Source organism: Rhinichthys klamathensis, unplaced genomic scaffold (genome assembly GCF_029890125.1).
Source record: "Rhinichthys klamathensis goyatoka isolate OS25496 unplaced genomic scaffold, OSU_Roscu_1.1 h1tg000311l_1, whole genome shotgun sequence".
In the NCBI taxonomy this organism is placed as follows: Eukaryota; Metazoa; Chordata; class Actinopteri; order Cypriniformes; family Leuciscidae; genus Rhinichthys; species Rhinichthys klamathensis.
The window spans coordinates 1230699-1300713 of NW_026606829.1; the positions used below are offsets into that span (position 1 = coordinate 1230699).

General features: G+C 37.7%; 2 protein-coding genes across 6 annotated transcripts; both read left to right on the top strand.

Annotated features, from left to right (window-relative positions):
- Positions 1-18775: 18775 nt before the first annotated feature.
- eml2 (EMAP like 2) lies at positions 18776-39820 on the top strand. 3 transcript variants are annotated; one of them, XM_056271096.1, is made up of 22 exons: positions 18776-18914; positions 23391-23576; positions 23887-24013; positions 24520-24624; positions 28539-28567; positions 29313-29442; positions 30078-30227; positions 31040-31109; positions 31591-31701; positions 31867-31962; positions 32503-32637; positions 32832-32931; positions 33130-33284; positions 33570-33695; positions 34197-34328; positions 34850-34917; positions 36637-36725; positions 37742-37839; positions 37951-38038; positions 38130-38225; positions 38403-38533; positions 39164-39820. In XM_056271096.1, exons 1-22 carry the CDS (start codon positions 18845-18847, stop codon positions 39287-39289), a joined length of 2418 nt encoding a protein of 805 aa, XP_056127071.1. In that variant the 5' UTR covers positions 18776-18844; the 3' UTR covers positions 39290-39820. The 3 variants fall into 3 exon arrangements, with proteins under 3 accessions (XP_056127071.1, XP_056127072.1, XP_056127073.1); XM_056271097.1 differs by lacking the exon at positions 18776-18914 and adding an exon at positions 21590-21743; XM_056271098.1 differs by lacking the exons at positions 18776-18914; positions 23391-23576; positions 23887-24013; positions 24520-24624 and adding an exon at positions 26254-26401.
- Positions 39821-45973: 6153 nt separating this feature from the next.
- Positions 45974-66351, top strand: gpr4 (G protein-coupled receptor 4). 3 transcript variants are annotated; one of them, XM_056271145.1, is made up of 3 exons: positions 49668-49949; positions 60291-60357; positions 64633-66351. In XM_056271145.1, exon 3 carries the CDS (start codon positions 65040-65042, stop codon positions 66132-66134), a length of 1095 nt encoding a protein of 364 aa, XP_056127120.1. In that variant the 5' UTR covers positions 49668-49949; positions 60291-60357; positions 64633-65039; the 3' UTR covers positions 66135-66351. The 3 variants fall into 3 exon arrangements, with proteins under 3 accessions (XP_056127119.1, XP_056127120.1, XP_056127118.1); XM_056271144.1 differs by lacking the exons at positions 49668-49949; positions 60291-60357 and adding an exon at positions 45974-46114; XM_056271143.1 differs by lacking the exon at positions 60291-60357.
- The last annotated feature ends 3664 nt before the right edge of the window (positions 66352-70015 follow it).

Sequence of the window (70015 nt, forward strand, 5' to 3'; positions counted from 1 at the left end):
TGTTTTTGTTATGTTTACATTAGCAACTGAAAATCTGTACTTTCATTTTAATCCACAGCGCAATTACTGGTGAATTTGGGATGAATGTGTCATCTTATTTACACTTTCTAATTTTAAACAGAATCAGTTGAGTCACTTGGTATAGAAGGTTTGGCATTCTAACCTGTAACCCTGCCTTAAACACAAGGGATTTTGTCTGTTTTTCACACCCAAAGCAATGGCACCAGTAAAGACGATAGATTAAAACACATTACTAAGCAGAGTGATATGAACCAAACCCAGTATGACTCAAATGAATATTGCCAAGATGGAATGTACATCTGTATTAATAATTCCCATTAAAATTCATAGTTACCTTCTAATATAAACTACTATTGTTTAATCTACTCTCTCTGATGACACGTGATGCATTGACAGAGTGTTTAATCACAGTTTCATGCAAAAGGTGAAGCTCCAGAACTTAATTCAGTTATTAGTTCAATTTATGAAATTTTACAGTGAAATATTTTTCATTCATTTATGTGTATTTTACGAACATTCAAATCTACAGGTGTGAGAAATAATTTGCATGTGCCTGGGAAATTCAACATCAAAAAAATGTTTCTTCCTGTCAGAGAGTGAGTGCACACTTCCAAAATCTTATGTCATCTAAAAAGGGTTGTTACATGATATTATAGCTAAATTAAAATGGGTAGAATGAACCTATGCACTAGAATCTATTCAATAGGGTGAATGTACCATTACAGTTTTGCCTAATGTATATTGCAACTAAAGACACAACAGCAACATAAAGACATTATAGTCATTAGTACAGTTTAGGAGATACTTTCCAATCTAAAAGCAGAAACTATAGTCATTTCAAAAACAGGAGAGACCCCCTCTGCTGTTTTTGAAAATTTAACTTAAGCCTCAATAATTAACTTAATTTTAAATCCTAAAACTATTCAAATATAATTCATATGCTCATATTTTTCTCTCTTAATATTCCATGAAATTGCATCTATATTTTAAATACGATAGATTTCATTGAGGATTTTGATCATATATAGGTAGCTATAATAAAAATTACAGCACCAGCCAAATCATTTCAAGACACTTTTCAAGACCATTATTGTCACATTTCTATGTGTTTAAGTTCTGTTTTGTGATCTGGTTTCCCCCTGTCTTTGTAATTTTGGTTTAGTCATGTTATTAGTTCAGTTTTGTGATCTTGTTCACCCCTGTCTTTGTTTTTTTGGTTTAGTCCTCCTGTTAGTGTTTCCCGGTCTGTTTAATTAGTAATTCTCTTCACCTGTGTTCTGTTAATTATCCTATTAGTCCCCGTTCATTTAAGCCCTGTGTTTTCCCTCAGTGTTTGTTGATCGTCGTCCATGAATGGTTGTGTGTGTCTTGAAGTCCTGGAGTTTGTTCCTGTATGTTTTTTGGAAGTTTAAGGCCTTGTCCACACGGACACGGGTATTTTTATAACCGGAGTTTTTCGTATAGCGTTTTAAAAAAAATCCCGTCCACACATGCTCGGTCTCCGTCTACATGAAAACGCAAAAACACGTTATCAAGCGCAGTCAAGAGCATGCCACGCCAGCAGGCGGCGATATAAACCTTAACCGTAAAGCCACGTTGGCCAATCAGAAGCGCAAATCTGACGTCAAACACAGCGGCTAACGGCGCACGCTCTGACGTCGCAAGGCAAAAACCCCGGTTTCACTGTCTACACGACAACACTGTAACCGGCGTTTCTGAAAATCCTCACCCTGGCAGGGGTTTTCAAAAATGTTCGGTTTCAGTGCGTTTTTGTGTGGACGAACGGCCGAACCGCGTAAAAAAAGTCACGGTTATAAAAATACCCGTGTCCGTGTGGACAGGGCCTAAGTTTGTAAAATAGATCTCCTAAACAGTAGCTACCGTGTCCTCGTCTTCAGCTACCTGCAACAACCCTGACAATTATCAGTAGGTTTCATCCAGGCCAATATTACTTGTTCTGCCTCAGTGGCCACTCAATGAAGTCATTTTCTGGTTTCACAATAAGCTGAATCAAATTGAATTAGCCAATGATCTCAAAACATTTCAGTTAAGGGGGATAGGTTTTTAAAACAATGTGTAATAGGGACATGATCTGCAGAAAATTATACAGCATATGCTGTAAAAAGCTGTACATGTGACATTCAGTTTAAGGGTGAAGTGCAGATTCATTTTACTTTATTTTGTATAATGTACTAAGACTCGAGGTGGACAAATGGTTGACTTTCTACAGTAAGTTGAGTTAGAACAAAGATGACAAAATCAATTTTAAGGTCACAGGTATAGGAACAAAGTGGTTAATGAGTAATTCAGGATCTTCTCATTTACTTTGTTTAAGGTTAATCTACATGTTAGACTAAGAGGCCAACCAGTTGACAATTCTGGACAATTATACAGTACATTTCTTAAAACATCTGCTCTGACATCCTTGAAAAGAATAGTTTGAATAGAAAAATACACCAAAAGGTCAGACAAGTTTAAAATGGCACGAGGCAGGGTGAGTGACTGAATGTTCATTATTGGGTGAACAATTGACATAGTGTCCTAGATATGTCAGAAGTAGCAAATCTAAAGTTGCAGGGTAAAAAGACTGAATAGTCTGGGATAGAAGTGGACTAATTACACTATGACGTAATTAAGAGATTGCAACCTGAGACGTTCGTTTTCGGAGCAGTTCACCAGAGACGGTCTTATTGGAAATGTGAGGGTCTGTGGCTCTACCATTGGAAAAAGTGTAATGGCTAACTTGGAACACATGTCACTTGATAACCAATCACATTACAACCTTAATGTCATTGTTTACGGATACGAGTGAATGAGAAGTGCCGTAAACGGAATTACCTGCACATGTGTCTGTGACTTCTCTTATAAGCATTTTGCATTTTCTCGGTGTGAAAAGATCAATCCAAAACGAATGTTTAAGAGCAAAGATGTTGAAGATTAGCCTATGGGCTGTCGATTCATTAAATGACAAGCTTTTTCCACACAAAAGTGGAAGTTTTTGTTCTTTAAGTTCAAAAGTTTTTTAAGAGTAGTAAAGCATCTCCTCAATTGACATCCTTAAAACAAAAAAAAAACGCTTTTTTCAGCTAAGGTTGCAGGCTTACCTTCAAGTGGGTTACATTTCAATGTGGCAACACTATCAGCGGCGAAATTAATCTGCAGCTTTCAGGTGGTAAAAATCAGAGCTCTAAGTTGTTTACGTTCATTATTACTGTAATGTTATGTGCTTTGAGACATGAGGTAGGTAATGCCAGTTCTCATGATGCTTTGCAGACACTGCTGTGTGTGTTCATGTGTTTTGGACGAGGTGTGACTTTAGAGATGCTCTGAAGGGAGGGTGTGATCTCGATGCTTTCAAAGCTAGCTTTCTAGCCACTCCAGCCTACCTTTAAACGCACGCAAACAAGTAATTGTTCCTGGCTTGTTTAAAATGAGATGGTGGCTCATACCTGTAAATTTCCAGTTGTCACATTCTATGAGGGTGTGAGCATATCGTTTGTACAGTACATCGGCTGGCTTTATGACAATAACCTTATTGGCAAAGTGTTTTTCTGCACTCATATCCATTATTTAAATGAGAGAGATTTGTTGAGCACGCTTATGCAGTGAAGCTCCAGGACTTTATCCTTTATCAGTATAAACTCTAAGGGAAGAGAAAACCATCACGATGTCTTATGCTAGATGTCATTTACCATTCTTATCAGTAAGAGCAAAGTAAATACAGCAATGCAGCATTTTGTTCAAAGGAAATGACAGCCAATGACATATTTACAACATGTTTAAAAGGTGTAAATGAAGATGAAAGCAATTCTCCACCACTTAAGCACATTCTGTTTAGGTGTAACAGAGAAGAACCTTGGGTGCTGAGGAAAAGAACCATAAATCCGCAGTCTAAAGGACAAAGAAATGGGCAATGGATCACGTGTGGGCTACTCATCTCACAACAATCAAAAATAAAGCATGAGAAAATGCAATTTTTCCAAATATATCCTCGACTTAGGCTCAATCCCAATTCACCCCTTGGCCCTACCCCTTGTTTTCGAGTGTACCCCTTGGCCCTTAAAACAGAGTTACAAGGGCCAAGGGGTTGAAATATTCCCCTAAGAAATGGAACAACCCTTCATGAACCCGATACGTCATCAGTTGTCGGCGATAGCTCTGCCATTACGGAGTTTTTACAGGATTTCTCCATGACAACGACTGACAATCAGCGCAGCTGCTCTTAACTTTAAGGAAACATGATGCTTATAACGTTCCTTCCTCGAAATGTATGTCTTTTCTGTTTCGGAAAGGTAATTTATTATACAATTTCTTAATTTAAATGACTATATCATTAATATAAGAGTAAATAAAGTGCACGGTGGTGTCATCTGGCGCTAAATTTAAATGTTTAACCGTTTGTGAAGCCATCTCGCCGGTGATTCGCTCAATCTAAACAAGAATCGGGACACCCTACCCCTTGACGTGAACGCGCAAAACCGAGGGGTAGGGCCAAGGGGTAGGGGCAAGGGTTGAATTGGGATTGAGCCTTAGTGTAGACGTCGCTGGTGTTGGTGAAAAGCATGAGTTCCAGACCCAGGTACTTGTCTCCAACAGTTAAAATCTACTTTACACTGGCTGACACTTTCTACCGAGGCTGCCAACTTGTGCCAAGTAGCAGCAGAGCTTTGAGAGGATATGAACTAACAAGTCAAAAAAAATGTCACAATATGGTGAAAGTTGGTCTTGGCAGTGCTAGCTTAATGCTAAATATTCTGCTATACGCATTCCAATGCAGTCAGGTCTGTGACGACGGTGGCCATGTTGTAATGCTGTTTGTTGTGCACATTTGACAAACTTATTTCTAGTATAAAAAAAAAGACTATAATTAGCCCTATAACAAATTATTCAACCGTGTTACAGAGAGACTTGTATGTTCTGGGACGACCACTTTGCCAAACATTTGTGTAACGTTCACTCTAAGCAAACCGTCAGATGATGAGCTATGAGCATACGAACTATGAAATGTTGTCCTCAGTGAACTCTACCCAAGAGATCACTGAGGACCTGAGGCATTGTCATTTATTTCAGTTAAGAAGAAGAATAAAGTGAAATGGAAGGGGGAAAAATGAATGAGATATTATCAAAAAATAGTATTCCTCTTCTCAATAAAAATGATGTATATAAATATTTTGCAACTAACTGAAATAAAAAAATTATAAATTAAATAAATACTTTTGCGGTCTGATGCTCTTATATTGTGTTTTTTTGTATTGTCCTTAAAAAAAATACAAAAACCTGTGTTTAACCTTCAGTATATTGCATAATCAACATGTCTAGAGTGGTATTATTTCAGCAGTTGAAAGCTTTAAGCCTGCTTATTATTAGTAAATCTTTCCAAATACTCAACATTCCTCTCTTTAATCTTTGCAACTTTGAATTGCTATAATACCTTCCACTTATCCTCAGCATTTCAATCCGAAGTTCCGACTGACAAAAACAATGAATCACAGATGTGTCGATGTCCTGCTGATAAAGCCAAAATAGTATTTGCAGAAGTAAATTTTCATTTCTGTTTCTGAATGTTCATGTTCATCTGATATGTTAGATGAACATGATTGGAAGCTAAATAAGGCCATCTGAGTGTCTGGCCTTGTAGCAACCCCAGAGAAATATTTTCAGTCTGTACGGTAGGTGCTGGAGTGAGAATTTTCACGACAGTTTAATTCCCCCCAGTCTGAGGTCGGCAGGTCAACCTGTAATAGTGTGGTTTACCACACTTTAGCTCTTTATTGTATTACTGCTGGATTAAAATGAAATGAGCATTTAGAACTGCTCACATGACTCTATATAATGATGGGTTTAGAGACAAAATTTGAGATTTTGAACAGTGAACACTATTCAAGCATGTGTATTTTTAATTAATTTATTAATTGTACTATTGTAACTTTTATTCTTGTATTTAATCTGTTTTTAAATGTTGCTTTTATATTTTATGTTTTTTGTAAAGCACCTTGGATTGCACTTCTGCTGAAATGTGCTATATAAATAAAATTGCCTTGCCTTGCTTGACTAAAGACTTTAAATCTTTTAAGACAAAAAAGGTTTGGAAACTAGCCTTTATACTTCAAAATATTCTCACGCAAGCAAGACAAGGTAATTACACTGGGTGGTATCTGCTGTTTTGATTATGAGAATAAAATGTAATTTTATAGAACAATTATCATAGGAGGAAATTTCGTCAAGCAAACACTGACACTAAATTAACCAAATCAAATTAAACCCTATAGCGCTCTCAGTGGACTGTGCTCTCCATTTTGTGATTCCTTATATTTCACAACATTCACACAGCCATAAAATAATCTTTCAGGGGCATAATTTTTCTAACTAAATTCTCCATTTGTTCTGTCCTTTAGTGTCAGATATAAGCGTTAAGCATGTTGTCTCAGCTGGGCTTGATTCTTAAAGATAGTATGTCATGAAATAGCAATAATTAAGCTTTATCTAAAATAAACAAATAAATAAAAACACAAAGGTCTCTGTAAGAAGATGGCTAATGAAATTGACCAGTGAAAAAGACCCATGGATAGTTCATTTATCAATAAGAAGATTATACTCTCCATCTGGGATTGCTCCAGGCAAGCATGCTGACCAAAGAGGCACCCCATACAACCACCCAAAAACACAAAGAGGAACTGTTTGTGTGTGTTTGAGGGAGAGAATTAACATCCTGTGTTGGATGACGGAGCCTTTTGAAATGCTGGTAAATCATAATAATTGCTTGACATTTAACATGGGATGGAAGATAACATGATGTGACGTATACTGTTATAAATGCTAAAAATATCATAATGCCTTTTAATAAAAAGAAATGCTCAGAAATGTAGTTACTATTGGCCCTCATGATGGATAGAAGCTGTGAGTGGAAAATAAGTTATTCCATTGATTATATAAATAATACTTTTTTACTTTTTTTTTTACTTTTACATAACTACTGATCCTTGTTACGTGATTAAAAATGATTTATTTAAACTTCCTGAAATTGTCTGACATCATACAAAAAAATAAATAAAAATAAAACTATGCTGGTATGAGAACAGAAAATAGTACGTTTGCCAACTATTTGCAAACCATCCTAAGGAAGAATTCTGCATGTGCTTAATTGATGCACAATCCAAGAATCTTCCAGCAACATGTCAGTGAGCTGATCTGACGAGTCTAGTTTGCCAGCAGAGATTTATGCATTCTTAATTCCATTACCTCAGTATCTGGCACCATCATATACAACCCTAATCACCAGAACTGACAGAAATGGACTTAAATATAAATGTTGCTGAGGTATTGGTGGAAGTACAAGATCAAATGTACCTGTTGAATGTTGCTATAGTTGACAGTTTGCCTACAGACATGATTCTGGGACATGACTTGCCAGTGTTGAATGAACTTTTACAAGCCACTGCTAAAGTCACTGAAAATGTTGCCACTGTAACCCCTGTGAAACTGTCATGTCCTGCCATTACTTGGTTGCAAGCCAGGGCAGGTCTTCAGCCACTGCCAGTTCTTGATTGTAGTCTGTTGCAGGGCGGGACTAAGGGCCCGAAAAAGTCGCACCGACAAAAAAGGCTTGAGAAGTACCTCGGTACACCAGCCTCTGAGGCTTCTGTAGAGGGTCTCGATGTTAGTGACTGGCAGGTACCAGGGAATATTGCTGAGTTACAAAGAAATGATGAGACGTTGAAACCTTTGTTTGAAAAAACTGCTTCTGATAAACAATCCAATCTGTGTAATGAGAGGTTTGAGCTGTTGAATAATGCGTTGTATTTGCAAGCCAATGATGTCACCCGTCTTGTTGTACCAACTAGTTGTCGTCCACTTGTCTTGCACTTAGCAAACACAGGTCCGTGGGCTGGTCATCTAGGCCAACAAAAGACATATGCACGCATCAGCTCACGTTTTCACTGGCCAACATTATATACTGATGTACTGACACACTGCAACACATGCACAATATGTCAAAAAAACAGTGCTGTGACCCGGCGGAGCAGAGCACCCTTGCAACCTCTCCCTGTGATTTCTGAACCTTTCAGGCGAATCGCAATGGACATTGTGGGGCCATTGGAGAAAAGCAGTACAGGTCACCAGTACATCCTGGTAGTCAGTGACTATGCAACGAGGTATCCAGAGGCTTTCCCACTCCGTACCATCACCACACCAAAAATCATCCATTGCCTCGTTCAACTCTTCTCCAGGGTAGGAATACCAGAGGAGATCTTGACGGACCAAGGCACGAACTTTACGTCACGGCTCATGGGGCAACTGAATTGACAGTTGGGCATTACCGCTATCAGAACAATCCCATACCACCCACAGACAGACGGCTTGGTGGAAAGGTTCAACCAGACCCACAAAAATATGCTGCGGAAGTTTATTGCAGACACGGGACGAGATTGGAACAGGTGGCTACCTTTTGTCCTCTTTGCTTACAGAGAAGTTTCTCAAGCGTCGACAGGTTTCTCACCATTTGAGCTCCTCTACGGTTGGCAAGTGCAAGGACCGCTGGACCTGCTGCGAAAGAGCTGGGAGAAGAGTCCTGCAGCCAAAACCAAGGAGAAAGGCATTGTGCAGTATGTGTTGCAGATGAGAGACTGTCTTGAGCGGTTCCGGGAACAAGCGAGAGAAAAACTGCAGGCGAAACAACAGGCACAAAAGCGGTGGTATGTTCAGCACGCAAGACTACGGCAGTTCCAACCAGGTCAGAAGGTGTTACTCTTACTACCAACCTCAACACACAAGCTACTGGCGAAATGGCAAGGGCCATACACTGTGGTCCGGAAGATGGGGCCAGTGACTTGTGGAGTCACCAGTGGAGGGAATCACCAGGAAAAAAACCTGAGTCAGCGTTGATGGTACGGAAGGTGAAGGATGTGGAGGAGAAAGATGGGTCTGAGGTCGCAGAGAGGCAAGCGTCTGTGGTGAGTCTAACTCACCTAGAGGACATTAAGCGCCAAGAATTGCATGAATTACTAGACCAGTTCCCCACTCTGTTTCGTCAGAGGCCTGGACGGACAGAGATAATACACCACTCCACACACCTTACAGACCCCACCCCATCCCGACAGAGACCTTATCGGGTACCTGAGCGACTGGTCGAACCCCTGAGGAAGGAAATTGAAATGATGAGAGAGCTGGGAGTTATTGAGCCATCGTTGAGTGACTGGTGCAGTCCCGTGGTCATAGTCGCAAAGAAGGATGGATCCTTACGTGTCTGCATCGGCTTCCTTAAGCTCAATTCCCAATCCAAATTCGACGCATCCCCGATGCCACGGGTAGATAATCTGCTGGAGATAATAGGAAAAGCCAAGTACATCACCACACTAGGTCTATGCAAAGGATATTGGCAAGTACCCCTAGAGCCAACTTCCAGACCATACACCGCTTTCAGGACTCCGTTGGGGCTCTTCCATTTTACCATCCTTCCTTTCGGACTGCATGGAGCTCCAGCAACGTTTCAGAGATTAAAGGACAGAGTCCCGCAAGGATGTGAGGAGTGGTCTGCAGCGTATCTGGATGACGTGGTCATACACAGCAACTCCTGAGAAGAGCACCTACAGCACATGAGACAGACCCTGGAAAGGATAAAAGAGGCAGGATTAATATTGAATGTGGCAAAATGTCAGTGGGCAAAGCAAGAGGCGAACTATCTGGGTTATCATCTGGGTAATGGGCAACTACGTCCTCAAGTTGACAAGATGGAGGCCATCCGTCAAAGTCCCAGATCAAATACCAAGAAGGAAGTGAGGTCGTTCCTAGGACTGGTGGGCTAGTACCGACGGTTCGTCCCAAACTTCGCCTCTATAGCTGCACCCCTGACCAACCTGCTGAGCAAAGGCATAGCAAACCCTGTCCCGTGGACCGAAGACTGTGAGACAGCATTTCAAGCTCTGAAGGAGAAGATGTGCAGCAGTCCGGTCCTGCAAAGTCCTGACTTTACCCAAAGGTTCCTGGTCCAGGTAGATGCCTCCGCTACAGGACTTGGCGCAGTCCTGGTCCAGGGAACCCAGGGAAATGAGAGGCCAGTTGTATACCTCAGCCGTAAGCTTTTGCCAAGGGAGACTCGCCACTCGGCAGTTGAAAAGGAGTGCCTCGCTATTAAGTGGGCCCTGGAAAGCTTGCGGTATTATCTCCTCGGAAGAGAGTTTGACCTGGAGACAGACCACTGAGCCCTGACCTGGATACACTATGAAAGATCACAATGCCAGAGTCATGACATGGTACCTTTCACTGCAGCCCTTTAACTGTAAAATCCGGCACAGACCTGGAAGGCTAAACGTGGTTGCCGACGACTAGTCCAAGTTTCCGGCCAGTACTCGGCTGGAAGAGGAGGAAGGTGATGTGACAAACCTGTCTGATTGTCACCGCTGAGGGAGCAGCACTGGCACGCACACACAAATACATACATACCCCATTCACTCTTCATTCTCCCATCCTCATCTTTTGTTTTCGCCATCGGCACCGCGGGTGCACACGCCGGTCCGATGGTTCACGGTCATTTCTCCACGCTACATCTCCCTTCAGTCCAGTCGCATACATGATCATTTCACACACACACACATTGTCCGTGTCTTGTGTTTTGTTTGCGTGTCGTTGTTCGGTTGTTTGTTTGTTGTATGGGAGTAGTTTTTCCCCGCCCCTTTCCCCTGAAGCGAGCAGTGGCACTCACTTCATCACAAACCTGAATATAAAATGCCAATTAAAATGCCAATTCAGTCAGATTCTTTGAAAATATTACTTTTAGTGATCATGGCAACTGCTTTAATAACATTTAACTCAAAACCATTATTTTCTTTCATCAGTTTTTTATGACATTCACACATGGCTGTTAACATCTTGGGAAATGTAAGTGAGGATAGAGAGCATTTCTCAATCATTCTAACAATTTTTTTCGATCAGGGTTTTTGGAGGCACATTTCAGACCTTTTTAAGACCAAATAAAGAAAATGAAGGAATGTATTAAAAAGGGAATACAAATCGTAATTTCTTTAAATCTAAATGTCTAAGGAGAAGCACAATGAGTTGTATTAGCAACTCTTCAGAGTTTGAAAATACAACTTCCAACAGATATTCATTACTTTTTAATTCATTTTTACAAAAAAAGTAGCTTGAATGCCTCTGCTCCCAACCACTAGAATATGGGAAAAACTTTTACTGTACCTTCTGATCACACTGCAAAGATGTTCTTCCTCAGTATTTTGCCATGTTTTCCAGTGCAAATGACTAAAGATTCTTAAATCAAGAAGCATTTAATTTAGAGGATTCTGAGAAATTTATCAAAATTATATCTGACAATGTTCTCAGAAAAATCAACTTAATTCAAAGTGAGGTTTTCTTGTTCATGTTTCACTCAATTAATTTTGTTTAATTTTACATTTGTATCTCAAGTAAATATATCTTGATTTAAAGATGTTTAGAGATTTTTACTGGAAAACAGGACAAACTGAGGATACCGACACAATGCATGCAACATTTAATGTCATGATTTTATGAATTTAAGACTCTACTCTGATTGAAGACCTTAATTTGTGTATAGGGGAAAATTAAGACCTTTTTCAGACGCGCAGAAACCCCGTTCAACGGATAGAACCCACTTCTTTTGCATGTCATTTCTGCCTTCAGGCGGTGTCATTTGGCCTTTTCTGTAGTGAAAATCCAAGCACTGATTTTTCTGTTGATTTTCAAGGGGTTATTGTGGAGAGAATAACGTGGCAGATAAAAATTATTTGTGAAATGACTTCATTGACCACAATAATGAACAGGTAAATAATCACAAGATGATAGTTTTTTTTTTTAATCAGGAGAGGAGAAAAATCTCACCAGACACCATAACTGCCCATTCAAGATATTTTCTCTTCATGCTCTAGTCTAGTGCAAAGTTGAAATCTATTAGTGCCAGAGAGACCAACATTTCTCTCACTCACCACAGAAACCACTCCACTCCAGCGGATGGCCATCCACTGTGATGAGTGCAAAGCCCAAAGTAAGGGCACAGCTCCAAGACTGCCTATTTGATTGCCAAGGCATTTTTATCGATATATGCAGGGCATTTATGGTGGAAGAACAGCGTTCAGACACTCTTTCTTCTTGAGAAAGTGCAGCCCATTTGAAAATCACTTTTTCCTCTGCATTCATTCATACTATTTTCTTTGTCTTTTAACGGGATAGTTCACCAAAAATTAAGATTCTGTCATTTACTCACCATAGATTTTTTGTTGTCCATACAATGGACGCCAATGGGCTCCAATGTCATTTGTTTAACAATGTTCATTGAAATATATTCTTTTGTGTTCACAGAAAAAAAAAATACATACAGTTTTAAAATGACAGGAGGGTGAGTAAATGATGACAGAATTTTTCGGTAGATTATCCAATTAACGAAAAACACATGTACTGTATAACAGCTCAATCGTGTTCCTGGAGATCAACCTTTCTTCAACCTTGGTAATTAACCTGCATTAATATATTGAGGATGTAAAACTCTGATGCTCAATGGGTTTGCCAATGAAAGCAGAGATTTCATTGAAACTCCAGATTGAGTTAAAGAAGAATCAAATTTAACTATCACAAGGACACACAACAGCCAGTCTTCTTCAGCAAACTATATCCAAGCCATCTCAGGCTTGATTTCCAGGCTAGATAAGTCACGTGTGCTACTTACTCAGGGATCTCAAGTGTCACTCATTTCAGTCTTTTGTCACGCACTCCCACAACACATTGTATTTCTCACGTGGGAAAAACTATTTATAATATATTTAATATGCCGCAGCGCCCAAAATGTATCTGGCCGTGCCGCTCTCACTATGGAACTGGCAGTAATCAAGTGCGTCTCCCCTGGAGTTTTTAGTAGAGCATGCAACTTATCAGCCAATCAAAAAAAAAAAAAAAAAAAGGGGCTACACAATAGCCAATCAGAAAATAGCACTATCTGGGTAAGATTTAACACAACAACCAATGAAAAAAAAAGCATATCCTGGAATTGTTCACTTGATTCTGCTACAACATCTTCCGAAAGTTTCCTTCACCCAAAGTGAGTGCTCAAAATGATGCTCTGAGCTCCAGTGGTTTCCTCTGTGCACAGAGGAAACCACTGGAGCTCAGAGCATCACTTTGAACACAAAGTCATGATCTCCTGTTTTAATGTTACAACAAATTAACTTGTTTGACACAAACAATGACAACTTGACTGCTGTTAGAGAATGTTTCCCAGTTAATTAACATCAGTGTTTGAGTGTCTGTTACTTATAGCCAGCAGTTTTGCAGCCTGTTCACTGACAACACCTGCTCAGAACAAGTAGTCTAGGCCTAGTCATAGTCATATTTTCTTTATCGCACGATGACTGACATATTGTCACATTATAAACATCTCTCTCTCCAAATAGGCTTAATAATTTTATTAGCACTAAATAAATTAAAGTGCATTGCATAGTCGATGGTATAGTTCACTTTTAAAATCATGTCATATTTTATAATTATATCCTGGGCACGGATGGATTAATCATTAATATGTCACTCTTGCCTGTCTTCAAAACTTGAGAGCCCTGCTTACTAATGGAATGTGACCCTGCTAAAATGTAGAGTTAGGATTGGGAAGTAAGACGCAAATGTGTTCAGGTATATCCATTGTTTGGCAGGTCTGTTTGTTTACCATTTCCATGGCAACAGTGCCATGTGCTCAAAGAACTTGTCCTGAAAGGTGTATAGAAGAAGAAATTAAAAAAATTAAGAATGCAATCCTTTTTCAACTGTACTTCCTCATCAGCAGGTAAGAGTAGGATTAATTGAGACTTTGTGTGGGCAGTGTCCTTGACATGACAAAACACAGTAAAAATGGTTAGCAATCAGCATTGACCAAACTGATATGTTTTGCATCTCAAATGACATTTACAATTTTAATTATGAGTCAACAATTGATCATTGAAATTCTCTCTACTTTAGTATAAGGCATTAGGCAATAACTATGAATCTTGGCACATATTAGAATATATACCAAAATCTCCCAGGAAAAAGGTGGATAACAAGACTTGCAATTTCTACAAAACCTCTATATTAGCCAGTCAGATCATTTTACCTTGCTTGCATGTTTAAAAAGATTTACAAGCATAAAAATTATTGCAAGGTCTAAAAAAATGCATATATGATCAAAGAAAATGTGATCTAACAGGTCACATGAAACTCAACTGTCCCGAAACTCTCACACGCTGACCACGGCGGGCTATAACACATGGACAGTGATGCCAGTCTGAACCGCTTATTGTCAGGGGCTGTGTGAGCTTTGCTATGTGTACATATACAGTCAAACCAAAAATTATTCAGACACCAGATATAATTTTTGATATTTTTTTGTTACTAGTGGGTGCAGGACAAGCTTTAGCGATAAGTTCTGCCAGGAAGACTCAATTGCTACGTCACTTATTACCTTCTCATCTATCCAATCGTGTCTATTATACTTGCGGTATAAAAGACCAGTACTTACACATGTTTGAGTTCGCAGATGCTGACGCTTTCATTCACCTCCATCCTCCCCACCACCACCAGGATGGTCCCTTCCCCTCCATCCTCCCCACCTTCGTCTTCAGGCAGGAAATGCAGAGTCCGGACCCTCGGATTGCGAGCTATGGACGGGGCCTACGCCAAAGAACTTTATTGCTTGCTGGGCTATCAATAAATGTATTTATTGTTACAGTATTTATTCTCCCGAGTCTTTCTGGTAGAAATTATAGTTCATAAGCAAGGAAAACTAAATAAAGTGAACTGTGACATTATACCCAAAAATTCTTCATACACTGGACTACAGTTAATACAGTGTACTAATTTCCCCTCGGGGATTAATAAAGGAAATCTAAGTCTACCAGTAAAATTGATAAAAATTTGGGACAAAAAATTATTCAGACACTTTGACCTAACCATGTTTTGCTTAAGTGTCTTTTCTTTAACTGCTAATACAACCTTTTCCCACCGGACTGAACAAAATTAAGCAGTGCTCGGTAATTGCTTGACTTAAATTGGTATTATCTATTGTGTACTACTTAAATTTAACAGCTGCCACTTTTCAACCTAATTTATTTGTAAGAGTCTAACAGAAGGATGGCCAAAACCAGTGAAATATCAACTGATTTGATAACTGAGTTCTTGTCATATTTTATTACCATTTTCAAAAACTATAGCGAATAAACTGTGATGATGTGAGAAATGTTGAAGGTGTCTGAATACATTTGGGTTTGACTGTAGTAGTGTGGTAGAATTGGTTTATACAAACACTCATTGACACACCTTTTCATGTACAGTAGATCCTAGATGATACATTGCAGAATACAATGCATCCTTTTGTCTAGTGTGACAATACCAAACAAACCTAACCACTTCCATTGAAAGTGTACTCAATTCATTAGGAAGTCATAAACATGAATCGGAGTTTCAGACATGCATGCTTAATGTAAAACTATTGCACTTAAACATTCACTACTCATAATATGGCTGTTCCACACTGCTCCTCACACCACTTGAGAAGATACAACTGTCATTAAGATGAATGGGAATGCTTACAGAAAGTTTCAAATATATTTCTGATAATAAGCATTAAAAGAAATAATCAATAATGGCTGCTCACAGAGATCGGATTTTGTTGGCATGAAAACAAATATTTTAATAGGAGAAAGGTTTCTTTCTTACAGCTGCTGAATCATATCCTCACCTCAAAATCAAAGCACTCTAGTTTTGTAATTTAAGGAAATTAGACCTTTTAAAATTGAATTCATGAGTTTGTGCGCCCATATAATCTCAGCATAAGTGGTAAACAGATTTGGTTTGCTGTCTGCTATAGAGCGGCTCAGAGAGGATTTACTTGAGCTCCGATTGCCCCCCTATTACATGGGCAAAATAAAGGAGGAGAAGGGGAGGAGGATAGATGCTGAAATAACTGACAACGGGAAGTGGTAAGAGGTTGTTTTTTATATGTTGGTATTATTTAGAAGATAATTACATGAAATAACTTCAAACTAGTTCCTCAAGCCTTTGAAGTGCACATCAAATTATGAAGTGTATCAAAAGTGCAATTTGCGCTTTTTATTTTACTTTATCACTCTGAACAAAATTAGTACTCTGAAATTGAACTTACTGAATTTTTTTTAAATCCTTCAAATGCTGCTGTGTCAGAGGAGTACAGCCTTTTAGAATGATGGAAAATCCATATAAAAATCACAATGCATATCTTTATCATTCCCCTTTTGTCCACAACCCAATTAAAACTTTCTGCTCCATTCAGCCATCCACTAAAACTCTGGACCTTACACATTGGCACATTGGGCATTTGCCATCTGACATCCATATGAAAGCCCTGTTCTCTCTCCCTGCTGGCAAGTTACCACTGAGGGATGAGATGAGAACTGAATTGAGCAATGGTGCATATGCAAATAAACCCCAAACATCAAGTCAACACCAGTTATCAAATTGCCGGAACTGCCAACCATAATGATCTTGCATTACTTAGCATGACCAATAAAGCCATTAAGCCAATGTTAACAATAACCACTTTTGATTCATGAATGACAGAGCTGCTCAAAAATGGTTTGAGAATCAATTGGCTTAAGTCACTTCCTGATTAAATGGTCATTTCTCTCTGAAGAGACGCCTCTGTTTTGGCCTAATGAAAGGGAAAATTATAAACAAACTCAAAGATGGCTATTGTGGGCTTAGTGTCACCTCTCACTGATGCAGTAATGAATAGTTGTTCAGTGATCAGGCAAAATATGGCAGCGGAAACTAAATAAATGGTACATGAAGGTAACAAAGTGGTAGACTGCAAATTCAATTGCCCACAATATCTGTATCAACCCTAATCATTACATATCAGCAACAATGTTTTTAGGATTGTTTACCCTATTCAAATAAAATTAACTATAAAATCATATTAAAAAAAGGATTGCTTAGCCTATGTTTGCAAGCCTTTTTCCACCTTCTGAAGTCGTGATTACTTAGAAGCTCATGCATTCAAATTTTGACTTGAGTTCATGTGCAATTTTTTAACTAGAAACTAATATTACGACAATCCAATAGCATGTGAAGGCAGCATTACAACTCGTGTTAACAGAGAAGTTGTCTGTTATCAATCGAACATAATTCACGCTGGACTTACTACAGAAATCAATATAGAGCATAGGCCACCGTACTATAGCCTGCACGCAACACCCAAAAAAGCCCTACAAATATACGTTTTTTTTTAAACAGTATTTAACTATGTATATAAATTACATACTAGGGGATTTTAGTCCACATTGTGCACCGACCCCTCCATCAAATAAGAAAAAGTGTAGGCCTACCCTTATTTTGTAGCCAGGTGTTGAACCTAATAAAGATTTTCTTCATCGCTGGCAAACGATAGTGTTTGCAGGTTTTGTTTCGATGGTTTGTCGTTAGCCTACAGTAAATATCCGACTGCATTAAGCGCTCGTTTTGTTCTCGGTGTTCTAAAGTTTGCAGGTTTTGTGAAGCGAGAAAAGTTTCAAACGATGCAGTGAGAGCACCCAAATGATTCAGCCTGGATCGCGAACCGATTCAAGCCATTATAAAGTAGACCATTTCATTGAAACCGATTCAAAAGAGTTGTTATTCATTCGTGGATTGGGCATCGATATTGTTAGTTCTAAACAGCCGAAAGAAAATACTGGACACACGACATGTTTGCTTAAAAATGTGAGCATTTGGTAATATGAGATGAGAGAAAAATTTAAAACATATTTCGATGCTTTTGCGTCCTCTAGTCTAGTAAATGTGTTCCCCGAAAAAAAAATGGTATGCGTTATGGCGATCATTTACACGACAACGGCTTTTTGGGGGGCCTAAAATGCAAACTTTTGAAAACGTATTAGCCTACGTGTTTAGTGTAGCCTAGTAAGTGCTCTGTAAAGGAAACGCGTAACGTTACGTGCGTAGTTGCGTAACCTCTTTAAGTGACAAAGTTACTGGCCTGGCATAATACAGCGTTTTTAATTGTTTTCGCGGATCCGTGTGAATGGGGATGGTTTTTATGACGTTGTTCTTCTGTACAAAGAAATGATGTTATTTGTCCCTTTTGTGCTCTGTAAAAAATCAATATAGCCTATAATGTTTATTTTGCTAGTGTTAGATAGTTAATCAAATAGCCATCTCGCAACAAAACCATTGGAATTTGTTGCTCAGGTGCTTGAAAAACGTTATGGGACGCCAAAGTGTAGCATATTCTCTGAATATGCCAAATATAACATTTTGCAGCTTGATATTATTGAATAGCCCATGTTTTTGTCAGACCTGCACTGCCATCTAATGTTAAAGAGTAGAAATAACAGTTGTTTGACTGTCAAGGACATTTTATGACACCAGCATCATTAGCAAGTAAATTCACAAGATATATCTTTAGACCTGTTACAGGCAATAAGGAAATAGCCTATTCATAGCCTACCTGTGCAAAACATTTAAATAGATCGATGTGTTTTTTGTCCTCAGGGCTTGTTAATTTGACTAACCTGCCTCTCATCTCATATCTGAATATATATTTATATTTAAATCATGCTAAAACTGGGAGTACTGACTGCATATTATGGGACTCCAAGAGTAAACATGCACTCTTGTTCCCTCTGGGTAGCAGCAGACCAGCGGTGAGGCTGTTGCTATAGAAACGCAGGCAGCACAGGTTGTCGTCGGCTGTTCGGTGGAAAGGTGTTGAAGGCGCTGACTCGTATGTGAGGGAAGTAGGCTGGCGGATCTGAAGACCGGCGATTAAGAGAGAAATAATAAAGGAATTGATCAGAAGAAGGACATGTCGGAGCGAGTAGCCTCATGTGGGAACCTGTATGACACGAACACCCTTCTGCTTCGGTATTGCAACGGTAAGTTTGCCAGCGACTTGACTGAGCATTCATAATGAATGCGCGAGAGAGCCACACGAGATGGTTTGTTTTCGTTTCCATTTCCATTTCAAACGTCTTGTCTTTGATATCAATCAGTTTTATATCAACATTCCAGCAATGTAATGTTATTGTCGTGTCAGTGCGTCACTGCCTGCGAGGGCACAACAAAAGAAACTGTCTCAGGGTTATGTGATGAATATTATTTGTTTAAACTACTGACCAGTTTTATATCCTGTATACATGCAAATTTCATTCTGCCCTAAAATATTTTCTTATCGTATAGGCTATGTGCGGTTGTGATCAGTGTCATGGTACAAGGATGAACATCTACCCAGATTCAGGCTCTTGAAAGATATTTGAGAATTACAATCCTAGCTATCATGTGTGTTGTTTACATTTGTATTAATTTTCTCATCAGCTTTTGATATGCTTGAAGCCTCTCATCCTCAGCAAATCTGATTCAGCTTGCTTCACTTGGGCTTTGTTGTTTGGTTTCAGCTAAGTTTTTAGTGGAAAGAATGTACTAAGTTGCTTATTTATTGTGAGCCATCTATTGAATAACATTACCCACCTATTAAGATGGATTTACCAGGGTTATCCCTATGATAACAATACCTTGAAGCTTAGATGTAAACATCATGTCTGTTTTCAGCATTATCATGACTACAAAGATCTAATCATTGACAAACATTAGCCAAAATATATTAGTTGTGAACATCATGTCTGTTTTGAGCATTATCATGACTAATACAATGATCTAATCATTAACAAACATTAGCCAAAATATATTATCTTCAAAGCGGTGGTTCTCAACTAGTTTTTCTGTAGGACCCATATTTGTAATTATGTAAAGTGGTGACCCAGCAGAGCACCAGATTTGATTATCATACAGAATTTTACCATGACAATGCATAGGCAAAATTGACACACGTCTGACAATTTTGCATACTGTGAAGAACAGCAGAAATGTGATTTACCCGTATAAAACACTTAGCTAAATATTGCATTAGTATTGTCCACTTTACCAACTGATGAATGTGCGTCAAAATACCATAACGTTTGTTGAACACGTGTCCTTTGACCTCAACGACAAAAGATATGGATACGATAAGATATTTCTCCCGCCTATTAAGGATGATAAGCCTATTGATTCTGCTATCTTAGCTGAATGATTCTATGTTTAGTTGCAATTTATTATTTCCATTTATAATAGTTTTTCCCAGAATAGACCTGCAACTCATTTTGGGTTCGTGGCCTACCAGTTGAGAACCACTGATATAGAATACATTTAGTTGAGAACCACTGATATAAAATACATTTCAAAACCACAGAAAGTTCTATACAGCCGATGCAAATCAATAAGCAAATATTTCAAAGCAATTTACAGGTGCAGTAAGCGATTTTTGAGAAACGCTGTTGAAAGTGGATCAGACCAAGCGCTAAAACCATAGACTGTAAAAAAAAAAAAATATGGACGTAGTGTCCGTGACGTCACCCGTAGGTTCCTAAAGAGAATTTTTGAAGCCCAAAGTGGGCATAGCAGGCCGTCGCCATATTGGCAGCGTGTTACTCCCGGATAACCGAAAATGGGCAAAGAGGCGGGATTAGCTGAGGTGAAGTGACGGCTAACAGACAGCAGCGGCTAATAGTGACAGCAGCGGCAATCCACTTGTCACTCAAGTGGCCACGCCCTTTATTATGCAGAACTTTAAGGCTTAATATAATTTAAACGGATGAGTTATGAAATAAATTCACCACCCTCGCAGTTGTCATGAAGGGCAAAATTAGCTATAGACCAAAAAACACTTTTTGTACCGGGCTGTAAACATTTTTTTTCTGCTGTAAAGTTGGGCATTTTAACATGGAGGGTATATGTGATTGACTCTCTTTTGGACCCTGTCTCTAGCGGCTAGTCGATTAATTGCAGTTTAAGTCACTTCCGTGTTGGATTCAGGAGAGAGACCGGATGGTTGCCGCTTGGCCAAAACACACTTATAGCCAATCAGCTGCAAGGGGCGTATGCACTCATTAAGGGTGAGGTGCCTGCGCCAGTGTGTTTGTGAATTTGGGGGCGGGGCTATCCAATATGGGGTGTGATCTGTTTCGGTTGGGGTGTGTTTGTTTTTGGTTATTTCAAATATTACCAGCTTTGATCAGACAGACAGATGGTTTGGCTGACCGACAGATGGATGGGTAGACAGTATGTCATGATGAGACTGGGTCAGATGGGTCTATCCATGTTGTACAGTTGGATGGTTTAGGCTGATTTTAAATGTTGTACATGAAGATCTTAAGGTCAGACTATGATATTAACAAGTTGAATGCATTTATAAATCCCTGATGTGAATCGTATTGATTCAAATGATAAGAAAATGGGCATGCGTCCCAGGGGTATAAAACAACAAGTCGTAAAGTGTCAAACTGACATACACTTCAGTGTGCTTTTAACGGAGAGGCTGGTCAGTGCACTTCCTGATAGTGCCTGGCTAACAGGTCTGGAGTCGAGCCAAACCTCTCTCTCTGCCAACAGCACATCCAGCAGTTTTCTACCGCATAGGAGACGGGGAACAGCGTCCTGTTACAAACATCACCCTTCTCCTCTACACACAGCACTGAGGGTGGGGGAGGGTGAGGAAGGAAGGTCCAGACACGGGATCAGCCATCCAGCAAGCCAAGGGGAAGGTGGGAGAAAGAATCTTTGGCCAGGCAGGCGTTTGGCACCTTTAGGAAACCCCTAGAGAGCTGCAGCGGATCAGGCTGTCTGAGCGAGTGTCTGACAGGCGGACATAGTACTGACTGGAATGGCAGGTAGGAGGGGAATACAAGCAGAGCGGGATGATGAATATTTCAGTGCGCTTGGTTACTGAGCATCCGGTTTCCTCCAGACTGCTTTTGTCTTCCAGCATCACTATAGCTCCATCCTGCTTTCTTCTCACCTTCCACTTTTGCCTCCTATTTTCTTTCACTTTTATTATTTCAGTTGACATGCTCACCACCTGCTGATGCCACTTTATGGATGGGATCTCCATGTGTTAGCAGGTGCAGGCACTAACAGAGGTTTATTATATGCACACTTAGCATGCAGCCCGTTGCATTGCCTTTGAGATTGAAACAGAGACGGAGCCACTGTTTTATGTGAAATATGATATTGAGGAGCTACATTTGGAAAAATGTAAATGGGACAGGAATTTTCCTTCTGGTTTTGATTATTGTGTGATTTTTGTTATTTTGTTTATAAGTTGTATATTTAAAAGCAATACACCATATCGCCGACACTTTGAATCAGCATTTGAAACTTGCTCAATTGTCCACTCATGCTTTCAACTTTTTAATAATTTTCGGATTTTTTTGTCGAGTAAAATTGGGTAAAAATTCATCAAAGTGCCAATGTAATCTCTCTTTTAATCACAGATGTTTTCATGTTGAAAGTTTTCCAACATTTAAAAATGCAAAAAAAAAATTGTTAGTGCAAACTGCAAACAAATGACTAAGCTTTTCTTAGAACTACCATCACTTTTTTTTTCAATAACCAACAGGACATTTTAGTCAATGTATGAAGTGACAGGTGTGCTAGAAAGGAAACCACACATGTACAAATACTTTTTGTCTTTATTTGATATAATATTTGCATTGTTTTATCATTTCAAATGTTTAGCTGAAAAAAATGTTGTGCTATAATTCATTAAAGTAAATGCTATTTGTTTTTATATTCTGTCATGCAAAGACATAGTACAGTTTTTAATGTCCAACAAGTCTGTGAATTAAAGTGAACTTTCCACGTGTCAAATTTGCCGTCAATCCCTCAGCCGTTGCATTAGAAACACCCTCAGCAGCGTCAATTAATTTATTTGACATTTACTGAAACGGAAATATAACACTATAAATGTATATTACATTTTATAAAAATTTAAATATGACCAACTTTACTAGATTTGCGATGTTGATGTCCATTTAAAAGTGGAAAGCAAGATGACTTAAAATTATTTCATAAATTATTATTAATCAAATTTATATTATTAATATGTAAACTGCAGTCATTTATTTTTTAACCCCAATACATTTTTTTTTTTTACATAGTCCTTGAAATTTCTAGAATCACAAAATTAATTTTGTGCAAGTAATTTATCAACAATCCCAGTTTCTGTTAATACTAATTTGAAAAACAAGCAGCGTTATCATAATTACATCAGAAATACCAGAGGAAATATCTTACCTTATATTGGGGGGCCTTTGATTGTATATTGGATTAATGGGAGACTTGGAATGAGAACCACTGATTTAAAGGGATAGTTCACTCAAAAATGAAAATGCTCATGCTGTCCTAAACCTGTATGACTATCTTCTTTGGAGCACACAAATATCTTCTTTTGTGTCCCACAGAAGAAAGTTTAACAGCTTTGGACCAATTGTACTGTACAAATTCTAATGCTATAACTATCTGCTTGTCTCTTTCAGATGACAATGTATCAGCTGGAAGTGGGATGGAGATGGATGACCGTCTCTCTCACCTGGAGCAGAGGGTGCAGCTGCAGGAGGACGAGATTCAGCTGCTGAAGGCGGCGCTGGCGGATGCTTTGAGAAGGCTGGGCTGCTGTGAGGAGATCACACAGACCAGCAGCAAGAAACATGGACCTACTAAAGGTCAGAGCTTCATCGTGGCCCTCTGCTTATTATCATTACGTCACGTGTTTAGACCCTAGAAAACTGACAATTGGAAGATATTTTTCCATCTAAAGCAATTTAAACTGATAATCTGAGGGTAACCTTTCCTAAGGGTGCATTCTGAGATGTAACCTTTGTGTTAGCATTCAAGTTTCTTAACTGTTATAGGATATTTCAAACAGGGATGTATTGTAATTCATTATATAGTGGTTACATAATTCATGTGGGAGGTGAAGATAATTTGCATGTCATCTCGCTGTGTTCCTCTGTTTCTTCCTTCCTGATTTAGTTCGTCAGATACTGCAAGCTCTGCCATCCAAGCCTTTGACAAATGGCTATGTGCAAACAAAACGTTTGAGTGGCTACCCTTCCTCTCCCTCCTCTCCGAAAAAGGAGGTACTGATGTCTATCAAAAGGTGAGAGTTATATGCAAGATATATATCATTTTTATTGCATATTATCTCTACACATTTTCAAATGCCATTTTATTGAAAGACATGCTGGTATCACACATTAAAGTAGTACATGGTGGAAATATTTGCATTTATTCTACACCAAGACATTTGTTGCTCAACAACATCAGTGCAGTATTACTTCTCGACCTCAAGATGGCGGTATTGAGTGATAAACCATTTGGAACATTTAGCCTAAAAGATCCCTATAATTAAGTACCTGAAAACTTTTACTTAAGAGAGCTGTAATGGTCCCTTATGATTTATTAATAGTTAATATAAAAATTCATAATTAATATTAATCATTTGTATTCATGTGGACTTGAGAAAATGCTTGTTGTCCTACCATAACACCACAAAGAGCCTGCTGTGTTGTTTAATACTTCCATCCAGACTGGCATTCCTTTGATGTCCATCTTTCCTGTTCTCTGCATTGTGCCTCACTCATTACTCTTGTCTCTGTGTGTCAGGAAGAGCATGTCCACAGAACGCCTTTCCACAGTGAAGAAGGAGATGGCCGATTCCCGCAGCAGAACCACCTCATCTGGCAGCTCAACAAGTGGAAAGAGAGACAGGTACCTTTTCATCTAAATAAAGTGCATTAAACTCAATGATTTTTCTGTACACATAGATGAAAACTCTTTCCTTCCAAGCCTTGAGACTAGTACAAGATAGAGACTAGTCAACACAGCTAAAAATAGAGGCTACTTCAGTGTCTAATTAGATGACAAAGCCATACTTTTGGTCAGCAAGACACCAGAGACAGTAGGGGAAGTGAAGGACCATCTATAGGCAGCATTTTATACCATAAAATATTAGACCATGACTTAAGCTGAATCAGATGATGATATTATTGTTGTATTTGTATTGCTGATTTGAAATATGTTATGAAATGTACAGCTTTGCCTATTTAGGCCTTTCTTTATTTAAATAGAATGGTACTGCAATTGTTAAAGGTTAACATTGTGTGTTCTGGTTCACAGAAACAGAGTTAGCCATGTTTTATTACCTTAATGTTGGTATATATAAACAATATACACTTCTGTTCAAAAGTTTGGGGTCAGTAAAGAGATGCATTAAAATTATCCAAAGTGAAAAGATTACAACAGTAAAAGATTTGCATTTCAAATAAATTCTGTTCTTTAAACTTTCTATTCATCATTTCATCCTGAAAAAAAACATGTATCATGGTTTCCACAAATCATATTAAGCAGCACAACTGTTTTCAACATTGACAATAATCAAGATGGTTTCCAAATCAGCATATTAGAATGATTTCTGAAGGATCATGTGACACTGAAGACTGTAGTAATGATGCTGAAAATTTAAATTTAATATATTACATTTTAAAATATATTAAAATAGAAAACAGTTATTTTAAATTGAAAATATATTTTACAATATTACCAAAAAAATGTACATAATTTTTGATCTAATAAAAAAGCATAAAATTCTTCTTTCAAAAACATTTCAAAGATCTTACAACCCCAAGCTTTAGAATGGTATTGTTAATGTATACTGTTTTTTTTCTTGTTAAGTGAGATATTTCAAATACTAAGTGTGTTCGTGGTGCACACACGAAGAAGGCTTAGGAACAATGTGATCAAATAGTCATAAATAATTTATGGTGAGTATACATGGAGTTGCCGGAAGGAAGGTAAACACTGATGTTCAAGCTAGAGATCTGTCAATAAAAGTGTTAGATCCTGACTGTCAGAGCTGAATAGCAACCACTGGAAAACTCTTACTAAAATTTCATAAAAAGAAATCAATTAACCAGGTTACCACTTAATATAGTGTTCAATTCAATTCAATTAATTTTTATAGTGAAAAGGAGGGTAAAAATTACATTTGAATAGAGAAAACTTCAAGCTTGTCATCATATGAGTCCATAAACCTTTGTTGCTATCGCAAACTACTACATAATAAGAGCTTCTTCCTACTAAAGGGTTAAGTATCAGTTCCAACAGGTTTTCCACCAAGCTCCTGCAGGATGTTTGTACAGCAGATAATCCTACACCTTAGTAGTTTTATATTTATGGCATGATGATTGTTTGTATGGCACATGGCAGCTCTTCGCAGTCACTTGGTTGACACACACACACACATACCACTGAAACAGTCTCCTGACCACAGAGTGCTTCATGTTACTGCATTGGGGGGTGTGGTCACCCAGAAAAGGGCTGTCATGCACACTGAGGAAGTGTCCTCCCATTGGTTAGCGAGGTCCATGTTCCTGCAGAGCTTAAGTTAACTCAAACAAGGAACTCAGTCTTTTGCTTGACGCTTCAGCAAACTCCAGCTTGCACTTAAACTGAATAACGGGAAAAACAACATGAAGAGGTCGACAAGGTAAAGCTCATGTTCTTGTTAAGATCTTTAAGGTCTTCAAAAGAAATACTTTTGGTAGTTAAAGGGTGAGGTTGTGGTTGATAATTTAATTGCTTTCAGCTTCCTGCAACAAAGCAAACATTGGTAGGCAAACAAGAATATTCACAGCATCATGGGTTCTATAGATAAACAAAGCGAACGCACCTGGGCTAAGTTGGTGACGTAACTTCCCAATTGGGAACAAAAGACTATGAGCAAACTTTAAAAACATTGATGGAATGTGACAACATTTAGCTTTTTTTAGGGCAATTTTGCATCATTTTGTGAGTCATTTAGCAAGAATGTGAATGTTTCCATCTGGTTTTGATTGCTTGTTTCCATCTGGTATTGTCAGGCTGAATCCTTGTTATCCATTTAACTCCCATTTAAGTAATGTAATACATATAATGCATGCATTTTACTAATTGCTTTAGTGCATTGCTTAGCTAGCAATTTGAGTTAGATATTGATTGTTACTGCTGCTCAGCTGTATGTATTAAACATGAAACCCACCCACTGACACACACATACACACAAACACACACACACAGCGCTTTGAAGGCAAATTAGAGTGAGTGCTTACATCAGGAAATAAAATGGTTTGAAGGACATCATGTCCAGAGAACTTCAACAGAAGCTTTTAGTGAATCACTTGCTTTAGAGATTTGATTTATTCTGTAAAGATACTGTGCATGCATGTATCTGTAAAGATACTGTGTGGTGATTTTCATGTATAAAATCCATGAATTGTCAAATTGTCACCCGCACTGTGTGTGGTATGAATGGGTGTGTGCATAGTCAGTGCATTAGTATGAGGTCATGCACATTAGTGGTGCATAGTACTCACTGCATCATATTGAGTTTGGTTGCTACACAGCCTAGGGTCATTACTGGTAAAATAGATTTTCCCGGGATGTGCTTTTGAGAAAATGTTGCCAGAGTAGCTGCCATTTTGTGTGCCATCATCTAAAAATCAGGTGTGTGAGTACTGAAATGTTCCATAAATGTCCATAAACAACATACATTGCTTACAATTAACAGCATGCTTGCTGAGAAAAAAATAAAAGGAACACACCCTATGTGGATCCAAGTAATATGAACTATTCCTCACATTCCTCACATATTTTCCTCCAAAAAAAAAAAGTTTAGATGGCTGAATGGCTGCAAATGCACAATAATTTATATAGGCCTATATATATATATATATATATATATATATATATATATATACACCACACTGGCTAATGAAAGTATTGTTTGATTTTGGCCTAAACCACTCTCTCTAAACTGGTGTTATTAGAGATTGGCTTGCTTTGGTGTGACCTGCTTTGGTTCAATCGTTGCTTTAATGAAGTGTTTGGATGGTTTCTGCATGCCTGGACACAAACAGATCATTGTGGGAGCGTTTCTTTTCGACGGCACCCACGATCCTTCTGTCTTCCCTTTACATAACATTTCATTTTGCCTTCTTATATAGAAAGGTCCAGTTGTCCTGTTTGCTGTCCATTCTGAGGATCCCTGAGTTCCACAAACGTATTCCAGAAAATAATGCTGGATTGATGTGTCTAATTTATTATTTTCAGCTGTCTAAGACAGGCTGTCACTCATGACAGTCTTGCATCAGCACAGAGGAAGTGGAAAACTGTGTGGTTCTTAAAAGCAGCTACAAAATGCACGCACAGACACAAATTGAACATTTAATCTTTTTGTATATATATCAAGGCCTCTACATTTAGAGCAATTTTGTCCATGTTCGTTTTCCAAAATCAAAATCACAACCAGTGCTGGCACCCCACCAAATGTGTTTAGTCATGTAAACAAGCTCTGAAACTTCCTGTATTTAGTTGAAAGCAGTTTTGGGTGCCCCTCTCCTCCTGTTGCATTAGCTCAATGTTTTCTCCATTGCACAGATCTATGAGAGGCCACATGAAAGCTGGGTCAGTATTAATGGATGAGCTCAATGAATTAGTCATCCTCATACAAAAGACAAGTCAAAGACGAAAACTTTTCAGAAATGTTCTTTAGAAAGTTTGTTTAATCTATGGCGCTGTTTTTGTCTGGCTTGTTGTCTGTGAAGGAATGAATGAATGACTGACATCTTTCTCTTTTGGTCTTTCAGCAAAACCAAAGAGTGCACCTTCAATGCTGGTAAGTTTTCATCTGTTTTGAAGTAATTTGATTTATATCACCCAATAAAAACAAAAGTCCTTTTTATATTGAGCGAGAAATCAATAGCTGTTTGGTATTGCCTTTAGTGCTTTATGTGTCAACTGTAAACTGAAATAAAGCTGGAATAAAATATAAATATACGATGAAAAAATTAGAAAATAAATAAAAAATGCTGCATGAGTAAGTTTAAGCTTAGGTACTCATAATTACTAAAACTGATATCAAATAAATGGAAGCTACATAGAAATATAGAAAAGAATAAAACGACAAAAGCATATAACAAAATTATAATTAAAATACAAAGTATAAAAATGAAACCTAATTCAAAATAGTATATAAATAATACTAAAATAACACTGCTACATATAAACTACATATAAACTTTCCTCCAGTGGAGGAAAAAGCATGTTTTTTTCATATATAAATGCATGTAACATTTGTTTGGCTATGTTTAACTAGCAGTGCAGGGAGAGACTGGGCCCTGTGTTATGGGAAATTATATATTAGCCTGACTTGATCCCATTATCGTGTTCATTACAGATAAAAACTATTATGGATCGACGTAATGCTTTCAGCCAGTCTCATTCTGTAATGGGCAAGTTGGTTTCTAAGTGAATATAGTCAGTAGGGCCAGGATAATTTGACAAATCATCCTTAACAAACCATGTTTAGGCCTACTGCTTGTTTCTGTTTGGCCGCTAACATTTCTGTCCTTCTTGAACAGATGATGGTTACGTTCGGATGTTCATACGTGGACGTCCAATCACCATGCATATTCCAGACCAGCAGAAGGAAGCCTACAACCTTGACCACAAGGTGGCGCTGCCAGAGCGCAAGCTAAAACTTCAGTGGGTGTATCCTTGTGATTTAGCTGAAAATTATTTTATAATGTAACTAAAGTGAATTGTGCAGATATTCTAATGAACAATGATGTATTTTGATAGATCATTTTGAAGTTGTTTATGTACATTTTATTCTTATTATTTTTAAATAATTTAGCCAACAATTTAATTAATTGCTATCAACTTTTCAAGTACAATTAATAATTAAAGTGCATCAGTGATTTTCAATTAAATGTCAGCTTATTTCCTAAATAGTTTGAAATGAAATGCTTATGAACCCATTTGAAATATGTGACACAAAAGTGCTAATTTAAGCGACAGTCTGTGTAAAAAAAAATGTTGTTCAAAATTTACACAATGTATATAATAAGCGAGTACATCATGAAATCATTTTCCAAACCGTGTTTTTGTCTTATCCTGAATCACTACGGTACACCTATAATGAGTGTTTTTAGACTGGTCTGTGTCGTACCCATAGACAGTCGTACCGCTGCGGAGTAGCCCAGTACCTGCGTGACTCGTCATAGACATAAACACGACGCATGCACTTCTGTTTATTAACCCCTAGAGCGCCAAACGTTACGGACTGCAGCTTTAAAAGCACGTATCAATGAAAAAGCTTTTTATTTCTTAACACACTTTATTAGTTACGGCTATAGGGGAAGAGACTGCCGTTCCAACCTCTACCTGTTGCCGACGGGAGAGATTGTGTACTTCAATGCTTCGGTAGTGGTGCTATACAATGTAGAAGAGCAGCAACAAAGACACTATCTGGGCCATAATGATGATGTCAAGTGGTAAGTTAAATACTTTTGCTCATTTACTCTACTGTTAATGAAGATTAAAAGGCACTGGTGAAACTACTACGGGAGAGAAATCAGTCTAGTGTTGATGACGTCATACAGAGAAAAAAGCATTTCCGATTTCCTGCAGATTATTCTCAAATTAGGTCATTGTTCAAAGGTCCAAAAGATCTTATCATTGTGCTTATCAGCTTCATGAACAAATATATTGTACCACTGTATCGCCATCATTCAACAAAAAGAGCCAATGTACTCAGGAAGTGTTGCTAGTTTCTGAGCAAATTTGCATTTGTAGTACCAGATCTTGCTTGGCTTAACAGACTCTTATCTTCAAGATAAGCGAATCCCGCAGTATATTCAAATATACCTGCAATCAAACTAGATCTCTTCTGCCTTGTGTTCTTTTTATGCTGTTTGGCTGCCAGGCAATGCTTATACTATTAACTGTTCAGAGATTATTTTATGTAGACTTCTTCTGTTATAACCATAGACTGTAAAAAAAATAACAGTTGTAACTGAGCGGCAACATGCTAAAAATTATTAATTAACATTGGTTGCTAATTAAAATAACACTGGAATACTTTCTCTGTGACTGTCAAAATCCCTGCTGGTTTGCAAAACTGTTGCAACCTGTTTACTGTTTTTTTTCTTGGATCAGACTGCATTCATTTACTGTTCCCTAGAGAGAGAGAGAGCGAGAGAGAGAGAGAGAGAGAGAGAGAGAGAGAGAGAGAGAGAGAGAGAGAGAGAGAGAGATGGGAAATCTTTTCTGACAAGCACTGATCCTGACAATGTTCTCTTTGCAGTTTGGCCATCCATCCAGACATGGTCACTATAGCAACAGGACAAGTTGCCGGAACATCCAAAGATGGCAAAGTTAGTTCACATTTAAAATTGTGTAGCAGCATAAAGATTCGTTGATCTTTCGGCTTAATCCTGCCTTCTGTGTGCTCAGGAATGAAACTACTGTGCTCATAACAGTTTGCATCAGTGTTTTAGCCATTTGCAATGTATATTAGCCTTAAAGTAATATACTTTTATTCAGAAAGGATGCATTAAATTGATCAAAAGTATCAGAAAAGACATTGATAATGTTACAAAAGATTTCTGTTTCAAATAAATGCTTGGTATCCATCACAGGAAAAAATACATTTAATTATATTTAAATAGAAAACGGTTATTTCACATTGCAAGATTATTTCACAATATTACTGTCGTTACTGTATTTTTGATCAAATAAATGCGGCCTTGGTGGGCATAACAGAACATTTTTAAAACCATAAACTATTCCTTTAATCTAATTTAAAGATGCTCCATTCATATGCATATAAGAAGTGAATCATTGTTTCCCTGTCAGCTTTTGCAGCCTCATGTCCGCGTCTGGGACTCGGTCAGTCTGAACACTCTTCATGTGATCGGAGCAGGTGTGTTCGACCGAGCCGCCACCTGTGTTGCCTTCTCAAAGTCGGTAAGCTTCCTTTTTTAAGTTCTTAATAAATAATCTGTGTGCTTTGATGCCATATGATATATGAGAAAAGTGCACAATGGGTATAGGCAATGAATATTTGAACAGTGATGAATGGCTGAATGAACAATGGTATTTACATGGATATAATACCTCTCCTCTTCACAGAATGGTGGTGCTCATTTGTGTGTGGTTGACGATGCAAATGATCACATTTTGTCTGTTTGGGACTGGCAGAAAGAAAAGCAACTAGCGGAGGTTAAGGTGAGGTGGCATGCTGTTTTAAAGCAGCAATACTAGACCTGCCGTACAATTTCCTTGTTTGATTATCTCTTTTAATAACAGAAACCTGATTGTTCACAGACCAGGTGGTTTAAAGCCCTGACCACACACGTGTGCATTTTCAGCTGGAAGATGTCATGTTTGCCCTCTTAATCTTGTAATGTAATGACTTGTGCGGCCTATGAAATTACTTTCCTGACATAAACAATATGTCTTTATATTTTTAACCCCTTCCCACCCACTTTCCACAATTGAATAAATTTGTGATGGATAAAATCAAGGTTTTTTTTCTTTCTTTTTTTCTTGGAATATTCTTTTTCAAGCTGTTTCAGGTAGATTTGAAAGTATTTAAATGTTTAAAATGCTAAAATTATCACAAATTTAACATTTTAATAGTGTGCAATGGTCACTGATGTCTTGACATGTGCTTACTGAAAAGTAGTAAGAAATTTGCCACTTCGTTTTAGACTAAAGGAAGAATGCATCTTGTTTTGTGTCAAATATCCACTCACAATTTTGCAGTGTTCCAATGACTCAGTGCTGGGCGCTGTCTTCCACCCCATGGAGGCCAGCCTTATTGTCACCTGCGGGAAGTCTCACATCAACTTTTGGACAATGGAAGGGAGTACTCTTACAAAACGCCAGGGACTGTTTGAGGTTTGCATCATTAACTTTTCAGTATTCCGACTAATATATATAATATACAAAGTCAGCAATGAGTGATACAGTATCTTTGAGTTTATTGCCTGCATGTGAATTTTATTTTATTGCATTACATTGCATAGCACAGAAATCTAGGAACATTTATGATGATTTTATTTAGTGTATTCATATTTTTGGTATGCTTTCAGAAACATGAAAAACCCAAGTATGTACTCTGCATCGCTTTTGCTGAGAATGGAGATGCAATCACCGGAGATTCTAGTGGAAACATATACATCTGGGCTAAAGGTCAGCAAATAATTATGCCATTATTTGCTCTGCCAAAATAATTATCCAAATGCCACATTTTTAAGTAATAAATTGTATTTAATCCATCTATTTATGTAACGGCAGTTAGAAAAACAGCACCTTCATCTGTGTGACTGTTTTTAGTGGAGATATTCCCTCAGTACAGCCTATGATCTGATGATGAACTCTGATTTAAAGGAGGGAACAGGATCAGCCAGGTGGTTTCGGGAGCCCATGAGGGTGGGATCTTCTCTCTGTGTGTGCTGAAGGATGGAACGCTGGTGTCAGGAGGAGGGAAAGACCGCAGGGTTCTGCAGTGGGACCATGACTACCGCAAAAAGAGCGAGATTGAGGTGAAGTTGTTGTCTTGTTCTTTCATTTTCACTTTTATAATGAAATGCAGAGAGAAACACTGAAATGGATACGTACTTTTAATGTTCGCCATATACCCTCAAAAACGACTTTTATTGGTATGATGTTATCGTATTCCTAGTACTGAAATGTAATCCAGGCATCTTATTTATTAGATTCAGCTACATCAGCACTGAGTTCACTCAATTTAGAACAACTCGTACAAATCATGTATTAGCTGAGATGTACAGATTACACGTTCCTTATCATAGTTTCTCTGTAATCAGGTTCCTGAGGCTTTCGGCCCTGTCCGCACTCTAGCTGAAGGAAAACAGGACGAGCTGTTTGTGGGAACAACCCGAAACGCTGTTTTACGGGGCTCTTTTTCTGGTTCCCTCACTCCTATTGTTCAGGTATAGGTTGTCAGATTATATTACCTTGTGTTTGGATGCCTTTTGGCCTTATATATTTGGCAAAAGTCAACAAGATCACAACATTTTTCCTCAGTCTCATGTAGCCAGACCTCAGAATGTAAACGGCATATGCCATGGACAGGGCCGTCCCAAGCATTCTGCTAACTCGCACTGGCGAGTTCAGTAGGTGGGGGGTTGTGGACGTGTTTCGTCGCGGTTCGCCGAAGCCCCCTAAATCGGGGGCCCGGTGCAGTCGCATCGATTGCACCCCCCTAAGGACGGTCCTGGCCATATTGCAGTTTATACTAGCCAAAAAGATGCACACTTGTCCAGGAAGAGACCAGATGTAAACCAACCAACTACAGTTATGTGTTTACATGCCTGATGGGTATTTATCTGAAATGGATGGTATCAATAATCAATTCTACCTGTCCAAAGGTAATAAGCACAAGTCATTGTTGCCATTCTTACCCTGGTCTCTATGTTTTCCATCTGTGAAAGGGTCACACTGATGAGTTGTGGGGCTTGGATGTGCATCCCAGTACTGAACAGTTTGTGACATGTGGTCAAGACAAGCAGGTCTATCTCTGGGACACAACTTCTCATCTGCCTCTATGGAGCAAGGCCATCGAGGTTTGTATGAAACTGTTTTACACTTACATTCCAGTGATGTGTAATCATGCTAAAAAATAATCTCATCTGCTTTGCTTGTTTTAGTTTGTATACTGTATGTTCACTTTGAGGACAAATGTTTGTTTTAGACGTTGTTAGAATGTTCTGTTATGCATATTGATTTTAGATTTTTATTGTTTAATATTAATATATTAAAATATTGCAAATTATATTACAATACTACATATAATATAAAATGTAATATTTTATTTTTACATTGTATAAATTATATATTTTTGATATTTATTTTTGTTTAATATATATTATATTAAAAAGCAATATAATAAATCAAAATATAAAATGTAATTTTATTTGTTTACATTATGTAAAATATATTTTTATGTATTTATTTTTATTGTTTTTATACTGATATTAAAATATAAAATGATTAAAATATTAAAAATAATGTGTGTTTTTTTACATGGTATAATTTAAAAAAAAATATTTATGTATTTTTATTTATGTATTTATTTTTATTTTAGGACCCTGGGCGTAGCATTGGATTTCATCCCAAAGCCCCTGTGCTTGCTGTGGGCACCATGACAGGAAGGTATGGTTGCACATGGGAACTTTAAAATGATTTTTGACTTACTTTACATGTCAATCAGCTGATTTTCAACAACAACAAAAAATAATGCAGAAATATTTAAAATTGGGATGTTTTTTTTCCCTCACCTGTACATTTAATTAAAGGTCCCCTGACATGAAAATTTCACTTTCTGAGGTTTTTTTTAACATTATTATGAGTTCCCCTAGCCTGTAAATTTAGCATTTAAATCGGTGTAAACCGAACTTTGGCTATCTTTCTCTGCCTTTGAGAAAATGAAAGCTCAGACGAGCTGATCTTGAATCTCCTCCGTATGACGTCATACGGAGGAAAGGTAACCTCCCCTTTCTCTGCTTTGCCCGCCCAGAGAATTTGGCTCGCCCAGGAGAAAATGAGCTAGGAAGTACGAACGCGCGAGCGTGATTTGAGTTTTTCCTCGAGAGATATCATGGCTTGCAAACGAGCGAAGCATGGCAGTTGATCAGTGTTCGGATGTACAAATGAACACAAAAGTATTTTTTAGTTCCTTCATCCGAGCCTCTGAAAAAACAATGGGTTAATTTTATTTTCTCTGGAAATGCGCCGACACAACTTCCCAAAGTTTTGTATGGTCCAAACATTTCACCGACGACTGTTTCCTCAACTTGGGCCAATAGAGCTGGCCTCGATGAAAGTCTGAAAATTAATCGATCGAGCTACCAAGCTACAATTTCTGATGTGTAGCCTAATTGTTCAAGTTCAGACAGGTAATCTTTCTCTCAAAATCGTTTAATACTGTTTATGCATCAGTAAGTCAAGCCAGTGACTAAAATATCAACTTCACATCATTTCTTTTAGTAGGATGAAAATAATCTTATTTAAATTGTGAACAAATTATACAGAAAGCGATCAAAGAACAATCTTTCCACACAGCGCGAGTTTATCTGGACAACTCGTTATGAAATCAATGACGCACGTTACACTGCACAACGAAGCTCTTCCTGTATGTACATCATCGTGTTTGCATTGGTGAAAGCATTAGAGAGAGTGCAGAAACTGCGTTGCAATGATAAGATCATTCTCGTGATCAACAGACTGTCATCTGCTTGCTCAATGCTCATCACGGCAACATTTTATGTGATGGGAATAGATCTAAATACTTTAAAAACTTCTCACGATTCGTTAATCTGCATAGCTGTAATAGTAAAAACGTATAATAGCTGTAGTAAAAGTATTCGAGAGAGTTTCACATGTAATACGTAGCTATTTCATGTGCAAGCATGTCAGCCAATCACAGCAGTGGGCGGTTACACTGAAACAGTGGGGTAGGTTTGATTTTGAAATTGGTGGGGACGGGGACATCAATCTATAAATATATTTTAAGTTTTGATTGAAATTATTGCTAGGGATATATCAGTGTCACTGGATATTGGTAGGGACACGTCCCTATCGTCCCTACTAAATTCTACGCCCCTGCAAAAACCCACAGGGACACGCCCCTTCAAACAGAGCGTTCAAATCAGAGGCTAAAATCAGGCTAGGAAAAATGCCTTTTATGTCTAAATTATGACTATTTTTGATCTAAAAAACATACTAACATTATAAGGGCAACCCAGGAAACATTATAAAATAATAAAATAACCCCGTGTCAGGGGACCTTTAAATATTTGTAATTCTGACTTATTTGATGCATCAGTATTCAAACCTGTATTTTTTTGTTTGTTTGTCTTTGCCATCTTACAGGTGGTTAGTGCTGGACACTGACACCCGTGATCTCGTCTCTATGCATACAGACGGCAATGAAATCATCTCCGTTGTTAAATATTCTCCAGGTGTGATCTTTTGTGCTTTTAGCCATTAGACACAACTATTCCTCATTCACTGTTTCTTGGCTCTTAAACCTATTTTCACTGTAGCGAAATACATGCATATATATATATATGAAACATACAGTCGTGCTCAAAGTTTACAAACAAATTGTAGAATCTGCGAAATGTTAATTTTAACAAAATAAGAGGGATCATACATGTTGTTTTTTATTTAGTACTGTCCTGAATAAGATATTTTATATAAAAGATGTTTACATATAGTCCAGAAGACCAAAACCCTTGATTCTTAATACTGTGTCGTTACCTGGGTGATCCACGACTGTTTTTTGTTTTGTGATGGTTATTCTGTATGATTTTGAGATCTATCTTTTCACACTGATGACAATATTGAGGGGGGTAAAAACTTTTTTTTTGAAGATATATATATATATATATATATATATATATATATATATATATATATATATATATATATATATATATAATATATATATATATTATTTAAACAAAAGAAAAATTTGGACATCTTCATGTTCAAAAGTTTTCACCCCCCGCCTCTTAATGCATTTTGTTTCCTTATGGAGCATTAGTAAATGTTTTAACCTTTTTTTTAATAGTTGTGATTTGTGTTTGAGTCCCTCAATTGTCCTCAGTGTGAAAAGATGGATCTCAAAGTCATAAAGTCACTGCTGGAAAGGTTTCAAATAGGCAAAAGATGCTGGAAAACTGAAGAATTTGCAGGACCTGAAGGAGTTTTCTGAAGAACATTGGGAAGTTTAACTGCTCAGGACAAACAAGGGACTTAAGAACAACCATCACAAAACAAACTGTTGCATTTCTTATTACTATCAATGTTGAAAACAGTTTTGCTGCTTAATATTTTTGTGGAAACGGTCATACTTTTTTTTTTTTTCAGGATTCTTTAATAAATAGAAAGTTCAAAAGGACTGCATTTTTATTTTACATTAAAAATGTCTTAACTGTCACCTTTGAAATAAAAAGAATACATTTTCTCACAGATGGGGTGTACCTGGCCGTGGGTTCCCATGACAACTTTGTTTACATCTACTCCGTTACTGAGAATGGCAGGAAATACAGCCGTGTTGGCAAATGCACTGTGAGTTTAACAGAGAAATTACTTCAGCATCTTTTCAAAAATCTCTCTATTTCAATGGTAATTAATTAGGGACCATTAGCGCTCATTTAATACCATGTCTTTCATCCGTAGGGACACTCCAGCTTTGTCACTCATCTCGACTGGTCCACCAACAGCCAGTTTATTGTAACCAACTCAGGCGACTATGAGATCTTATACTGTGAGTTGTTTTCTCAGCTAACAGCTTTTTCAGTGAATGGAGCTCAGATGTCATTGTTTTAATGGCTGGTGTCATGTTTCCCGTTGAAAAGGGGAAGCATCCAGTGGGAAGCATGTAACTAGTGCAGATGCAGTGCGTAATCTAGAGTGGGCCACCTCCACCTGTGTGCTGGGTTTCAATGTGTTTGGTAAGTCACACCATACACATAAAAGAAAAGAAAAAAAGATCATCTTCCATTAAATTATTTTCCTGGAAATGGCTATGAAATAATAGTTTTGAGATATTGTCAAATTAATGTTTTTTTTTTCTTCTTGTCCCTTTCTTTTTTATTTTATGATATTTTGTTGCTTTGTTTTATTTTAAGGGATCTGGCCAGAGGGTGCTGATGGCACAGACATTAATGCTGTATGCAGATCACATGACAATAACCTCCTTGCCTCAGCTGATGATTTTGGCAAAGTGCACTTGTTCTCTAACCCCTGTTCCCAGCCAAGGGTGAGTTTTTCTTTTCTTTTTTGCTAAATTTGTCACTCAATCAAATAGGGGTGTAAAGATACCCTCATGTCACGATTCGATACATATCACGATACTGAACTCACGATACTATATTATTGCGATACTCCAAGACATATGATCAAAGGTTAACCAAAAATGTACTGTTGATTAAAATGCTAAATTTGGTTTTACATTTTGGGTGTAAATGAATAGGGTTGGACTTCGTGCTGATGCACAGGACCATGGTGACACCAGAATTAAAATATTCATGATTCTGAAGCTGAAAATACAGAATGATTTTAGACGAATATGCTTGTCACTCACTAGATATATTTAACGTTTATAGATATAACATAAGACATTTGGCATTATCAGGACCCACAAATATTCCCCCAATTGCAATATAATTCATTATATTCAACATTACATATAGTAGTTTAATGTAGTACTGACACTAAAACTCTGAAAACTTTCATTTTCTTCACACAGTAAATTTTATTTTGGAACTGTCCACGATACATATTGTCACTATCCATGATGCATATTGTTGCGTTTTTGTATTGTGATATATTGTTACACCCCTACAATCAAATCATACTCCTGTAAAACATTTTTTCCCTTTATCCGCAGGCTCCCAGCCATGTCTATGGTGGGCATAGCAGCCATGTGACCAACGTTGCCTTTCTCCATGATGACAGTCATCTTATTTCTACTGGTGGGAAAGACACCAGCATTCTTCAATGGGTGCTCGCTTAGTCACATCTGAGGCGTCCTGCTGCAACCTCACTGTAGACTCCTGCCCACTAGAGGGCAGCACTGCTGTGCCTAATTCCCTTTCCTGCTGTCCTGTTTCCCTCTACTGTGTACTATTTTATTAGGTTTTCCATTAAGTGCTGGTACAGAGTCAGTTTTGTCTCTTGTCGAGGTGTAATTACCATGATTGTTTCAGGGGTTGAGGCTGAGTTTAAATCGGTGATAATTGGCGAACTCTTGTCTAAAGTCAATTGTACGCTTTGCTGAATCACCACTAGAAGGAGCTCTGGTGCAGAAGAAGCATGTTGTCTACTGTTGACACTATTTAAGCCTATTTAAAGAGTTTTAGCTGCATTTATCTGTGTTGCTGACGCCTATAGAAATATATAATGCTGTCACTTAGTGGAGGTTGTATTTTAATATTGGAAATACATAATAATGCCGTGGCACTTGGCTTTTGATGCATATCTAGGGGAGAACTTAAGCTGTGCTTTGCCTTTTATTTGCTAATAAAGTTTGCCATATAGCAATGAATTTACTCCTAAAATGTGTCTTGAAATCTAGAATTGACAAAATATAGTAGTTTCATTTATATATACCATAATAACTGCTATGACCTATTAACAAAATGACAAGAGTAAAGCTCTGTTGCTGTTTTTTTAGTCATGGCTTTGCTTTTCTATCTCCTAGTTGAGGCTTATTTAGGAATATGTTCTGTATTTACAGCCAACATTTACACGGAGACTGTCAGAAAGGTCATCGGTTAAAACTTTACAACATAAACAGCCACCTGCACCATCTACAATTTCAAGTGTTGACATCCAGGCCAGAACATAACTTATGCAATGTGTATGTCTGGCCAAATTTTGGGCAAATAATAGTTATTTGGTGTTAATTAAAGTATTTCGTACTTCGTCCTCATGCAAAGTCTAATTCAGTATGTGTGTGGGTACATGAATAGACTGTCCTAGTAATTCCTTGAAGCATGAATTGCTTGCTTCAGTGGCAAATGATGAAATTCCAGAACATCTGCCTTTTCATTCCTTCCTTCCTTCCTTCTCTCTAATCATACTGTAAGTGTCTTTGAAATTGAATGGGGAAAGTGTTTTAGCAATATTCATTACAACCATTCACCCTTTTCCAAATTGTTATAGCTGAGCACATCACTGAGGCAGAGTGAATTTTGGCATTAGTTTACACTGTGAAAATGCCTCTGTCTTTTAATCAAAGATTTTATCTGACGATTAATAATTAATTGAGCATTGCAGCAATCAAATTCTCTGATGTTCGCTGTGCAACAAGCTGGCATACCTTCATCTCGACATACTTCACAGTCAGTGCCCTAGAATAAACCAAATATATTCCTAACATTAATAGCAAACAACATTCAAAGAGGAAGTGCAAATCTTGGATAATTGGTTGCTCAGCAACGACACAGTAGATATTGGCTTTTAAAACCCTTGTGTGTGGGAGCACTAATCTACAGCTCTCCATCTCCTGAATGGAGGGGGAAATAATATCTGCTTCTTAGTGGAATGAAAAGCTGTTCTCTCTTCTATTTAGAAAAACACTTCTTGAGAAGAATTAGCCGGATGGAGCTTGCTCTTACCGACTGTGATGAGCAGCTACGTCAAGTGTTTTCAGCCCAAGATTAAAGCCAATGGAAGCTCAAAATAGACCTGCTTTTAAGGCATGAAAAATGGAGGCATCTGTCCAATAAATGTGTTGCGCCTAGTTCTATCCCCTTTGCTTTTTATATTGCTAGAAATTAATTTTGTCCCATGATGTCAAACGTTAATCAGTAAAATCAAAACTGGATTGTTTTTATTAGGATACTAACGGCTCTAGAACAGTGGTTCCCAAACTTTTTAACCTTAAAGGGATAGTTCACCCAAAAAAAAAAAATTGTGTCAGTAATTACTCACCCTCATGTTGTTCCAACCCCCTAAGACTTTCGTTCATCTTCTGAACACAAATTAAGATATTTTTGATTAAATCTGAGAGCTGTCTCACTCCTCCATAAGCTTCTATTGTAATTAAAACCTGCCGGCCCAGAAAAGTTATTAAAGACATCGTTAAAATAGTCCGAGTGACTACAGTGGCTCAATCTTAAGTTTATCAAGCGCAGAGAATACTTTTTGTGCGCAAAAAATAAATAAAGACTTTATTCAACTATTCATTTCCTTCTCTGTGGGCCTCTGAGTTAGTTCACATAGTGTAACAGCGCAGCGCTTCTGTGTTGTACGTCACACACATGACCAGCGTCGGCCAATAGTGAGCCTACGTGTGACGTACAACACAGAAGTGCTGCGCTGTTACACTATGTGAACTAACTCAAGGCCTACAGAGAAGGAAATGAATAGTTGAATAAAGTCTTTATTTTTGCGCACAAAAAGTATTCTCGTTGCTTGATAAACTTAAGATTTAGCCACTAGTCACTTGGACTATTTTAAAGATGTCTTTAATAACTTTTCTGGGCCAGCAAGTTTCAATCCCTTAGAACCCTATGGAGGAGTGATCCAGCTCTCAGATTTAATGAAAAATATCTTAATTTGTGTTCTGAAGATGAACGAAAGTCTTACGGGATTGGAACAACATTAGGGTGAGTACTGACAGAATTTTCATTTTTGGAACTACCCCTTTCACTACCCCTTTATGTACCCCCACAACCCCATCAGTAATGCTCAAATAGCAACTCTTCATCGAAATAAAACCAAATAATCAAATGTTGTGGGTAAAAAAGACTGGATAAATACACATTCTAAATTTCAATATTTTAAATCCAACATTTGATGTAAAAACACTTTTATTTAAAAAAAAAACAACAACGTGAAATTACCACTATAACCAATAGATGGCGGCAGATGAGCACTTATAGTTTTTTTCACATATTTAGGTTTCGAATATTACGGAGGCCTTAAAGGGACCTTTGCAAAAATAAAAAATATACAGACTTTCGTGTGCGCACAAGAAAAAATGTGTGCGCACAGGAATATTTTGCGCACTTACATGTTACAAAATCCAGTTTATGTAGAGCATGGATATGCATAAATTAATAGAGATCTAATATCAAGGCCTTAAGTCCGCAATAACATGTCCCGTTGCGGCCTAGAAACCGTGTCGTGAAATGGGCTGATGTCGCTCAGTGTGAATTGTCCTATATGCTAAGTTCAGTGGTTCATAAAAATAGATTGGTACAGTCATATAGCTACCCCATGGAACCTGCTCACGTCCCCTCTACAGGGTATGTATACCCCCATTTGGGAATTACTCAGGGTTGCCAGGTCTCCACAACAAAACCTGCCCAATAATCAAAACTAGCCCAATCTCATTCTGGGGAAAGAAATCCCATTCCGGGGGTCGTTTCAACCCGCGTTCTACAAAAACAACCCAGTGTAAAAGCAGCCCAAATCCGCGAGGTAAACCGCTGATTTGGCAACACTGGAATTATTGCTCTAGAATACTCTATTCTGATTGGTCAATGGCGCCAACCAGTGGCCGTAACGTTTTTCGTAGCGTTCACTACATACTGTCAGCCATGGCAACGTGCTTTTCACACTTGATATAGTTAACCCTGGGTCATTCTAAACCCAGAGACATGTTTTTTTTTTCTTTCACAGAAGTTCAGTGGAAATCCCACCCTGTGCTAGTCTAATTTAATTGGTTAAGGTTTGGCTACGGATAGGGTTAGGGATTCGTGTTTGGTGTGGGCAGTCAGCACTGTAATTGACATGACAACTGAAATCTTCAGAATCGGCTGCACCAAGTTCCCACTGAACTGTTTTGAGGAAAAATACCACGCAACCCCGAGATATCTTGCTTCATGTTTCACACTGCTCATAAAGGGGGTTAACAATTAATCTTGGATAGCCTACTCAAAAACTGACGTTTTACACTGTACAGATTAGGCTACTAAACCCTTGATTAACATCCTCATTTGCATATTCGCAGTATCAGTGTCAGCGATTAGACGATTAGGCTACTTGGACGCATGAATTTAAATACATTTTTCAACCAAAATAACGATTTACATGGACCCGTTATTTATAATAAATACTGCAATATTTCATATAAAATAAGAATAGTCTTTAAACAGAAAATTTGGTATAGTGATACTTCTTTTTTAAGTTTTCTTTTTCCTAAAATATTTTCCTAAAGTTGTTGTTTGGTTTGGAATTATTCATATTAAGGGACCATTCACACAGAACACATTTTTGTGTCAAAAAAACGCAAGCTTTTTGTAGCCTAAAAGTTAAACTTATTTTAACTTGCGTTTTTAGAACGGCGTGTCATGCGCGAGATGAAAGCGCAATGGTCAAACACGTCCATCTAGTGCATGTGTACATATGAATATAAATACCATGTAAAAGCAGTGCAGTGGAATGCGAAAATGCATTCCTCTGTGTAAAGCAATCTAATAAAATAATAATGGCCTGGTACATTCGGAACCCACAGTAAGTTGACACTCTTTCTTTATATTAGCATTAAGAGCAGTAACGATGTTCATTCAAATTTTTATGACTATTGGGTTAAATAAATTCCATGCCATCTTTGTGCTTCACTGTTCATGCTGTTTACATTTTTGAGGCAGAACAAAGCAGCATTCAGTCTGTGTTTCTCAACAGAGAGGAGGGCAAGGGGTGAAGAAAGTCATTTTCATATAACCTTTTCTATCAGGCACTGCTTTCTTAATATATCAGAAACATTTGGATTACTTTGTTATCTTGTGTTTAGACAGATATAATTCAAATATTTTTAGTGATCTGTTGTTCGGCACAAAATATACAAAATATAACCATTATATAATGTGTTCCGTTTCTAGAATACTGGCCTCTGTTATGGACTTTTTAGACATCTAGACTGTTGTAGCCACCCAGACTCCAGTTTGTGACCTGACATTCCAGGCTTGTCTCATCCTGAACCCAGTTTTCAGTCTGCTCCTTGGAGACGAGGTGACAGAACAGAAAATAAGCAATGCTGTCATCTGGGATTGCAAGTCAGCGTCAGGGAGGAAGGGAATTCAAGATGTCCCTAAACATGCAGCAAAACAGTGTCCTAATGCAAGTGTGTAATGGCTTCTGACCACTTCACAGATATAAATTCCACCTCCCCACTGCGTATTCCCAATGCTGATTTATACATCCTTTAAAAGATATGCTGACACTACAGGTATTTTCTCCCTGATTTCATCAACTTATAGCTGAAAATGTAAATCCATCCCATGCTGGCGTTGACCACCATTCTTTTGCTCTCACATTTTGCCTGAACACTGCAGATACTTTATGGATGTGACACTGAGGGTTGATAATAGTGTAATTGGATTTCTTCACAGCATGCCTTCAGCACATCAGTGCTGATTGATGTTACACTATAGATTCAAGTCAGAGTGGTGAGATTGTCACTGATATTTTCTGAAATATTAATGGAATGGGTGAAAATATCTGAAAACAATACAACGGCTTACAATAATAGAGAGTGTGCTGTATGACCACAGACCACAGGGTTGTGTGCCATTCAGAATTGAATTTAGAATCCCGTATCATTGCCAATTCAGTTCCTGAATCTCAACTGAGGATATGAAGATATGAAAGTAAAATAAAAATAAATTGAAATTCAAAAGAATTCATGTAAATGTAATTTTTAACTAAAGCAAAGTTTGGCAAGACAAGCTTTTGAATGTTGGCCTAAAAAAGGTTTGTTTGAAAGTTTTGAAAAGTTTTAAAAGCATAGATAGATAGATAGATAGATAGATAGATAGATAGATAGATAGATAGATAGATAGATAGATAGATAGATAGATAGATAGATAGATAGATAGATAGATAGATAGATAGATAGATAGATAGATAGACAGATAGATAGACAGACAGATAGATACAGCAGGCAAGGACCTTGTCTAAACTGAATGAAAAATGTGCTTTAGAGGAACTGCTATTTTAATAATCCTGTGAAGTTATGATGTAATTAAGCAGTGTTGGTGTGTATATGATCAAGATAGCCATACAACCCTATAGTTGTGAAGGGAATTAACATTAAGAACATTTCACAGAACTTGCATTACTAGAATTACTTGAGGCTATTTCTGTGTCAAGGTAAGAGCATTAAGAGGATATGATTCGGAAACTATCTCTGCTACTACAACCAATTTAATTCTGCAGTTGAATTTAGCTCTTTCTAATTTGCAGTCATATTGAACAATACAAGTATTGAGTAGGAAGGTCCACTACAAGGTCCAGATGTTTTTGAGTTGAAACCAGGCCAGTGCAATGAATCCATCTCCTCTTTCAAGCTGTCAAATACTAATTCTGTTGCTCTCATCCCCTTGGAGATTTTACTGGCTTTGTTTATCAGACTTGTTTGTGCAATGCATTTGACACACCATTTGTCACAGCTGTAGGTTGGCTTGATGTAGCACTGCCTCATTACAGAGTTATTGTGACCTTATGTGACTGTGGAGCCCATCATCTAACATTCTTAACGCTTTCAAATGCTCATTACTGCTCTTTAATAAGTATATAAACATTATTATTTCTCTAAATAACTGTCATCAAAGCAAAGTGCATGGGTTATCTAAAACAAGTGAATTTTCAAGACTGACAACGCCCTGAGAGTGATGCATTCTTTGTTTGTTCATCAAACAATCAAACTGCTTTTATACTCAACCACATGATGTTTTTTTTTTACTTGGTGCTACCTCTAATCATATTTTCTACAAGAGAGTGCAGTTAGGGGAGGGCTTGAATTTTAATGGCCTCTAATGTGTTTGTTTGACCCTGGGGAAACCATCGTGATGTACAGTACATGCAGGTGATTCAGTCCTATTTGCAGGTAAGTTCTGTATTAAGTGAGTTTCTGCTATGAGCAGTTAACGTTAAATTATTAGCTACAACAATATTGTGTTACAACAATTTATTAGGGATTCCATAATGTTTTTGCATGGTAAAAATAATTCTTAATTCAGGTAAATAATACTGACAAAAAACAATCAAAGGTTTACTTGATTGAATTTATGTTCAAACTTTAAAACACAATTGTGTCTTACAATATATTTTTAAATTTTTTTTCACCATAAAAATGCACAGGGCATGAATATTAATATGACTGAATTGATTGACATTTTGCTGGTTTTGTTAACAAATAAGTGTTGTGGATTCTGTCAAATTTAGCAATGTTTGAGTTTTTCCCTCTAATGAGCCATTTGATTATTACTCTTATTGTGGTTGAAGTAATTTGAGGTCTCCATAAGGGATTTTTATTCGTTTATATGGTCTTATTAGTGTTGGTTGGATGTTGTAGGCTAAGTAGTGTAAGACAAGCACTTTGCTCTTCACAATACTTTTCTCATTGATGAAGAGCCATATTGAACATTTTGCATCTACTGTAATTTTGTTAAAGTAGGCTACATATAGCTTTGTGTACTTCTTAACATAACCAAACCAATCTGCCACTAAAACACGCTTGTGATAAAGTCGAGTTGGCCTGCAGGAGATATACACTCACCGGCCACTTTATTAGGTACCCCATGCTAGTAACGGGTTGGACCCCCTTTTGCCTTCAGAACTGCCTCAATTCTTCGTGGCATAGATTCAACAAGGTGCTGGAAGCATTCCTCAGGGAGTTTGGTCCATATTGACATGATGGCATCACACAGTTGCCGCAGATTTGTCGGCTGCACATCCATGATGCGAATCTCCCGTTCCACCACATCCCAAAGATGCTCTATTGGGTTGAGATCTGGTGACTGTGGAGGCCATTTTAGTACAGTGAACTCATTGTCATGTTCAAGAAACCAATTTGAAATGATTAGAGCTTTGTGACATGGTGGAAGTAGCCATCAGAGGATGGGTACATGGTGGCCATAAAGGGATGGACATGGTCAGAAACAATGCTCAGGTAGGCCGTGGCATTTAAACGATGCCCAATTGGCACTAAGGGGCCTAAAGTGTGCCAGGAAAACATCCCCCACACCATTACACCACCACCACCAGCCTGCACAGTGGTAACAAGGCATGATGGATCCATGTTCTCATTCTGTTTACGCCAAATTCTGACTCTAACATCTGAATGTCTCAACAGAAATCGAGACTCATCAGACCAGGCAACATTTTTCCAGTCTTCAACTGTTCAATTTTGGTGAGCTCTTGCAAATTGTAGCCTCTTTTTCCTATTTGTAGTGGAGATGAGTGGTACCCGGTGGAGTCTTCTGCTGTTGTAGCCCATCCGCCTCAAGGTTGTGCGTGTTGTGGCTTCACAAATGCTTTGCTGCATACCTCGGTTGTAACGAGTGGTTATTTCAGTCACTGTTGCCCTTCTATCAGCTCGAACCAGTCTGGCCATTCTCCTCTGACCTCTGGCATCAACAAGGCATTTCCGCCCACAGAACTGCCGCTCACTGGATGTTTTTTCTTTTTCGGACCATTCTCTGTAAACCCTAGAGATGGTTGTGCGTGAAAATCCCAGTAGATTAGCAGTTTCTGAAATACTCAGACCAGCCCTTCTGGCACCAACAATCATGCCACGTTCAAAGTCACTCAAATCAACTTTCTTCCCCATACTGATGCTCGGTTTGAACTGCAGGAGATTGTCTTGACCATGTCTACATGCCTAAATGCACTGAGTTGCCGCCATGTGATTGGCTGCTTAGAAATTAAGTGTTAACGAGCAGTTGGACAGGTGTACCTAATAAAGTGGCCGGTGAGTGTATATACGTATTAACAACAGTGCTTGAGCGCTCTGCGTAAAGTAGGGGAGAGCGGGGTACAAGTACAACCTAACGCTTTTTGACTTTCTCAGTTTGTGTAAATATACTTAGGGTTCAGAGTATTTATTTTATCCCACATTCATTTCCCACATGTCTAGTACAATTATGTGGTTTTGTTTTATTAATACAGTGTATACATTTTTCTTGATATACCCCTAAAGAATGGAAGTGAAATGTGACAACATGCCCCATAGGTGGAGAACATTGTAACATGTGAGGGGCACATTGTAACATGACCATATGACAGCTTAAAATGCTGATCTAATCAAAAAAATATACAAGTCAAACTAAAATATTTTCTCAATAAAATACAATTATTAACTTTTTCATATAAAATAATGGCATTTTTTAATAATTAAAAATAAAATATTTTTTGAGTTTGACGAACACACCGGAAAATACAATAATAATGGTAACACTTTATTTTGATAGTCCACTTTTAACAGTAACTTTGCAACTAGCCTATGTCAACTAACTGTCATTAGACTATTATACTGTATGCTTAATATCTGCTAACACTTTATTTTCATGGTTCCCCAACAGAAATTCTACTGAAGTAACTTGGCAACTACAAGTCAACTTATTCTACTAACCCGAACCCTAACACCTAACCATAACCTAACAGTCTATAGTAACTGGAGTTAGTTGACATGTAGTTGCAAAGTTACTTTAGTAGAATGTCTAAAGTGGACTATCGAAATAACTAGGAACCTTAATAATTTCTGAACATTGACTCTCAGTCTTTATTCACCTTTTTCTCAAGTTTTCTCAATAGAATTCATAAAAGCATAGAATAGAATAGCATAGTTCTAATAGGGCTCATTGTAACGCAGTGTGACAATTTGCAACACCTGCACAACTGGGATTTAAACCCGACTAGTGTCTTCTGCTGATTAGATCAGCATTAAAGAACTCTCAACTGTTAAATAACATATTGGAGATTAAAATAAGATCAGATTTGTCTAATTTAAAATAAACACCAAAAATAGAGATGAAAAATTAGCATAAGTAAGACATTTACTTTTGCTGGTTAAATAAATGTTCAGTGATATCTTCCAAAGATTTCTGAATTTTGGCGCAATGTTTTCTCTATAGTGTTGATATGGCAACTACAGCCTAAATACACTAAGTTTCGTCATGCTGGCATGTGTGGAAGTATTCAAAACACCCTCACAGGCACAGCAGCGTTAACTAGTTTTTTGCATGTGTGCATGTGTGTAATTGGAAGCAAAATAATACAAAGAAGTGTTACATACATTTAAAATAGGCTATATATTAAAAACCTTTTAATGACCGGTAACGCGTCATCACAGTCTGTGAAAAGGTAGACGCGAGACGAACTTCAAATTTTGGTTAAAAAAGTCAATCCCCTTAAAATCAACACTAAAACAAGTGTCCATGTATTTAAAATAAATATACATTTTACATTAGGCTATAATAGTATTTTATGGAGCTATTCCAAACCTATGCTATATTTAGCCAGGAACAGTGACGTTAAATGAACTGATATGGATCGATAAAGCAAACGATAAACATAAGCTAAGAGCTTCATGATGTCAGGTTGTCTTTTGGTTTAGTCCCATCTCAAATGGCCAGCAGTATTTCAATGGGACTGTCAGTGTTGGAAACGCAACGCACGTCACATTTCTCCTCAACCTCCCGCGAGCTGCTCACTTTCAGTTTGCGCTTTGCAACTTCGCGGTTGTCTCTGCTTTTCCGCTGGTGTGATGTGAAGATAATGATGCTTTAATGTAACTAGTTCTCGATGTTTGTCCGGAACTTCATTTTGGTTAGGGAAAGAGAGTTTTTGGTGGGTTTATCGCTGCGCGTGCTGTTTGGAGATGCAGAAAACATCACCTCTGTCACTGTCAGTGAGTGATTGACCTACGGAAACACTATCATGTAAGTGTCATCATTTAGATTTTTCTTGGGTTATGTAAGTCTTATGATAAATGGTTATGTTAAAAAGGCTATAATCTATTAAATATTGTTTTCTTTAATAATTACTTACAATAAGCGTTCCAATAGCCTGTTGAACAACTTTACAACACAATTGTACTTTTGCCTTATTGCCACGTCTTAATATCCCTCCAGATCTAAAATTATGTAATTTAGGCGTGTGCTATATGAACATTAGGCTGATTTTGCATAGACATAATAAAAGTTATTAGGGTCACGAGGTGCCTTTTCCATTTTGTAAAGATTGTTTTCAAAATATGATTGGGAAATAGCTATGAAACGGTTGATGGCACCAATGTTGACAGTTTTACAATTCATTTAGTCATTAAAGCCTTGTGAGTTGAGCTTACGAAACTACAGGGTATTTACAGTAGGTCTATTAAAAACAGAAGTAAATGCTGATAATTCTACAGATTTCAAGGTTTTGGTAAGCAAAATGCTTTACCTTCACAAAAATAACAGTAAAAGTAGAATGACTCATTTACAGTATGTTGGCTATACTTTGAACAGATTACACACTATAGGAAACTGCATTTCAAATGTTTTCCATGAGCCATAAATTTAACCTTTTCAATAAGGGGTCGTTGTAAATGACAACAGTCATCCTGTAGTTGTAATAGCTTATGTATTAATACATTTAGTTTGATGCTCAAGTGTTCTTTCCACTGAATTCCTCTGTTGAATACATGGGTTATAGTGTGTGCAATGGCACGCTCCATTTCTCACGATTTAACAAGCAATTTAACAAGCTATAAAATGCCTTTGGCAGTGTTTACAGCAAGTCAGTTGTATTGTGTACAATGCAATATATTTTCATTCACATTTGTGATAGGAAAGGATCAGTTAGTCATTGCATTTCCCTTTTTGGCAGCAAATGATCAAAATATATGAAAACGACACCACAGCAGTTGCGTTTCATATCTCATTTCAGCTCAGTAGCTGTAGATGTAATACAATATGAATTCAATACAGTGGCTCTGCATTGAGATGTGTGTATTCTCTTCTCCTCCTTGCTGTAATTTGTGGCTGACTTTGTTTCACGCAGCATCTTGGCCTCTCCAGCATGTGGCTGCGTGGTCTTTTAGAGGCAAAGGGCATGTGGCACGTGAAACGGTTTTCTGGAATGTCTTGGCGGCTGATATGGTGTCTCCCTCTCGGTTTTGTTAGGAAACAAACGCAACATTTAATCAGTCCTTTTAAGCAAACAGTAATTGCCCTCTTGGGGATGCGAGATAAGAACTAACATTAAAAGCATGACTAGAAGAGAAGAGTAATCTTCCCGTGAACCAATGAGGTGTCTGCTCCAGTGCCACCCGCCTGAGCTAATAAGAGTGTTTGTGAGGGTAATGTCTGGTTTGAGCACCAGATTGTGTGAGGAAAGCTATAACCCAGTGGCATGGTGGCCCCACAAGTGGCTGTTTTCAAACTTACTAATGAACTCATAACATTTAAGTGTATAATTAAATATGTGGAGTAATTTGTAGTTTGAAACATCAACACACAGTAGTGGCAGATTTTATTGCGCCAACAGTTCACAGCGAAGGTAGAGGTTAATGACTCCTTCAACAATATGCATAAGGCTTTATGTGGTCAGTCTTTTTTCCCCTCACCTACCATAAATGCAATGCAGTTTCATGGAAATAGCTAACTCTGATGTAAAGTGCGCAGCGTGCTAAGCGTATCAGTGAGTTCTTTTCAGCGTTTTGATCTGTTTAGCAACCTGACACTGACTTTAGCAGAAACATGCCACATGTCAAGCTATATCATATTACAGCATCAGACATTATGCTTATCTTGCATGCCTATCTCACTTCTCAGAACCGGAGGCTCAATCAGGATCATGATTAACACGGCTGAATTTTTGAATGGCTTGATCAGTAGAATCCTGTGCAAACATTCCCACCATGTCAAGTGGGTTATGTAAAAAGTGAAAACGCTAACAGTCCACCGGGTCTCCGATGAAGCACATTTTTGTTTGTCTCTCTCCACATAAGATGGTGTAACTCAACACGTTCTGTATTGGCTGTAATCTTTAGCCCCTTGTGGTCCTCTGGACAAAAGTAGAAGCTTTTAGTGAAGCTATTGGTGCAGTCACTTCTGGCAGTATTGACGTGTGAGAATAAAATACGGAGGTTAGGTCACCGTCGACAGTTTAGATGGCTCAGAACAAAAGGGTACCTTTCCTTTGGCACTTACAAGTACAGCTTTTATCAGGCTTTCATCGATAGCAGAAAAAAAAATGTTGAAAAATACAGCAGGTGATTGATAAGATAAGCTTCTAAAACTATATGTGTAATTCACAATTTTGAAATAAGGATGCTGTTGTCTGCATGTTCTTTTCTCGTGTAGTCCAGACAGAGGGCTCAGAAGTTGTTTAGTCCGTTTTTCCTCTTACATGCACGTTCCAGTTAATTATTGTCAAGTTAATGTTCATTATCAGCATTGTTTTCAACAAGGACTTTTGAAGGACCTATTAAGCTTTTATTATTAGACTTTTATTAGAAGGTAATGAATGAAGTATGTCTTTACGTTTTGGGAGGACTCAACCTACAAGTTGTCTATTAATTAGCCTATACAATACAACATTCTTAAAAATAGTTTAAAAAATGGCATCATAACTTTTAACATCCATTTTTAACCTTTCCATTGCACAAAAGGTTCTTTATAGTTGAAAAAGGTTATTTACATTATTAAAATGTTCTTCACACTAAAGGCAAAGTCGCATTAGCAACATTTCTGTGAAATTTCTTGACCAAAAAGGTCCATTGTCAACAGTGTAGCGATGCATGAAGCACAGCTCACACAGGGTCACTTTCATACCAAGCTTTCGTTTGGTCAACACCACAAATTTGCATGACCAACTTGAACGCGAACAAAACTTGCCATCGCGTGACAATAATTCATGCCGTTTCCTATTAAAATGACTGGATTTCGGCCCCAAAATGTTGCCAAGCAATGGTAAATGTGACCACGCCTTAAGATTTTATTTTATTTTTAAGAGCTGTACACTGAAAGGTTCTTTGAGGAATCCAAAATGGTTCTTCTATCTTCTCTTTATTTTTTAGAGTGTAGGAAAGGAGAAAGTACGCACAAGCAATCACAAACATTACCAGAAATGTACAAATTATCTTTTTGCTTGAGGACATAATGACAGTAAACATTATATCAGTTATAGGCTTTATTTGAATACACTTTTGTGACAATGTTGTGAGTCTTGAAGCAGATTTTTTAAAGTTCTCCTCTCTTTTTCGTGGTGATTTTCAACTCTTTACCCTATCCTGACCCTACTAAACTATTTGGCCACTTCACTGTCACATAAACTAATCCGTCTCTGCTTTGAAGTTTTTCTCAGCATGACACTGCATCTAGTTTCCTTTTAAACATCGCTTTGGTTTTTTTGCTAAGCAGGTGCCAGCAATTTCCTCGTCTCTGCTACATTACTGCCAAGTTACAGCCTGTCAACACAATCACAGATTAAACAGAACAATAGCAGAAGTGGACCAGATGCACCAGATGAGATGTGGAGGTGTTTCCTCTGAGCTTTATAAAAAAAAAACAGCATGAAGCCAGCCGAGTGAGCATGAAGCAAATTTAGTGTTGAACTCTCTCTCGCTCTGTTTCTCCCCGTTCTTCATGTTTTCTGTCTTCAGAAAACATATCGTCATGTTGATACCTCTTCTAATTGCAATTCGGGGTAAAGGTGATTAGCATTTGTGACCGTGCCTAAAGCAGCCGACCAGTTTAAGCCAAATTAAACGTCACCAATAAAACTCTTGACTGGGGACTTGAGTGGAAAATGTGGCACTTTTATTGAAGTCATTAATTCGCCTTGCAGGATGCCTGCCCTGGTCTCTCTAGAGACACACGGCCGCCTCTCCACTGGAGCATAAAACACAGTTAGGAAAGGATTAAATACCTACCCTGAATCAATACCAAGGGAGACAGGCAGTTCTTACTCAGCTCACCTGCCATGGTCAGCCTGCTATGTGGTCGCTGTGTACTGATATAATGGGCCGTTCCTTGTAAAGCACATTGCCCCTCTCTTTTATACAAGAACAAATAAAAAGGAGCAATGATCGGTGGTTACAAAGGAAGATTTTGTTAAGTATCGCTTAATTTAGCAGTTGAAGTGAGTAGTGATCCGATTTGGCAAAATCAGAATTTAATCAATTAATTAGTTAAATTAATATGGATGAAAAACTTGACATTTTCAAGTTGTTTAAATGAAACTGATGTTTATTGTCATTATGACCTCAAGCAAGTTTCATTTAGTGTATCTCTAAATGTTTGCATATTTGCTTATGTGTGTGTGTGTGTGTGTGTGCATATGTACATGTCTGCATAGAAACAGACATTTAAGGAAGTCAGTTGAGTTTTTTTTTCTTATGTAATGTATAACTTACACAATGAGTTATAGGGGTTTTAAATAAGTAAAAGGGATTGTTCATCCACAAAAAGAGATATTCACAATATCCAGATTTTTGTATACACTACTGTTGAAAAGCTTTGAGTCAGCTTTTTTTAAAGACACATAAGGAAATTAAAAGGACCATTCAATATAATAAAGAAGCCCATATGAATTATGTGTTGTTATTTATTTTTAATTTTTCAAGCTATATGACAGATATGAAAACAGAATTTTTTATTTACTGAAATTCTCCTCATATACAGCAGCACAAAAATCTCACTTATATCTCACTCATTTTAAAAATGGCTGCAGTGATGAGACACATGATAACTATTATGTTTGAAAACATGCATGCAGGAGTGACATTTGAGAGCTATGGAGAAAAGGAAGTTGAATTTTGGTCTGTTCCACGCTAAAAGGATATAAATCATAATGGCTTCAGAAGACATAAATAGCACATGAGCACTATAAACCAATTTTTTTGCTGTCCTTTTTGGAGCTTGACAGTTCCTGGTCATTGTGTGCTTTCCACTTATGTTTCATTGTTGGAGGCAAACCATATCCTTCAATAACTGTTACAGTTACGCGACTACAATGGATAGCGAGCCGGCATTCCAGAGGGTTTAAAAGTTGAAATGTGAAGCACATATTTTGTTAAAGCACTTGAATTAATCATTCAGTAAAGCCCTGGTTATTTATTTATTTTTACTGTAAAGTTGTCTAAATCATCCTTTTTCACGTGGGACTACTGGGACACTTTTTCACGTGGGACTACTTTTCTAGGTACATGAACTTCTAGTTTATTACATTACAAACATAATGTGGGTGGAGTGTGTTGCGTGTAAATGTTCCCTTTCTGGAGTTGAAAACATTTGATGTAACTACACAGGCAAGGTCAATAAGTGATTCTATCACTCTCATGCCATCATGTATAATATTGAAGCATTGTGTTTATATTAATAATAGGCATTTTAGTGTTTGCGGCCTGGCCTTGTGCTCACTGAACTATTAATGTGCTCTCTGAGCTATTTAAGTCGATCAGCTTGATTTTTCAGTTTGATCAGTCTAGTTGTGCATCTGTGAACAATAAACAGCATTGGTGAATTGGAAAGCGTTTTCAAACTGTCAGATGGCAGCATGGTGCGGTGAATGATCTGGTTATGCCCTCAGGCAGACAGCATGAGTTTGTGTCCTGCCTAGCTACCTGCTTATTCATCATGCTGAGCAGTCTGAGACCCAATTGAATTAGTTCCCTTTCAGTTGCCCAATGTTCTCGTGTTAAAAGCCTCCGCTGTTTAAACAGCCAGGTGGGTCCTGGCAGTAAAAATGTTTAGTTGGGCTTCTTGCACTACTATCATCATACTGAAGTCATCATGTCACACTTAAAGGAGCCAGGTTTCAAAGAAAATGACCATATTATTCATCACTGGTAATGACACCTTCATCAGCTCTTTTGTACTATTGGCTAATGCAGACCGCAAGACCAGAATGCTGTAAGTCTGTAATTACATTTATCTTTGAATGATTCCGTTTTTTCCACTAAAACGTCACTCTAGGACAGGAAAGACTGCCGGAGGGAGAATATGTCTGGATAACATCAGGAATATATTCATCTGTAGACTAATAATCGCTAAATATAATTCTGACACATTGACCCGTTTTGCAATAGTTGATTTTCTTTTATTCGAGTTTGTGTGTGTGTGTGTGTGTGTGTGTGTGTGTGTGTGTGTGTGTGTGTGTGTGTGTGTGTGTGTGTGTGTGTGTGTGTGTGTGTGTGTGTGTGTGTGTGTGTGTGTGTGTGTGTGTGTGTGTGTGTGTGTGTGTGTGTGTGTGTGTGTGTTATTAAATTAGTTTAAAGTGTACTGGCAGAGCATAGACAGACCCTGTTCCTTGTTTCCCCCCGTTTCATAACATGCACGACCGTTATGGCCTTTGTAGTTGCATGCTTAATATCTGAGGAAATACATAGCAGGTGCTAAACCAGATCTGAATGGTGTTACATAAGTTCAGAATGCATGGCTTCATTTTGAAAGCTTAAGTATGAAAATATAAGTTGACAGAAAACTTACTCTGTACTTTGTGTATGATGTCTATCATACATTACAAAAAATATATTATATATTTAATATAAGTTGCTTTGTGACATAAATGTAAAAAAATGTATTGCATGCCTTTATTATAGCATATTTAAATAGAGGGGAAACTATAATGCATACTTGAAAAGTTATCATAATAATTGTCTGAAATATATTATTAGATAAATAAAAGCAACGTTTCACAATTTTTTTATTCGTCACAAAGGTGTATGATATGAATGTATAAGGATAAGTGATCTTTTTAATCATCTTTATCCCTTCACTAGCTCCATGTATATTCCATGTAGGTCATAAAATCTGATTGCATAGTAATTATAGAAAATAATAGTTATCAAAGTGCTGTTTGAAATAATTTTAGATTGACTATAGTATGTAAATTATGATAAATCACAAATAGTGTAGATATTTCAATGACATAAGATTTACTAAATCGTTTGTTTGTCCCCATGAGGAAGTGATGTTTTTTGAAAATGTAAATGCAGAAAGTTTTCTGTGATGGGTAGGTTTAGGGGTCGGGTTATAGTGTAAGGGGATATAGAATATAATGATTTGTATATTGTACAAACGGTATGTCTATGGAAAGTCCCCATAAAACATGAAAACACAACATGAGTGTGTGTGTGTATGTGTTACCAAGAAGAGATTTTTATTTCTTTGAAATGTATCCGTGTTACAAAGGATGAAGAAATTGGTTGAATACCAGCAGGGAAAGGTGTCAGATCTCACCAGTCAACAATCTAGAAAAAGCAGTTAACCACAGGACTTGACCTCGCCTTTTGCTGTATTCTCCAGGGCTAGGCATGAACCTGATATGACAGCAGTGAATGCATTAGTCTTAAAGGACAGAACAAATGTGCTTCTTTTCTGAATTGTATGCATATTTATTATATATAGTTGACCAAAATGGGTTTTTGTAATGGTTGACGCCAATACCAATATCTAGAGAGATGTAAATATATTGATGTATGTCATACTGTCTAATGACAGCAAATAAGATGTTGGACAAATGAGCACTTATTTTACTCGACTTAGTCAAAATTCACGAAAAAGGTGAAAGCAGGAATGATTTATGAAAATGCAATATATCGGTCTATCGTACGCTCATGGTAGTTCTCACCTGCATTTCTTCATTTGCATTTTTCATGTGTGTTTTCCCCTCATAATGTGGCATGTAATAACTGAAGTGAAACAACCTTGTAAGCTTTGAGTGAGAACTGGAGAGGACTTTTAAGGTTTAATAAGATGAATTTTCTTGAATAAATAAGGTTTCTGAGGGCTGCTCTTGAATGAGCTCTTGCTGCTGGGCGATTTCAGGAACAATGTCGAATCACTCAGCTTGTTATAGAACTTTTCACTCTCATGGAATACAGGTCATTTTATGGTGTTTTCTTGTACTACAGCTGCACAAACCTTACCAAACAGGTATTATTGGAAATTATGAGAAATATATATTTAGATTTGTGTCGTTGTGCATCTATAAACTTGGGAACATCTGTTGTCACCTTTGATATGGGCTTCATATAAGGTTTTATCTAAGCTTTAGATCTAGTTGTCCTTTTGTCCTTCCCGTGGACATTTTAGTAAACCTTATTTGACCCCGGTGTCTGTTGTGCATCTAGGAGTTTTGCCAGGCCTGGCTGTTGTATCCTTGATCTGATCTCCCACTAATGAGTGAATAAACGAATAATCAGTCGTTTCTATTTTAAATTCAGCCTTTTTTCTGGATGCCTCTCTCTCTCGCCCTGTCTTTCTCTTCCTCTCTCTCCCCGTCTCTCTCCAGCTCTTTCATTAAGAAATAGCGGAAAGACCCGTCTCTCAGCACCTCCTGATTGGAAAGCTGCCGGCTCTCCTCTTCAAATACTAACTGTATTTGTTATTGTGAGGGTGCTGTGATAACATTGGGGTCTTTCAGACCAGGAAGGGGGAGATTTGAAGGCAAGAAGGGTCTTGTTAAGGCCATTGCGTTCGACCCCACAGGGCGAACCACAGGGACGACTGTCACAAAACATAAAGCTGTTAATAGCTCTGACACGATCCATCTGGCAGCGTCCGAGACTAGTTTGTCACTCTTAGTTATGCTTGCGCACCAAAAAATGCAAGTCGTTACATTATTATGCAACGGTTTGTTTCAGAAGGTATTTCCGCATGCTACTTTACATAAACCTTCAATTTGTTCTTCAAACTGGACAATAACAACATTTGTCATTTCATGAAAGAGCCAGTGCCTTGGGAGACCAGGTCATTCAGGGGTCAAGTGTCCAAAGCCTTCCTTTTCCTATTAATTTTCCCTGCACGTACCAGTCTGTCACACACAAAAAAAGTGTGTTTCACACAACAAATCGAAAACTGTATCCACAGGAGCGGATAACAAAATTGACATTTGAGCCGTTGGGAATAAGGCTGATTTGATTAAGATAATTACCGTATTTAGACACACTTAAAATTGAACCTAATTAAACAGGCTTTCTCGGAACATGATCACATTTTGCAAGAACTAATTAGCATTTTTTTATTTATGGAAGAAAACCATGTTATTCTGCCTAGCTTTTGTAATAGATTATTTTTTGAAATAGCAATAGTTGGTGACTGCCCACACTTAATGTTTCTTATGCAACATGCTTTAGCCTTGGGCAGTGTGTCCTAATAGATCAGAAACTTTAGATCTAGAAACGAGAAGATCTATCTATCTATCTATCTATCTATCTATCTATCTATCTATCTATCTATCTATCTATCTATCTATCTATCTATCTATCTATCTATCTATCCATCTTCACAACATTTTTAGAACGACTTGAGTTAATGATGACAGAAGTTTAATTTTTTGGGTGAACTGTTGTCCCTCTATCTCTGGTGAAAATATGATGCAAGCGTGTAGTCACTGATGCTGACAGTTGGCAAACATATCGTACACTCAGTGTGCCATAGTTGTACAAATCACATGTTGGACACAAAGTTTGAATTTGAATTAAGGCAGCGACTATTTACACTAAGTGAAAATAGCAATATTTTCTTTGCACTAAGTGTAAATAGTAGTTAGATGTTCTTTGTAGTAAGTGTAAAGTTATTAGATACAATTTATACTTAGTTTAAATAGTGGCAGTCAGATATATACCTATTAAAACAGTATGCAATATTAACAACATATATATAATGTATAGGCCTACAACTTTATATTTAATAAAATCATTAAATGGATGCCGTCTTATTGGGACAATAAAGCCCTCCCTACTTTATTGCATTTACTGCAAGTAGACAACGCATTCTCATCCCAAAGCGTCATATACTGACGCTTTTGCCAAAGCATCTACATCCAACGCACATGGCACCCTTTAGCGTCAATATAACACGCTTCGGTTATGGGTAGGATTAGGTCTGGGGTAGTGTTAGGGTTAGACCACTAGGAGGCGCCTTCTGGCCCATATATATCTGCGTCTCATTTTGACGCTAAAGGGTGCCATGTGCGTTGGATGTAGACGCTTGCCAAAGCGTCAGTATATGACGCCTTGGGATGAGAACAGGCTGAAATAGACCCTGCATTGAATCAAACACCTCCTTTCGCTGATCATTTGCTGAAAAAAAAAAAAAAAAAAAAATGTTTTAAGAGTTTCAGCCCCTATCTTCTGCATTAATCATGCCTTATATTATTATATTTGAATTCATAGAGCTTCAATTTCTTTTAAAGAAATGTCATGTATCTGCTGGATTACATATCCATCAAACAGAATGGAGAATCTAATGTCTTCCGACATTTTTGTCTTTATGCCTCCCTCAACTCAGGCCCATGCTTACAGCCATAAACTAATGAGTAACTTAAGGAGAGCCAATCATTTGAGATCTTTAAAAAGTGAGTACAAGAAATGACCCATAAAGTGTTTGTGAGCTTTAGCTGCGAGCCATGGCCATTGTTACAATGGAAACTTATTCACTCTGGTGGTCTAACACACATAGTGCAAACAGGTTTCAGGTTATGACGTGATAAAAATTTTGTGTAAATTAGAGAAAGCCAACAACGCAACCCTATTAGAAGAACACTTCTATTTCATTACCAGAGTTTCACACAAATGTTTGAGTCCTGCATTTCATTTTTTTTTTTGTGCTACCACAAATCAAAAAGAAATATAAAACACTTATAGGAAAGGTAGTCATTACTGATAGGTAAAGGCTCATTTAAACAGCCCTGATCGGCCATTATGCAATGGTAGTAAACTGTAATGGGATGCTGTAATCAACACTTTTCCCGATTACATAATTGTGGTAGCTGTAACCACAGTCTAAATTGTATTCAGTTAATTGTGAAGCTCTAACTTTACTGTTATTTGTGTTATTCCGTTTTTTTCCAGACATCATTCCAGTTTTATTGAGCGGCCTTCTTGTGAAATGTTTTTTCAATGACTCCATGACAGTCCATGTCGCATTTTCTTGTCTCATTAGAGACTATAGAGACAATTCTTTTACTCTAGAGTGTCTTTTTTGAGACGAGCACTGACCACTACCTTTGTGCAGGTGTCTCTGATTATTCATGGCCTCATTTTCAGGGTTATTGGGTCGACGTCTGTGTTTTGTTCATTATCTCCACCTGCCTATAGAGGGAAAATAGAGAAACAGGTTTTTATTTTGTGCTTTATGTTGCTACAGTGATCATGGACAAAAGCCAGATATATTTGTTTACACTGTGTTAAAAGATCTTCTCCTTTTGTGTAATGCAAACTTTGATATTATCAAGAGTTGTAAATGCACACAAACTGCATATTTTAATCTGAGAGATCTTTTCTCTTTTTTTTTGCATCGTACCAGCCAGTTCTGTCCCCCCTCGCTTTTTATCTCCCAACCTGAATGAAAATGAAGTCGGGTTGACAACTTTCCAGTAGTTTACATTCCATCATCTTTAAATCTTTCTCACCCTGTAGTGCTTTCTGTTTTTCTCTATTAAAGGATACATTGTTATCTGCCACTGTGAGATATTGATATTGAAGCAGAATGACAGATTGGATTAGGTCAGGGATTTTTAAACCCCTGTTGGCGTATCGGTCACCGTTTCTGGCCCCAGGCAGGGCAGCGGTCCTCTGCTGTTATCTCATATTTCCTACTGATTGAAAAGCATCAGGCTAATAAGCAATTTCTTAAAACTGGTGACATACTGCTCTCTGGTTCCTGATCTGTTTGTTTCACTGTTTTTGGCTGGACGCTGTGATGGTCGGTGGTGACATACATGATAAGGTGTTTTTACCACATTGAAAGCTTTGAATTCAATCTCAAACCTTTTTAGAGTCAGACATTGTAATCAAAATAAAGTGCAGGTCATTTTTAACACTGGGTTTAGAGTAAAGATAAGTCATGTTAATTTCCTAAAACAGTGCAAAATAGTTTTTTGTGTGTGCGTGTTAGTTGATTTGTCTTGTATCTTATGTAAAACAATAGTCCATTTTGATTAGGGCTTTTGCAACATTGACAATTCATCTTATCACAATAGCAGTATGATTTTATACAAACTAAATCCTTTTAAGGTAAACCAGTTCACTATTATTCATTTTATTATACACTATTACTCTCCAAGGCAACTATTTTCAGTCAAGAAAATGCATCTACTTAAATGGGGAAATGCTGTTAGCAAAACATGGTTTAATGAACATATCTGGAACAACTGAAATAAAATCTTTTTCTGCTTTATATCACTGAAATGATGCAATGGTGCCTGCCTAAAGGGTTAATGAACTCAAAAATGTAAATTCTATCATCATTTCCTCACCTTCATGTTGTTCCAAACCTGTATGACTTTCTTACTTCTGCAGAACAGATAAGATGGAATAACTATCCCTTCAAGAGGTTTAATTCAAGAGGTTTAATGTTGAAACATCCATTTTATAAGTATTAAAATATTTAATATAGTATTATAACACTTTTAAAATGTATTTAATATTAAATTTAATATAAATATGTAATATTTTAATACTTATTTTAAAAGCACAGGCGTATTGTATTCTTAACTTGTGAAAAAATACAAGCAAAATATTTTGATACTTATTAATCATGCAGTTAATGCATTACAAGTAAAGCAAGTTCCGAAATCAGATAACTTTTTCAAATAACTAACACATTACTTTTAAATTTACAACAAAATATCTGCGTTACTTTTTTAAATAAGTAATGCAAGTTACTTTATTTTCCCAATTATTGACTGACAGCTCTCCTGTCCTCATGTTGACCGAAATCAGGAGTAAGTGCAGAGGCGTTGTGTGCGCTGTGATAACATGATGCTTATTGTGGTTATAAATAATGAGCATGTAGACTAAATATAGGCATGCATAATAAAAACAGTGAAATGCAAACTTTGAATACTACGCAAACCTGCAATAATTACACTGTAAATTACACAAATATACTTTATGTATTTAATCTCACTTTATTAAACAATGTCTTTGCTGCTGACCTTTGATGATCCAATTCAACCATATGAATAAGATAAAATTACTTTAATCAATCATCACATTTGTGTTTCATAATTTTTATTGCTGAAGTAAGAGTGTTCTTCTGCAATCCAGAATGGCAGCGCAGCTGAAAGGTTTGTTTGAGCTATGCTCTCTGCTGTACAGGTGTGAATTTGCATTTCCTTCAGCCTAAAACTTATTCATTTCACTTTTGGTGTGAAAGGACCATTACATTTGCCAAAAATAAAACTTTTGTTTGTTTTTGTCATTAAAAAAACACAGCCCCAGCATAGGTGGGAAAAAAGTAATGCAAAGTAATGTAATGCATTACTTTCCATAAAAAGTAACTAAACACGCAATTAGTTCAAGTTGTGAGTTCTGAGTTCAAGTTGTCATCATGACTTCGGAGTTTTAAAATGTATCCTTTCCAAAAAAAATGTAAAATCTTAGTTATTCTGAAATGGAAACCGTTCCAGTAGGATAATATGTTTTTTTTTAAAAACTGGTCTGTTTTATGGTTTAAGAATGTTGTCCGTTATCCCTAGAGCCTGAATCACATTGAGTCATTTCTTCACATTGTTCAGCTATTTCCTTTGAGTCTGAACACTGACGTGCTTTGAAGTTATAAAATTAGTTACATTTACTTAAAGAGTAAAGACCTCAAATTTCACTAGAATCATTTTGTGGGAATATTCGGTTCTTTTACATGTAATGTGTTTGTAAAATATTATTGTGCAGTCTTTTTTGTTATATGGATGCTAAGAGATACACATGCATTGCTACCCAGTTAGTTTGCACACTAGCGTCTCCCATTTATCTCTTATGCACAGCCACAGTTTCTATGTGAATCTATAAACAATCGGAAGCAAACAGCAAGCTTGGTTTCACTCCAGACACTGTAGCTGTGCCACATCACTATAGTTTAACAACAACACGACACCATTTACCTTGTTTTCCATGATGAGTGTACAGGAGCTAAACATGTGACAAATGATGGAAGTGAAAGTGAAGTGAAGTATTTGTAAAAATATGAAATAAAATATAAACATTTAAAATTATACATTTAAAAGATAAATGATAAATTATTAATAACATATAGAGTATTATTTTAAATTCATACAATATGAATAATTTATATATTTTTGTTTGTTTGTTAGGCAAGCAGAATAATCCTTATTGTTGAGGCGCTTTTATAAATCTGAAAGGTTTTGTAAAAGAGGCTTGCATGTCCAAGGAGCATATTGGTCACCTGTCAAGTCGTAATGTTCTGCTCTGTTTATTTTATGTCATATTTCCTCGTGCTAGCAGGTACATAATCTGCTTGATCTAAGGAGAGAAAATACCTCCTACATACCAAGACCTGCACAAATGCCTGTACAGAAAGAAACTTCCTCCTAGAGATTTTGTACCAGCAGATACAAACCTTGAAAACAAGATGGAGCTTTGTAATAAATGTTAATTCAGTTGAACTCCAAACAAACAGATGCTAATGCGAGGATGACCAAGGTTAGAGGTGGGAATAGGAAAATATACGCTCATTGTATCACAGAGCAAATCTAATCTAACAAATACACAGCACTGCCCTGGAAAGGACATTTCTCAACAACAAAGATTGCAGAAAAATTTCAGCGACTCATAAATAATGAAGCGTGACTACTAAACCTCACATAATTGCTCTTTTTCCTCTTTTGCAGATTGATGTTATTGGACAGACCAAAGAAGATTAGTCATTGTGTGACCTTCAGAGATGGAGTTGACCATTTCATTCTGCTGAAAAAACCCTGACCCTACCAGAGACCTCTCCAAGGTGATCATTTCACAAGGATTAATGGCATGTTCTCTTGTGGTCATGTCTTTGACCTCTGAGCCCTCCGAGAGGTTAAAACACTAGCCATGAAATGTGGTAGAGACATGTGACATGTCAGGCCCACCATGCTAGACCAGAGTGGGCTACAGTGTTACTCTCCCTATACAATACATGAAAGCAAAACGGAAACCTTTTGACTTTTTAGTCTCATTTTTAAACATGGCTTGAGTTTGGACCGTAGAAACCTCAGCCAATTTCAATGATTATATAAGTCTCTGAGGAAGCGAAGAGACCATGTGTAACATCTCAACCTCGTGCAATGTTGCCTCGAACATAGACCAGTTCTTTCAGCCGGCGCTGTATATTATAGTCATCGTCCTTGGCTTCCCCACTAACTGCATGGCCCTGTGGGCCGCGTATATGCAAGTCAGGCAGAAGAACGAGCTGGGGATCTACTTGATGAACCTCTCGGTGGCTGACCTCTTGTATATTGCTACTTTGCCACTTTGGATCGACTATTTCGTTCACCATGACAACTGGATCCACGGGCAAGAGTCCTGCAAGCTATTCGGTTTCATCTTCTACACCAACATTTATGTCAGCATCGCCTTCCTCTGCTGCATATCTGTAGATCGTTACTTGGCGGTGGCTCATCCATTGAAATTCGCTAAAGTCCGCAGGGTCAAAACAGCCTTACTGGTCAGCGCGGTTGTATGGATAACCGAAGTAGTGGCTAACTCTGCGCCTCTCTTCCACGACGAACTTTTCAAGGACCGATTCAACCACACCTTCTGCTTCGAGAAGTATCCCATGCAGGACTGGGTGGCCGGGATGAACCTTTACCGCATTTTTCTCGGCTTCTTGGTGCCTTGGGGTGTGATGCTGGCAGCGTACAGAGGCATCCTGAGAGCCGTGCGCGGTAACGTCTCCACTGAGCGACAGGAGAAGGCCAAAATCAAGAGGCTGGCCCTCAGTTTGATCCTCATCGTCCTCCTCTGCTTCGCTCCCTACCACGTCCTCTTGTTGTGGCGCAGCGTGCTCTTCCTCAGCAACCCCTGCGACTGTGGCGCCGAGGAGAACTTGTTTGGGGCTTATCACGTGACTCTGGCGCTCACCAGCCTCAATTGCGTGGCGGACCCAATCCTCTACTGCTTTGTCAACGAAGGGGCCCGTCATGACGTGAGCCGGGCCCTGGCCACCCTCTTGGGTCTCTTCCAGCGGGGCCAAAGCCCAGAGGCGCTTATGGGGGCATCCATCACCGTAGAGACACCCCTGGCCATGAAGAAGCCCGATTTCTACAGTGAAGTCAAAACGAATGCCTATAAAACTGACATAGAAGTACTCAAAGACGAGTGCCTTCAAATGACCATTCTCAGTGTTAAAAAGTGAAGTTATATGTCAATTGTAAATGTCAATGTCAATAGCAAAATATTAAACCAAGTGCAATTTTGAAGCCCAAAGAATACTTCAGTTTTGACATGAACGCATAGTGTATGTGTACAGCATTTGATGATGTACAAACACTACACATGTGCACTAGAAAGTTTCATCTTTGTCCAGTGTCTATGCTATTTCTCTCCAGAAGTTATGACCGATAAAAATGTCTTTTAAATTTTTGTTTTTTGGATGTATCTCTTAAACCCCTCACACAACCTCTTGTCAATGTGGTTGTATATTGTTGTTGTCGTCTCCAGTAGTTTGTTGTTATGTCTCATCTTTTTTTCCCAACTGTGAAACAAAGGGGCACCGTCGCTACCTTGTGGAAAAACTAATTACAGCAAAAAAAATCATGTTCAAGCTGCACGTACAGAGTACACATTGCTACGCATATAGCCTACGCATATACTATGCTGATGATTGAATTTATGGCACGCACACTGTACACATAGCCTAGTGTACGCATAAAAACCGAAGTATACTTTTGGCTTAACCAACCAGTTCTGTGGAGCATAAAAGAAGGTACTTTGTACAATGTCTCTGTATGGACAAAAACAAAACACAATGGAATTCAATGGGGTCCAATGGTGTTGTTTTGGACCCCATTTACTTTCATAACAAACCATACAAAAACAAAATTTCATAGACAAAAACAATTGACACATTTCTTAAACTACCTTTTTTTGTGTGTTTCACTAAAGAAAAGTGAAACAACATGAGGGTGATTAAATGATGACAGAATTTTCATTTTTGGGCGAACTATCCTTTTAAGTGTAAATACTTTTTGGGGCCGCTGTACATGAATGTGCGCTTTCTGAAAATAACCATACCAACACCTATGTGTACCTCACGTTTTACCCAGAAACACTGTCTATGATGAGGATTACTGATGTCAGCGAAGTGTTGATGCCAGAATCCCTTCTCCTCTTGAATGTTTTATATGTAAACATGCCTGCCATTTGTGTCTGTCCTTATAGATTTTGCAGGAAATATACTATCCCTATTTTGAAATAATTGGTCATTTTAAGCAAGTCCAATAATGCCACAGTCAACAAAAATAATGGCCAGGCTATTTTAGGTGACATGTCTTAATATGCATCTTAATACGCTGTATACAGTCTTAACAAGATTCTTTAACAAAACCCTGTCTGGAGGAGCAAGTTTCTCTTGGCTGTCTCTTGTTTGATATACTTTATGTACAGTGGCCCACAGATACCCAAAATGGAAACAGTTTCCAAACAATGGGCTTTGCTGTTGTTTACATTTTTTTTTCTTCATTAGGTCTCCAGGTGCCCTGTTTCAGCCTACCAAACTGTAAGTCCTGAATGTCAGCAGTGAGAAAGTGCAATGTACTGGATTTGCTGTTATGCCAAAATAAAACACATGTCAGTCATTTTTATGTTGTGTATTGCTCAGCTATTTGCTTGAAATAGTTCTGTTAAATTCTTTCTTTGTCAACAGATGTTGTAAAAGGAAATAAGAGTGATATGTAAATAAAAAAGTCAAAGTTATATAACTTTGAGAAAACCTTGCCAGAACTATTAGTTGGGATGACATTATGTGTGATCAAGGGCACTGACACCAAGCTTTATAACCTGAAGTAGATGGTAAGAGTTTACACATGTGGTCATGTAGTTCAGTGGAAAAAACAATACAACATTAAGAAAAGTCACAAACGTGTCAACGCTGACCATTCACGTGAAGATGAGTCATTCTGATTCCCACCAGTCACTGTAAAGAAGAATCAAGCTGTGTGTAATAGAGCAGAACTCTGAGCTGCCAGTAAAATGCTCAGGGGGAATTCTTACATAGTCTGTAAACACAAGACTTTATCTCCAAAATATTTATGTATGCTAAGTCTGCTAATTCCATCGTGTTGTACAGGAAAGTTCAATCTTTCTGCACTTGGAATCTGTTTTTCTGTCTCAATAGTGTTAAATATTACAATTATTTGTTAAGACATTAACTCGCACATAAACGTAAAGTGCTTTAGCCATCCCTAATAAAATTGTTTAAGTTAAAAAGATAAAAGAATAACAAGGGGAATAAAGATTGAATGAAAACTATTTTATTCACTGTCATGTCTTTTAAAACAAGAACAATGCAAAATAGTCTTTATGCAAAAATGTGAAATCGTCTTTAAGCTGCATGGCCTGTGTGTTTATTAATAGACATGTTCAATAGCACACGCCTTGCCAGCATTTACTTTTACCTTTCAACATCTGTGTGACTGAAGTCATGTCTTCATGCTCCTTCATTCAACAATGTACTGCAGCACACTGCCCATCTGTCCAAGGTCAGTGTTCACTGGGTCACGTTCCTCCTGAGTGAAACACAATGCTTTGGCACTTCAGCCTTGTGTCGGTGCGGTGTGGCTGTCCAGTGACCTGGAAAGGAGTAATGCCAATGGGTTCTTATCTGAAAGTGTCAGACAGGACAAACGTGTCGACTTACTGCTCCTTGACAATATTTTGATATTCCATTTAAGAGGAAGAAATTATTCATCAAAATATTTAACATTATTATTAGTAGTAATAGTACTATTACAATTATATTTTTGTTTATATTTAATTTGTGATGCAGGTTTAAGTGTATTGTTGATTGTAACTACTCTTACGGAAAAAAAGTAATTCAAGTTCATTTTATGAAGTAGTCTATACTTAAGTACAGTTCAAGTATATTTTTAAGTATACTTTAAGTAGTAAGTATACTAATATCAATGTACTTGTAGTAAACTTGTGTATTATTTCAATACTGCTTGGAAATAAATTGGCCCACTTTTTAGTATATAAAAGTATACGTTTAAGTGTACTAAGTGTAACAGTAGTAAACTTTAAGTTCACAACTAGTTCACAACTTTTTCGTTTGTACTGCATCTGTACTGCAAGTGAACTTATAAGTATACAAGTAGTTTACTATTTTAATACTTGTAGTACTTTTTTAGTTTATGAAAGTACACACAGATGAGCATACCGCAGTTTCTTCCTCTCATATGCCTCATCTACCGCATTCTCCCATGGCACTGTTAACTCTATCAGTTGAACAATGCATGCTGATCCAGACCACAAAACAATATCTGGTCGGAGGTTAGTGGTGGCAATCTCAGGTGGAAAAATAAACCGTTGATCAAGATCAGCCAGCATTTTCCAGTCCCTAGCAGCTTCCAGTTGTCCTGGGCGAGAATTGGTTTTAACACCTTTTCTTGGTGGTTGCTCGCCTGGGCGGAGGAATATTGTCTTCTGCGTGTAATGTTTTGCTTGAACAGGTGGCAACTTATTGGTCATGTTACGCTTGCCAATGCTAAAGCCGAACATCGCAGTACTTGGTCATGGCGCCAAGTAAACCGACCTTGGCTAAGAGCCACCTTACATCCTGTCAAAATGTGCCTTAATGTGGCAGGTGATGAACACAAAGGACAAGAGGGATCCTCTCCTACCCAGAGGTTTAGGTTCTGTGGTGATGGGAGAACATCATACCGTAAAACTTCAAATAATAGCCGAGTCCCAAATAGACACCTGTCTCTTTTACACGCCTGGTGTGGCTGCAGGTTTGGGTAAATAAAGGCCGGTCTCAAATAGAGGCCGGGTCTGTTTTTTAGTTTCGGTTTGTATTTAATCTTCTAAAACTCGTCAGATCGTCCGCTTTTTGGCAGCCGCCAAAGCCTTTTTTGATCGGTGAGTGATGTAGAATAGAATGACTGCTGCGCTTGACAGGGCGCATAACGAGCAGAGAGAGAGAGAGAGAGAGCGTCCCGGCCGCGCGCGCACTCTCACGTCTTCAAACAACACGAGCGCTGTCTTGCTCTCTCTCTCTCGCGCATATCAAAATCAATT

Bases quoted from the DNA above. Each gene is read 5' to 3' on its own strand.
- eml2 (XM_056271096.1), top strand. From the start codon at position 18,845: ATGTCGGAGCGAGTAGCCTCATGTGGGAACCTGTATGACACGAACACC. The intron at 30,228-31,039 runs GTAAGTTAAATA...TTCTCTTTGCAG, and splicing joins CATAATGATGATGTCAAGTG to TTTGGCCATCCATCCAGACA. The intron at 38,039-38,129 runs GTGAGTTGTTTT...CCCGTTGAAAAG, and splicing joins CGACTATGAGATCTTATACT to GGGAAGCATCCAGTGGGAAG.
- gpr4 (XM_056271144.1), top strand. From the start codon at position 65,040: ATGTGTAACATCTCAACCTCGTGCAATGTTGCCTCGAACATAGACCAG.